The sequence below is a fragment of the Vicugna pacos genome, unplaced genomic scaffold (genome assembly GCF_048564905.1).
Source record: "Vicugna pacos unplaced genomic scaffold, VicPac4 scaffold_20, whole genome shotgun sequence".
Lineage (NCBI taxonomy): Eukaryota > Metazoa > Chordata > Mammalia > Artiodactyla > Camelidae > Vicugna > Vicugna pacos.
Window position 1 is genome coordinate 9,533,939 of NW_027328741.1, and position 72,089 is coordinate 9,606,027.

The window sequence follows — 72,089 nt, forward strand, 5'->3', positions numbered from 1 at the left end:
CAGTATGGATGGCTGGATAGCCTATGCTGGGTAAGATCGTCAGAGGAGGACATCCCAAGACAGGCAAAGCCGGCTGGATAAGAGATGGCCTAATTAATGAAGTTCCGTGATGAACTTTAAAACAATTCTTGATCATTTAACATCCTGCGCTTACTGCAGGAGCATGGGAACATAAATAGCTTAAGATTATTAACATTGTTATAACCTAGATTATATGTGAGGAATTGTGCATGTCCTATATAAACCCTTCTTCTAAGAATCAAAAAACAGAGAACTGCTTCGCTTCTATCCACACAGTGTTTGTGTGTAAATTATATCGTGCCACTGACAGGGCAAATTTAATTTGTTGGGAGTATTTTAAAAGGATGTTGTATTATATACAATGCTCTTTCCGCACTTATTGAGATGATTGTGTGAGTTTTATTTCTCATTCCATTAGTGTGGCATGTCACCTTTATTGATTTGAATATTTTGAAGTATACTTAAACCCAGGGATATATACCTTTACTCATGTATGTTTATGATACATTAAATGTTTTGTTGAATTCATTTTGCTTGTGTTTTGTTGAGAATTTTGGCACATATGTTCATCAGGGATAATATTCTATTTTTTGCGTATAATGTCCTTTCTAGCTTTGTTAAGCAAATAAAGTTCACATCATAAAATATGTTTGGAATCTTTCACCCCCTTCAAACTCTTGGAAGATTTGGGGAAGAATTGGTGAAAAATTGTCTTCAATTGTATGACAGAATTCACCAGTAAAGGCGTTTTGTAAATTTTTTCTGGTTTTGGAAGTTTGGATTATTGACTTACTCAAACACACTTTTGCTCTATTATCTTTCTAATTACTTCTTGATTCAGTATTGGAAAACATATGTTTCTGGGAATTTGTCTTTAGTTCTAGGTCATTCAAATCGTTGGCTAGTGGTAATTTCTTATGATGTTTTGCATCTCTACAACATCAGTGGTAATATCTTATCTTTTATTTCTAATTTTATTTGAGTCTATATTTTCTTAGCCAACCTAAACATATGCCTAGTTTATGTTTAAAAGAAACAGACTTAGGTATATTTTTTTCTACCTTTCCAATTGCATCTCTTGTTATTTGCCATACTCTCATTCATTCAATTTTCTTCTTTATTCTTTCTGTTTTCTCCTAGATCCATGAGGTGTAAATTTAAGTAGTGTGAATCTTTTTATTTCATTTATTATTAAATATTTTTATTTAGTTATTATTTATATATTTATTTGCGTGTTTATTCATTTATTTATCATTGAAGTACTGCCATTTACAATGTGTCAATCTGTGGTGTATAGCACAGTGTCCCAATACATGCATATATTTATGTGCCTATTAAACATTACTTCACAATATTTGACTTACTGCCCTGTGTTATACAAGAGAAATTTTGAAAAAATTTACTTTTATATATAGTGGAAAAAATTTATGAATCTACAGCTCCCAAATATATCCTCTCACATCCCCTTTCCGCTGTAATCTTAAAATTGTTTAGTAAATCTGTGAGTGTGTTTCAGTTTTGTAGATGAAATCATAGTCTCCTCATCCAAATTTATTTTTAAGGTTCCGCATATATCATGTCATGGATTATTTTTCTTTCTTTTTCTGGCTTACTTCAATTAGAATGACACTTTTTGTGGACATCCATTTTGCTGCAAATGTCATTGTTTTATCATTTTTTAATGCAGAATATTATTCCATTGTGTAAATACGGGATAACTTCTGAATACTGTTATGTGTTGTTGGACAATTAGGTTGCTTCCATGTCGTGGCTCTTGTATATAGCACTGCAAAGAACATTGGGGTATAGATGTCTTTTTGAATTAGGGTTCCCTTTGATTTATACCCAGAAGTGGGATTGCTGGATCGTAAGTTAAGTCTATTTTTATTCTTTTGAGGAAACCCCACCCTGGTTTCCACAATGACTGCACCAAACTACATTTTTTCCAACAGTGTAAGAGGGTCATCTTTCTCCACAGATACCCCAGGATTTAATGTTTGTGGAATTTTGAATGATGACCATTGTGACTGTTGTGAGGTGATACTTACTATAGTTTTAATTTACCCTTCTCTGATAATGGTAGTGAGCAATTTTTTTTTATATATCTATGTGGCATTTGTATGTCTCTATTGGAGAATTGCTTGTTTAGGGCTTCTGCCCATTTTCAAATTGGGTTTCTTGTTTTTTTTAAGTATTATTAATAGTTTGTATGAAATCTTTGTAATTTGGAAATTAAGCCTTTGTCAGTTGCACATTTCTACATATTTTCTTTAATCCTGCAGGTTGTCATTTTGCTTTGTTTATGGTTCCCTTTGCTGTGCAAAAGCTTATAAGTTTAATTAGGACCCATTTATTAATTTTGCTCTTACATCCCTTCCCTGGGTAGGCTATTCTAGGAGATCATTGCTGAGATTTATCTCAGAGTGTTTTGCCAATATTTTCTTCTAGGTGATTTACTGTGTTTTTCCTTACATTTAAGTCTTCAAGCAATTTTGAGTTTATTCTTGTGTATGGAGTGAAGGAGTGTTCTAACTCCATTGCTCTGCATGTTGCTATCCAGATTCCCAACATCATTTGGTGAAGAGATGGTCTTTTCTCTGTCATATTCCTGGATACTTTGTCAAAAATTAATAGAACGTAGGCCTGTAGATTTATTCCTAGGCCCTCTATTCTGTTCTTTTGGTCCATAAGCCTCTTTCTGTATGAATATCTTGTCATTTTGTTCATTGTAGCTCTGCAATAGTGTATGGAGAACTGGTGGTTTATTCCTCCAACCTCTTTGTTTTTCATTAATATTGCTTTGGAAATTATGGATCTTTTATGACTCTATGTAAATCTTAGAATCATTTGTTTCAGTCCCAAAAAGAGAAGTTTGGCATAATTTGATAGGAAATCACAATAAGTCTGTGGATTGCCTTGGACAATATGACCATTTTAACCATTTTGTTTCTTCCATTACGAGACCATTGGGTATGATTTCAATTCTTCAAATCTTTTTTGATTTCCTCAATCAATATTTTCTAGTTCTCCATGTATATTTCATTCACCACCTTTTTGTACATTACTCTGGGTACCTTGCCCAGTTCCTTTTTTAGCCTTAGTAATTTTTTGTGAAGCTTTTACAGTTTTCAATATATAGTGTCATGTCTGCATATCATGACAATTTTACATCTTCTTTTCCAGTCTGAATCCTTTTATTTCTTTTCCTTGCCTGATCATTGTGGCTAGGAATTCCAAGACTGTATTGAATTGAAATTGTGAGAATGGGCAACCTTGTCTTGTCTCAGGTTTTTGTTGGAAGTGTTTCAGTTTTTCACCATTGAGTATTTTGCTGGCTATATGTTTGTCATAAATAGCTTTCATTATGTTGAGATATGGTCCCTCTAGCACACTGTTACAAGAACTTTTACTGCAAATAGGTGTTAATTTTTCTCAAATGTTATTTCTGCATCTACTGAGATGATCATGTGGTTTTTTGTCCTCTCGGTTATTGATATGGTGTATTAAAATTGATTGATTTATTTGCATAAATTAAACCATCCTAGTTTTCCTGGGATGAAGTAACATTACCATGGTGTATAATCTTTTTTACATGCTGTTGGATTCTGTTTGTTAATACTTTCTTAAGGACATTTACATCAATGTTTATCAATGTTATTGGCCTATAGTTTTCTCTTGGGGTGGTGTCTTTGTCCTGTTTTTTATCAGGTTGATGTTGGCCTGACGGTGTGAGTTTGGGTGTACTCTCTCCATATCAATTTTTGGAATAGTTTGAGGAGGACTGGTATGTATTTTTCTCTGTATGTTTGGTCAAATTCCCCAGTGAATCTAGTTTGGTTTGAATTTTGCTTGCAGAGATTTTTTATTTTATGGATAATTCTATTCAATTTCTGGTGATCTGACAGTTCAAATGGTTAATTTCTTCTTGATGCAATATTGGTGGGCTGAATGTTTTCAAAAACTTCTCCATTTATTCCTGGTTATCCATTTTGTTTCCATACTGTTGCTCATGTTGTTCACTTATGATATTATGCAAATTTGTTGTACTCTTTGTAGTTTCTGCATTTTCATTTCTTATGTTATTTGTGTTCTCTCTCTTTTCTTGTTGGTGAGCCTGTCCAGAATTTCGTGAATTATGCTTACTATTTCAAAAAAGACTTTAATTGATTTTTTCTATTTTTTAATGTGTATTTCAATTCTTTCTTCATTGTTCTTTCTTATTTCTCTCTGCTGAGTTTTGGTTTTGTTTGCTCTTCTTTTCATGATTAGTATACATAGAACATTTGATTATTTATTTGAAATTGCTCTTTTAATTTGAGGACGGTTGTCACTATAAACTTACCTCTTAAGCCTGCTTTAAATGTATTCCATTCACTTTGTGTAGTATTTTGACATATTTCTCAAGATATTTTTTAATTTCTTCTTTTACTTCTTCACCTCCCCTACTTGTTATAGTAACATGGTGTTTAATTTACATGCTGTCATTTTTTCACACTGTTTTTCTGTGAAGGATTTCTAGTTTCATGGTATTATACTCAGAAAAGATGCTTCAAATTTGTTTTATTTTCTTAAATTCGTTGAGGATTCTTCTGTGCATGAGTACATAATCTTTTCTAGAAAATATTCCATGTGAACTTGAAAAGAATGTATATTCTGTTTTGGGGAGGAGTACTGTGTTGAAAATATGAACCAACTCCAATTATTTTATCGTATCTGTTTGTATCTTTTTTCCCTTATTTAATTTCTGTCTGAAAGACCAGTCTAGTGATGGTAATGGGGAGATATAGTCTCCGAATGGGATTGTGTTCCCATCCATTTCTCCCTTTTCATCTATTAGTATTTGCTAAATGTATTTAGGTGCTCCTATATTGAGTGCATATATCTTAATGAGTTTAATACCCTCATATTTTATTTCTCCTTTAATCATTATTTCATGTCCTTGTTTATCTTTCTCTATGACATTTTTTGTAAAGTCTATTTTGTGTGAAGTCTGTACTGCTAGTCCTGCTTTCTTGTCATGTCCATTTGCATTCAATATACTTTTCCATCTTCTGACTTTCAATTAATTTTTGTTCCTCTTACAAAAGTGGGACTCTTGTATGCTTCATAATGTAAAGTCTCGTTATATTATCCCATCTGACAATATATATCTTTTGATTCAAGCACTGAGTCCATTAACATTTGTGATAATTATTGATAGACTGGTGTTCATTTCCATTTTGTACTTCATTTTCCAGTTGATTTGGTATTTCCTTTTTGTTCATTTCATTTTCTTTTTGTGGCTTGATAAGTTTTCTTCTATTATCTTGGTTTCTTTTTGGCTTTGTGACTTCATTGTAAGTTTTGACTTATGGCCATCCTGTTTTGTATGTATATTGACCCTTTATTTATCTTTTTATTTTAACTGATAGGAATACAAATTCTAACCCCTTCTATAGAGAACAGAAACAATAAGGAAATACTCTTTATTGTCCTGTTTCACTCTCTGATCCTTAAAATTTTTGATGTCCTGTTCTGCAACATCATATTTATTCTATTGTAAGACATTGTAGCTATTGCCTTTCTAATTATGCCTTTCTCCTTTCTATAGAAGCCTGCTTCATTTTTTTTTTAGAGTCCATCTTTCAATATTTCTTTTTCTGTTGCTAAATTCTTTTAGTACTTGCTTTAGTGGAAGTTATTTATCTCTCCTTCTATTCTAAAGGATAGCCTTGCTTGATAAATTATCTTAGATTACAGCTTTCTTTCATTCAGGACTTTAAATATGTCTTACCACTGTCTTCTGCCTGTTGTATTTGTGTAGTAAACATGTTTACAAATATAATATATATAATTACATATATATGAATAGAATACATAGAAATGAAGTTAACAAATAAGGAGAAAACCTATACGTTAAAAAATAGAAAACATTGGTGAAGGAAATTAAAACTGACCCAAAGAAATGAAAATTCCTCTTATGTTAATGATGTGATACAATGTGGTTGAAACAAACATACTACCCAATGCAATCTACATTTTGCGTCATTCATGTCAAAGTACCCATGAGATTTTTCCAGTTAATAGAACCGTTAATTTCAAAATTTATATGTAACCACATAGACCATTAGTTGCCAATATAACCTTGAAAAAGAGTATTAAATCTAATAGTGTATAGTTCTCTGAATTAAACAGTCCAACAAAGCTTTAGTAATTTAAACAACATGAAACTGGCTCAAAAACAGACACCAATCAATAGAAGAGGATAGAGCAACCAGATATAATCCCTCACACCTATGATCAATTAACCCATGAAAAAGGAAGCAAGCGTATAAAATGAAGAATAGACATTCTCCTGAATAAGTAGTGCAGGGGAGATTGATCATGTAAAAGATAGATTAGAATAGATCCTCACATTGTATACAATCCATAAGCAGAGAATATCTTTCTATTTATTAGTTTATTTTATTTCTTGCACCTGTAATTTATAGATCTATATTTAGATCTTTTATTTCACTTATCAAATGTATTCCTAGTTTATTCTTTTTGGTATAAATATACACACAATTGTTTTCCTAATTTCTCTTGCTGATAGTTTGTTGTTACTATATAAAAATGCAATGGATATTTGTATATTGATTTTGTATTCTGCAAGTTTACTAAGTTTGTTCATTATTTCTAACAGTCACTGGAGGAGTCTATGGAGTTTTCTATCTATGCTTAATTATGTCATCTCTAAAAATTTTACTGCTTTTTTACAAGTTGGATGCCTTTTATATTTTTTCTTGACTAGTTGTTCTGGCTAGGTCTTCAAATAGTGTAATTTAGTACTTGTGAGAATGAACTACCTTTTCTTATTACTGGACCAGAGGAAACCTTCCTGTATGTTAAAATTGAACTTGATGATTGTCATGGGTTTTTCATATATGGTTTTTATTATGTTTAATTAAATTGTATTAAAAGTGAATTTGTTAAGAATATTTTTATAAAAAAGTAAAGATCAGATTTGTGAAAAATTTTCCTACATTTTTTGAGATTGATGTTTTTGAATTCTCTGCTTTTTCAGGGATTGTATCACATATATTGATTTGAATTTGATAAGTAATATTTATGAATCAGGACTAAATCCCTCTTAACTATAGTTTATAATACTTATAATATGTAATGAATTCAGGTTGCTAATATTTATTTAGAATGGAATGTTCACATACTGAAAGAAAAATTTACATTACAGATTGAGTTTACATTTATTTATTGAAAAATTTTATCCCTCATTTTTAATTTGGCTTATGTTTAAAGGAATTTATTTCTAAATAAAGAATATAACTTTTGATAGAACTGGATTTTCTACAGTTTACTGATACAGAACATAGCTATTATATACATTTAGTGAACAAAACACTTGCCTTGAAATGCCATATTTTACTAACAATGTCAAATGTTTCAGGACTGAGATACATATTCCTTCCAAAAATGCATTACCTGGTCTTTTCCACCCCAAATCACATATAGTGTTATTTATTTGTTTTTTGATTGTTTGTTTACCCCTTAATGGAGGCACTGCTGATTGAACCCAGGATCTTGTGCATAAGTGTACTTATAAACATCATTTTAGAACACTTAACAGAAGCCACAATTGAATGGATTATAAAGATGGAAAGAAAATTTATTGTTTCTAGGGACTGAAAAACCTCTGATTGAATGAATGGCAAAAATAAACATTCGTAAATGTACAATAAGTTTCTCTCTTTTGTAATTTTAGAGTAGAATATTAAATTACATTTGTTTTACTTATAGAAATGAATTACAATTTAAATCAAAAATTCCGCCTTTTGGGATTTCTTAAATTTGATGCATTATTTTTATCTAATTTTATTTCATAATTATTTACCATTTATTTATATACAAAACAAATAAACTGACATTTAATCTGCTAATGTTTTGAATATTGAACTACTTATTATATAGTACACAGATAAATACCTACTTCCATTTCCTAATCAAATTATGTTTCAATTTAATTACAAATGATATTGAAATAGATATATATTTTCTGTACAAGTTTTACACGAATTTCACTTTAAATTCCAAAACTTTAAAGTTATTTTATATAATTTGTGCTATATTTATACTCTGTTCACAAATATGGCATAAATTTCAATACAAAAGTATGGAGATTGATTTTATTTCATACACCCCAAAACTAAATTATTTATAAAAATATGTTGGGATAATATTTGCAGATCACACTGTAAAAAAATCATCCTATATGTTTCATTTTAACTGGATGAATGACAAGTAAACACTGGCTGAATGTTACACTTGAGTTGCTGGGATACCAGTCGTTTTGTGATGTCACAGCTTCTCAAGTTGAGAACCATTGTGAAGGCCTAGCAGTTTATCTGTTCAGGCCTGCCAAAGCAGCATTTGAAGCTGCAGTGCTCAAAATCATGCAGATTATAAATGTAGCTGTAGAAAAAGTTATTTGAGATGGCACATATTTCTTCAGAAATTCAAGATATGTCTCATAAAGATGGACCAACTGGCTCAGGAAACTCCGGTAGATCTCTATTGTGTGATCAAACATTCTCTGGGGACTTGGACTTGAGTTCTATGATTGAAGAAAATGCTTTTCAGAATTTGTCTGAAGAATCCTTGATAAAAAGACCATGTTACACACATTGTGTCTCTGAACCAGATGAAGATAATGATTTTGGTTCTCTGACATTTCCAAGAAAGCTCTGGAAAATGTCTGGGAGTGACCAATTTAAATCCATCTGGTGGGGTGATAATGGATCTTCCATAGTGATTGATGAAGTTGTCTTGAAGAAGGAAGTTTTGGAAAAAAAGGCCCCTTTCAGAATATTTGAAACTGGAAGTATGAAAAGTTTACTTAGACCCATTAACTTTTATGGGTTTAGGAAAGTGCGGCAGAAATTTCAAAGATCTGCTTGTCTAGTTGACTTTCTAGCGGAAGAAAAAGAAGCCTCTGTTTCAAGCAAGGTATACACAAATTTTAGTTACGAATTGGTAACTTATGTATAAAATTTTATTTTGTACATCAATCTATGATAATATAAATGTAAAGCTAGATTTTGAAAATTGTATAAAACTATTAAGGCTAAAATACTTTACTCTAAAAAATGAGGACAGTGCCTTAATTATTCAAGATTATGAGAAACTTTGCTTACAACTATGAATCTTTCCAGAAATTCATATAAAGGTATTAAAGCTGCTTTTCAAAAGTGGCATTCACCATTACTGTAAATGCTAACATTTAAATTTGATGACTATAATAATTAAATGTGTATTTTCCAAATAAGGAACTTCAAAATATTGTTAGCAATGTTCATATTTTGATGATATTATCCTTGTATAGTAAACGTGGAATCAGGTTTTATACGTTAGGCTTATTGTAGTCTTGTATTTTGGTATAAATATTACTAAAATGTTTCTCCTTTGTTTATAGCTGCACTTTTATCATAATCCAAATTTTAAACGAGGCTGTCCCCAGGTTTTAGTGAGAATAAAAAGAAGAGTTGGGATTAAAAATTCCTCTCTGGTATCTTCATTGCCTGAAGACTTCAAAGAGCAGCACTTTAAAGCAGGGTATAATGTGGATAATAATAATTCTGAATTTGTGGCTGACACTATTGAAGAAAGTGCATTTTTACCTTCTGCAAATTTAAACATGCCTCTAATGAGAAAGCCCTCTACTGGCCACATAATTGGTGATACAACTACCCCGATCAGAGGTGATTTTTCTCCTCCATCATCAATGTCAGACCAACAGAACAAATTGCAGTGGATCAACGAGCTATTTTCAATCAGTTGACCACTGTCCATGGGCACTCTCAAAGCAGTTACAATGAAATAAATGGCCGTGTTGTGAACTCCATTTGAAGTAGAATTTCTACTTCTCAGTAGAGTATCTTATCTCCCAAACAGAGCAATTATTTTGGACTGATGTTGGAGCCTTCTACTTTTCCAAATACATATCAGAACATATCTGCAAATGAAGGTCATTTTCCTAAACTTCAACCAGGGTGCAACCCACGCTTTCCAGTGCCAGTGATAGCTGATACATCAGCTACTTCCCTTTCAAGGCCAACTCATCAGCCATCTTCAGTTTATGAACGTCATCCTAATAACAACTGATCTACCAGAGAACTACCAGATTATGCAGGGAACAAAGATTATAACTGATGTTGGCAAATGTCGACAACTATCTGCTATTTTCTTATTTGAACATTAAACATAGATGTGTACCTGTATTTTCCTTAGTATTTTTTAAAAGAATTAAGAATTAAATGGGAGACTAACTTGCCATTCAAAGAAAAAAAGAGATATTTATTTGATATGATCTTAGATGGAACAGTATGGGAGTAAATTTAAATATTTTCATGTAAGGAAAAAGAAAAAATGGAAGAATTTGGAAAAATAATAAAACATGGAGAGAGGGAAAAGTACCAAGTGGTTTCTGGTTCATCCTGGAAAGTATTAAATGTGTTAAGTTAGGATAGTTTGGAACAGGAGATACATTCAGGAACCGGCCCAGGGATCATGGTCTCTATTATGTCATCCCTGGAATCAAAAAGGTCACATGATGTATTCTCAGATGGCACATTCAGCATGTGGTAGAATTTAAGAAGCAATTTATCTATGGTCTTCTTTGTGCTGTTCTCAAAGCATTCCAATTGGTGCTTTCATTTCCTGCCCTCAAGAGTCTACACTATATTTTCTAGTTATTAATTTATGTTGCTTTTATGTTCCAGCCAAAGAAGGTTACATCCTCAGGGTGAAACTTAATGCCTTTCCAAATCTAATCACACAAAATTAACTCAACTTAGCTTAGTCATTACTTTATAAATCTGGCATCTGACTATCTTGACATATCTTTATGTTTCAGTGTATCTGGATATATATCCAGGCAAATGCTTCTCAACCATGTTAGCTCAAACCTCAACAGTTTTACTCCAGCTCATACTTGGACGTTGGGTGTCCTCATTTTACCTACTTAGACTATCCTCCTCTCAGCACAGAAACCACCTCCTCCAGATGTTTTCTGTCTATCCCACTTTCCTTGTCTATCTTGGATACCACCACAGTAAGCACAGCACATGCCACAGTATGCATTTTAGTATTTAGTGATTGAAAAATACATGTTGACTTTAAGCAATATCTACTTTCCTGAAACAACAAAACTCTTGGTTTTCAAACTATTTCGTTATGGTCTTTACACCACAAACTAGCTCTTTTCACAGTGCAAGGACTAGTCACTCAAGACAGTAATTGGAGGTAGGTACAGAAGACTATGTATTATTTTCTTCTCAAGTCATACCTCCATAGGCCTAAATCATTCCTTTCTCATTTGTGGGATATATTCCTGTCTCTTCATCACCCACCCATCCCAAAAAATTTGATTCTCTTCCCCATACCAATAACTATATTGCCTTCTAATTAATTTACTTCGTAGAATCAGAGCTTTTCCAGAAGAGACACTGCCATTGCAAACATTTAATGTAGGTTTATATACCCCACATAACTTGTGCCCCTTCTAACCTTCACACAGGAAATTTCTAAGATGTACTATTCCCTTGGATGGGGTGGTGGTATTCAGTAATCAAATTGCAATCTAAAATGTGTGGACTAGAAGGAGGTGAGGGTGATAGAATTAAAAATTTGTCCAAGTGCAAGAATACCAAATTTCTGCAGATATTAAGAAATATAAAATATTCATGGAAGTCTTTGACTATTTCCCATTAATTTAAAATAAAAAGCGAAGCATTTTCAGAATGTGAAATGCCCTGAATTGCTGGAAAATTGTAGGCTAGGTCAGGGACCCTAAGGCTTCTGCTTACAATGATGCAGCCAGTGTCAGCTGATAAGACTGGAATGGTAAAATTGAGTCCTGAAAATTAGTCACCTGTTGTGAAGAAAGTCTTTGATATTGTGGAGAATGGGCAAATGGGCCAGGGTTAACTCTAGCAACATCTCACCAAAATGACCTATACCAAGAGAAGAAAAGAGACCACTTGCAGCTGGAGAACTGTGTCTGGACAGCTGTGGTTCTTCCTACAACAGAAACATCAAGCTTTTAAGTTTGTCAGCTGAACTCTGATGGTGGCTATGTTGTTGCTTACATTAGCAGTCTGGGGTTCAGATGGGCTTGTTCAGCAGCTAGTTTCCAGCTTGCTTATGAGACAGTGGGTCTTACTGTGATCATCTTAACAAGATTCTATACTGGTAAGTCAAAAGCTACAGTTTACTTTCAAAATTAGGAATCGTAAAGAAGAATATTCTTTGTTTGTCCATCTGTAGTTTTCTACCTGGGAAAAACTAGACTTTTGACCAAAGTACAAAAGTTGGCTGGTGCATTGAAATCTATTCTCTGAGCTCTGCCCACTGAATTCTTCCCACAAAACACTACAAGTCTCTCTACAACTGTGTGTGTGTGTGAAGATGGATTGTTAAGCAGTAACTAAGTTTGTCTTAGTTGAGTCATCAGTGAATTATTCCTCTGCATCTGTTAGAATCTCTCTGAATTAAGAGTTTCATTGAGCCACCAGATTTTCTTCTGATCAGGGAGAGGTAGATTATATTTCTCCCAGTATAATAATTGTTACCTGCTCATTGAATCCCGAGCTGATGTTAGGGCCATGCCTCTAAACCCTTGAATGGGACTGAGGCATACACATTCTCCAGTCCCCAGAGCCCAGCACAGGACTGTATCACCTTTTTAATTTAAGCTTATGTCTAAGTTTTTCTCTTTTAATTCTCACTGTTGACACAACATATTTTGGCTTGGAACACACGTTGACTAATTTGTAGGGTCTGAACCACTGAATTATTCCCATTCACCTAGAAATTGCAATAAATTTTCTTCCCTTGGACTACCTGAAATAGAGTGAGCATAGTCATCATTTTGAAATCAGTCCCCAGTCCTAATAATGCAGAAGCTTTACACTACTTTGCCCAGCACTTGAGCAAGAATGTTGTGGATCTCAGGGATTACCCTCACATTCCATAATGCAGCCATGAGAAAACACAACATTGTTATCCAAAATCAAGTGTTTGTCAGTATTGCATTCCCATTGCAAAACAGTTAAGAATTGTAGGAGTTCTGAGATTTAACCATGCTTAGATTTTTAGCAACCTAGCATGTTCATTTCTTACAGATGCTGTCGGGGAGATGAGACCATCGGTCAGAGACAGTGAACTTTATCACTCACAGCAAGAGCAGCCAGTTTTAAATTTGAATCCATTCCCTAATCTCAGATGAATACACAGATTGAAATTTTGATGCCTACAGAAGCAGTGGGCTGTTAAGATGAAGAATGTTTAAGGCATGGCAAAACTCTTATTTTATTACTATCTTTATGTATAACTTATTAGAATCACTTATTTATTAGTATCTTTACCTAGGATAAGTATATCATAACTCAAGTTTACTTGCTGCAAATACAATCATGAGAAATGACATGGGAAAAACGACCTTTGAGTTTCCATTTCTCCTGCTTTTATTGAGATATAATTGGCATAAAACATTGTGTAAGTTTAGGTGCACAGGATAGCGATTTGATATACAACTATCATGTAATATATATCATAGCAAATTTAGGGAGAATTCATTACCTCATTTAGATAAAATTTTAAAGAAATACAATTTGTATCTGGTTGTGATGAGAAATCTTATTGTCTAATCTCTTAACAACATTCATATAGAACATAAAGCAGTATTACTTGTAATTTTGAAGTTAATATGGGGCATCCCTAGAACACGATTATTTTAAGGCTGGAGGTTTGTAGCATTTGAGTGAATTAAACAAATCCTCCTTTTCCAACCCCTGCCTTTGTAAATTACAAATGTATTTTCATTTACTATAAGCATGTTTGTTTGTTTTTGAAGTGTACTTTAATCTATTACTCTGCGTTAGTTTCTCCTACACAACATACTGTTCACTATTTTTAATACATTTCAAACTGTTCTCCAGAATATATCTAGTTATGATATGTTGCTATTTAAAGATATTTCATAGTTATTGACTATTCCCCATACAGTATATTTCTTGTCCGTGATTCATTTAATTTGCAACTGGAAAAATTTCTCTCTTAATTTTCCTCAAATTTTTCTTTTCCTTACCCCATTTCCCTCCTTCTTGTGAACAACCTGTTTCTTTCTATATGTATATCTCATTTTCTATGTTGTTAAGCTCATTTGTTTAAAATTTCAAATGTGAATAAAATCATTCAGCAATTGTCATTCCCTTTCTGACTTATTTCAGTTAGCATATTACACTCTTGGTCTACCCATTTGTTGCAAAAGACAAAAACTTGATCTATTTAGACTTGAATAATAACCCATTGTATTTTTATGTGAGTGTGTATACATATACATATATATATATATATACTGCATATATATATAGTTTCTGTGTGTATGTATATATATATAAATATAGGTAAATCTGTAGTTAAATGGGTAGATATATATTTTATAAACACATATCTTCTTTATCCATCATCTTTTGAGCAATTAATTTGCTTGTATATCCTGTCTATTGTGAATAATGCTGCAGTGAATATGTGGTTGAATTTATCTCTTCTAATTAGTGTCTTTATTTTCTTGGAATTAGTATCCAGATATGGAAATGTAGAATTATATTTCATTTTTATTTTTAAATAAATTTCCATGTTGTTTTCCACAGTGGCAGCACATATTTCCATTCACTCCAGCAGTACATCAGGGTTGTTTTTCTTACATCCTCACCAAGACTTATGTTTCTTAACTTTTTGATAATAGTCATTCTGTCAGGCGTGACATAAAATCTCATTGTGTTTTGGACTTGCATTTTTCTGATGGTCAGTGATGTTGATCGGTTTCATGTGCCTGTTGGTTACCTTTCCCCCACTGTATATTCATTTTTGTAATGGGCTAAATGACCATAAGTGTCTGATTTCATTTTCAGGCATTCTTTGTGTTCTAATATTCTGCTTGTTCTGTGTCAATACTATATTCTTTTTATTACTGTAGCTTTGTATTATAGTTTAAAATGAGGGACAGTGATATATCCTCTTTGTTCTTTGTCAAAGTTGTTTGTGTTTTCAGTCTGTTTGTATTCTTTTCTTTCTTTTTTTTTAGTGATTTCAATTCTTTTATCTTTACATGCAAATTTTTGAATGATTTATTGTAAGTGTCTGAAAATGCCCTTGGTATTTTGATAGGCACTGAATTTAATTTGTGCATTTTCTTGGCTTATGCTGTCATTTAATAAATATATTTTTCCTCATCTATGAACACAATTTATCCTTTCATCTGTTTGCATTATCTTCAATTTCTGTTATAAATATTTTATACTTTTCTGAATACAGGTCTTTTACCTCCTTGGTTGGATATATTTTTTGATTTTTTTTGTAATGCAACTGTAAATGAGACAGTTCCCTCACTTTCTGTATAATTTAGCTTCTTGTTAGTGTGCAGAAATGCAAGATTTCTCTATGTTAATTTTACATTTGGAAATTTTACCAAATGCATTGATAAGCCCTAGTAGTATTGTGGCACCATTTATCAGATTTCTGTTTAAATTATGTCATCTGCAAGCAGATAATTTTACTCCTTTTCTTAATTAGCTATATTTTACTTACTTTTATTTTGGATAACTATGGCTAGAATTTCCAATACTATAACTAATAAAAGTGGTAAGAGTGAGCATTCTTCTCTTCTTCCTGCTCTTATTGGAGATGCTTTAAGCTTTTAATCAGTGAGTGTCATGTTAGCTGAGTTCTTGTGATATAAGACCTTAACTGTGTTGAGTTATGTTTCCTCATGCTCACTTTGAGGAGGAATATATTCATAAATAGATACTCAAATTGTCAATATATTTTTTGACTCTATTGAGGTGCCCATATAAATTTTATTCTTCAGGTTGTTAGTGTGGTGTATCATACTGAAAAATTTGTGGGCATTGAATCAGTTTTGCATCCCTGGAATAAAATGGACTTAATCATAATGTATAATCCTCTTAATGTATTGTTTGATTTGCTGATAATTTAGTGATGATTTTTGCATCTATGCTTATCAGTAGTATGTAACCTGTAATTTTTTGAGGTATTTGTTCCAGTTTTAGTAGTAGTGTGATACAGAAATTTGGGGTTGGAAGCCTCCATTCCTCTCGAAAATTTTGGAATATGCTGAGAAGTATAGGTGATAGCTCTTCTTTAAATGTTTGGCAGAAATCACCTGTGAAGCTGTCTAGGCCTGGAATTTTGTTTCTTGGGAGATTTTGTTTAATTACTGATTCAATTTCATTAGTGATAATCTGTTCATATTTTCTTTCTCATTCCATTCAGGAGATTAGTTCTTTCATAGAAATTGTCCATTTCTTCTAGGGTTTCCATTTTGTTAGCATATTATTTGTTGTAACTTCATATGATGCTTTGTATTTCTTTGATATAAGCTGTAACTTCTCATTTATTTCTGAGCTTATTAATCTGTACTCCCTTTTTTGTTCATGTGTCTGGTTAAAGTTTATCAACATTATTTACCTTTGAAAAGCCATTATTTATTTTGATTAAATGTTTCTGTCTTTAATCTTTATTTTATTAAATTATGTTCTGACCTTTCAGCTGTCTTTCCTTCTACTAACAAAACTGTTTATTATTTTCCTACAAATTTTGTTTTAAAGAATATGTTGTAAGTGAGACATTTTTCTTATTTGAATAACTGGGATTATATTGCTATAAGCATCCCTATTAATACTGCTTTTTTTATACCCCATGGATTTTGTTTTCATTGTCATTTTTCTTTATATATTTTTTCTTTGATTTATACAGCAATCCAGTTGTTGTTAATATTGTATGATTTATCCTCTACACTTTACAATTTTTCTCAGGTTTTTTCTTTTAGTAAATTTCTTTTCTTACATAATTCATGTTTCTTCACAAAACAAGGAGAAAAAATAATAAAATTTATACAAAAATTTGAAAGATCCAAATTTTCAAAAATTATATTTAAAATGAGCAAAGCTGTGGGTATTATCCTCCTTGAATTTATAATGTACTACAAAGCTACAGTAATAAATGCATCAATATATGGCACTTTAAAAACACATAGATCAATGGAACAAAATAAAGAGTCCTAAAATAAACCCACACACATATGGTCAATTAGTCTACAATGAAGAATGCAAGAGTATACAATGGAAAAAAGTTATTCTCTTCAATAAGTAGATCTGGGAAAGCTGTACAATACATGTAAAAGGAAGATGTAAGAGCACTTCCTTCCATAGTATACAACATAAGATAAAAATGGATTGATTTCCTAAATGTAAAGCCTGAAACTATACAATTTCTGACAAAGAACAGGAGCAGAAATGACTTTGAGATAAATCATGGCAATGCTTATTTTTGATCTGTCTCCAAATAAAAAAAAAGAAAGGTAACAATTACAGTTTTTAGGTTACTAAGGAAAAAATATTGTATTATGTGTTACAGGGATTCTAATTCTTGTATAAGTGTGAAGTGCAAAACCTTTTGCAGAGCAAAGAAATCTTCAACAAGAGATATGATAACAGACAGAATAGAAGGAAAAATTTCAGAGAATGAAACCAACAAGATGTTAATATCCATAATATATATATGTCAAAATAGACTCAATATTTAAAAAAACAAAACACCAACTTAAAAACAATTGAAATATCTTCATGGAAAATTTTCAAAATGAGACTTGTGGATGATTTTCATGCTCAAATATAGAAACATAACATTGCTATTCATTAAGAAACATAAATCAAAACCAGAATGGAATATAATCTCACAGCAACCAAAATGGCTATTAATAAAATGTCTACAAATGACAAACTTCAATAAGAATTTTGAGAAGAGGTAAACTATGTACACTCTTGGTGGAAATATAAATTGATGCATCCACTATTATAAACGTGTGGACAATGCTCAGAAAATGAGAAATAGAAGCATTATATGTTGCAGCAATTCCAGTTTTTGGTATAAATCTGAAAAAAATGAAAACATTAACTTAAAGTATATATTACCCCAAAGTTCTTTACATCATCATTTATAGTAGCCAAGGATAGAAGCACAACTCAACTGCCCATTAACAGATTATTGGCTGAAGTAGATGTGAGATATAGATAACATAATAAATTCTTAGTCATTGTCATATTAAAAAATAAAATTCTGCCATTTGGAACAATGTGACTGGACCCCGAGAGTGTTGCACATAGGAAAATAAGTCATACGGAGAAAAACACTCTACGTTGTCACTTAAATGAGGAAAAAAGATATAAGAAAAATAATCAAAATAAAGGAACAGGATGACTTATATATGTGTAGTGTACCAAGTAGTGGTTTCCTGTGGGGACAGAGCAGAAGGATGGAGAAGACAGATATGTGCAAGCTACTAGTAATAAATTAGATAACCAACAGGGCTATATTTACAGCACAGAGAAATATTTTAATAATTTAACTGATTTTAAAGGGATTATAGGGTTATATTACAGTAAAATGTGCATGTAGGTGGGAAACACGTTAAAAAAAAACCAGGGAAATCAAAATATTTTGTAGTACTATGATATTAAGGTAACTGATTTATTCAGTTTCTATACTGTTTTCATAATGTCCTTGGTAGAATTTAAGGTTTTAATTGAAAAAGTATACACTTTTAAATGTGACATAAGTTTAAACAATTTTTGTCTCTCCCCTTATATCTACAGTCAATAAAAAGTACACATCACAACAAAAATAAATACAACACAAAAGAATACTCTGGAATGCATGTGAATAGGTAGTTTGGTGGACTAAAACACACAAAAGAGGCTAAACTGTGGGAAGAGCAGATCTGGTGTATGCAACCAAGGCCACCTGACTAGGATATATGAGTCCTCAATTTCAGAGAACCTAGTAGAAACAGGGTCTCAGCGGTTCACACAGCTTCGGCCTCCAACTACACCAGTACTCATGGTCACATGTAACTAGGAGGGAGCCACAATGGAGACAGAAATTCCATCCTTCAGACACTCAGACATTAATGAAACTGTCCCTACACCCCATTCACAGTGGTGGAGACAAGATACATTGCAACACTGGACATAGGAAAGGCACTTGCCTGATTCTAAATACCCACCTGTTTTACACCTTTCCTCAATGTGTACACTGAGTCTCATGGGATATCAGATAAAAGGAAGGGTTCACCGGCCCAGTGACAAGAGTGGCATTAACTACCCGAGAAGTCTAAGAAGTGACAATGAAACCACATCTTTTATCCAGACAGTAGCGACTGGAAAGTGCCATTTTGAAATACTATCAGAGGTAGCTCAGGTAAGTAAAACCAAAATTTGTGCAATTTTGCAAACTACCAGAAAATAAAAGCAAGGACTCCAACTACCAATCTGTTATATAGTGTCATCAGAGCAATAATTTATCAAGATCATTACCAATCACACTAACTTTATAGGGCACGCGCACACACAGATACACAGACACAGACACCGACACAGACACACACGCACACGCACCTGCGCACACACACACACAAACACACGCACAATGTCAACCATGCAGCAAACAAACTTAAAGTCATGGTATATTGCCATATAACTAATAGAGAATCCATATAGGTGTCATTCAGAAACTCAATACAAAAAACAAAACTATGAAAGCAGTTTAGTGAGCTCAGGAATAAATGAAATGATGATAAGGAATACAGTGCCAAAGAGACTGAAACTATAAAATTACTAAAAATTATTGGAGGCAAGGAGAACTTAATAAATGAGATGAAGAATGCAACAGGAAGCATTGGATGAAGACTGTCTTTGTGGAAGAGGGATAAGCAAACTCACCAAAACAAAACTAGAAATGATAGGAGAGGGCAGAGATACAAGATAATAAAAAGTGAGGAAATTCAACAGTAGCCATCAGTCTTCCTCTGGAAGTGCACATTAGAGAGGAATCCTGGAGGGAGTAAAAATTTAGAAGGCAGCTGATGGTTTATTTAAAGAAATAATAGTTGATAACTTCCAGAACATGTGTAAGGAACTGATATAAAATTCCGTGAGCCACGAAACCCAATAACTTTAAGACAAAGGGACCTCCTTCAAGATATGTCATATGCAAATTGGCAAGTCAATGACAGAGTAATATTTTAAAGGCAGCCAAAAATATTTATGATAATCTACAAAGGAACCCCCATTAGGTTATCAGCAGATTTCTGAGCAGAAAACATAGTCCACGGGTAAATAAAATTACATTTCAAACTACTGAAATAAGAAATCACTCACCCAATAATACTTACACAGTTATCACTTAGATATAAAGTGAAAATAAAGGCTTTACCAGACAAACAAACATGAATGTGATGAGAAAAACAAAACCGAGACACCTTAAAAGAGGTGCAGAATAGAAGTCTTCCAAGAAATATAAAATGGCAAAAATGGGCAAAACATTGACCAAAATGCTAAGGAGAGACCATGAGAAATTTGCATCTGTTTCTTTCGGTATGTTTTTAAATGCTACTGTACCATATGTTTTAAAGAGAGAAAAATAGGAAATCAGGGACAATAAATATAGATAATTCAAACTGGTAACATGTTCACAACAGCAAAAGAAATAATATGAAACAGTAATTGTAGAAGGTAAAGAGTAAAAACAAAACAATATTAAAGGAAGATTCTATCAGCAGAAAACAGGACTAAATTATACATCAGATATTTTATTTTAATTGAAGTACTGTAGATGTACTATATTGTGTAGTTTCAGATGTACAGCATAGCTTTTCTAATCATTTTGTAGATTATATTGCATTATGAATTACGACAATAATTTTAACCTACAATTATTTTAAACTATTGTGTATAACTCCATAATCTATACAGATTTTCCTTGTTGCTTTTCTCCTTTATGAATACTACTTTCTATCTGTCAATATTCAACCATAAAAAACTCTTTCCCTTCCACTATGGTAAACATATATTATTTCACGTATCTTTGAGTCTGCTTAAGTCTTGTCTAACTAACCTCTTTACCTCTCCAACATGTCTCTATCTACCTATCTATCTATCTATCTGTCTATCTCTCTACCAATCTATCATGTATTATCCTTCTATCTATCTATCTATCTATCTATCTATCTATCTATCTATCTATCTATCTATCTATCTATCTCTCTCTCTATCTCTCTATCTACCTATCTATCATTTATTATCCTTCTTTCTATCTATCTGTCATCTATCAATAGACAGCTATAGATAGATGTACACAGATATTTGTTATTCTTTAGATTCCACATATAAATTATATTATATACTTTTGTCTTTGTCTAAGTTACATCACTAAGCACATTATTTACCAAGTCCATTCAGGATGCTGAAATAGCAATGTGTTATACATTTTCATGGCTGAGTATTATTCCATTGCATATTTATAGAAACATCATATCTTCTTAAATCCATAGTCTACTGTGGACTCTTGGATTTCTTCCTTGTCTTGCATATTATAAACAGTGCTGTCATGAACATTGGTTCTTCTCAATTTAGTTATTTTTCCCCAGATTTTTCCTAGGAGAGGTATTACTGGGTCATATGGTAGTTAAATTTTTAGATTTTAAACAAACCTGAATAATATTTTCCAAAGAAGTTGTACCAATTTACATTTCTACTAAAGGTATACAAGAGATTTCTTACCTACACATCGTCTCCAACACTATTTGTAGACTTTTTGATAATAGCCGTTTGTCCAGTGTGAAGTGATATCACATTGTGGTTTTGATTTGCAATTACCTAATAATTAGTAATGTTGAGCAATTTTATCACTTGCCTGTTACGCATCTGCATGTTTTCTTTGGGAAAAAATTAACTCAGGTATTATGCTCTTGTTTTTGATTGGGTTTTTGTTTTTCACCTTGAGTTGTGTAACTTAAATCCATGTTACATCTATTAACATACATCTATTAACCCCTGGTCACTTGCATTGTTTGCAAATATGTTCTCCAATTACACAATCTTTTCATTTCATTGATTGTGTACTGAGCTGTACCGAAAGTTTCAAGTTTATTTATGTCCCACTTGTTTATTTTTGCTTTTATTTCTTTTGCCTTAGGAGAATGATATAAGAAAATAATCCTATGATATATATACAAAAGTTTATCACCTATATTCCCTTCTAGCAGTTTTATACTATCAGGTCTTACATTTAGGTCCTTAATAAACTTGGAGTTTATTTTTGTATATGATGTCAGGAAATTCTCTCATTTCACTCTTTTACATGTAGATGTCCAGCTTTCCAACACCATCCATTGCCGTGACTGTCTTTTTTCCATTGTGTACTCTTGCTTTTTTTTAATCATAGGTTCATTGCTCATGGCTGTGTGGAATTATTTCTAGGTTCTCTGTTTTTATTGATTATATCCCTGTGCCAATGCCATACTGTTTTTTTTTACTGTAGGTGTGTAATAGAGTAAGGTATCTGGGAGGTTTATACCTCCAGATTTATTGTTTTTTCTCAAGATCATTTTGGCAATTTTTAATGGTTTCATGTAAAATTTAGAGTTATTTATTTTCTCATTCTGTGGAAAATACTACAGCTTTGTAACAGGAATTGCACTAAATCTGTAGGTTTCTTTGTGTAGTACGGCCATGTTAACAATATGAACTCTTTCAATTCAAGAGCACAAGACATCTTTCCATTTCTTTGAATCATTTTTAATTTCTTTGTCAATGTTTTATAATTTTCAGTGTTTAGAACTTTCACATATGTGGTTACATTTATTCGAGGATTTTCGGGGGTATGGGGTTTTAAATATTATTGCTTTCAACGTCCATTTTATGGTATCTCATGATTAATGTGTAGAAATGCAAGAGACTTCTTTACATTAATTTTGTACCCTGCTCCCTTGATGAAATTATTTATTGTGTATAATAGTCAGTGTGGAGCCCCTAGGACTCTCTATGAAGATTGTTATGCCATCAGTACTGGTGACAATTTTGCCTCTTTCTTTCCATTTTGCATTTCTTTTTCTTCTTTTTCTTTTCCTTTTCCTTTCTTCTATTACTATTGAACAGAATTGGTGAGAGTAGGAATCCTTGTCTTGTTCCCATATTCACCCAGAATTCTTTCACCCTTTCCCCTGAGTAATATAAATTGTCATAAATGACCTTTAGTATGTTGAGAGGTGATCCCATTTTACTTACTTTCATGAGAATTCTGATGATGAATGTATGTTCAATTTTGTCAAATGCTTATACTTTGTGTATTGACATGGTCTTGTGAGTTTTGTCCTTCCTTTATTAGATAAGTGTCATGCTGATTAACTTGTGTATGTTAAACCATCCTTGAGACTCTGGAAGGAATCCAACTGATCATCGTGTATAAACCTTTCTAAGTATTGCTGGATTCATTTGTTGATGTTTTTCTAGGATTTTTGAATTGATATCATCATTCATCAAGGATATTGCGTTTTCATTTTCATTTTTTTTTTGGTAGTGTCTTTGACTGACTTTGTTATCAGGGTAATGGTGGCCTCATGGAATAACTTTGGGAATTTTCCTTCCTCCTTCATTTCTTAAAATATTTGGGGGGAAAAATTATTAGTGAAGGCATCCAGGCATTTTGTTCAAGGGGTGTTTATAAAATTATACAATTTATTTAACTTATACTGATTGCTCTTTTAATGTTTTCAGTTTTCTCTTTATTCAGTGTTGGCGGGATGTACGTTTCTAGAAATTTGTCCATTTCTTTTAGATCGTCCAGTTTGTTGTCAAGTAACCGCTCGTTGTGCTTTCATAATCTTTTTTTGTATTTCTGAAATATCAGATATTATTTCTACTATTTCATTTCTTATTTTCTTTGGGTCCACTCTCTGTTTCTTGATAAGCCTGGCTAAATACTTACCTGTTTTTTAATATTTTTTAAAAAAATATATGGGTTGATTTTATGATTTGTAATTTATTTTTCAACTATTATTTTATTTTTTTTCAACATAAGCATTACAGATTTCTCATTCTACTGCCTTTGGGTTTTGTTTGTTCTTATTTCTTGTTATTTTGGGCAGTATGCTTCATCCTTTCTATGATGTTTTTCTAGTTCCTTGTAGAAGTCTTGATTTGTTCTCAACTTCCCTCTTAGATTTGTCTTTGCTGCATCCCGTATGTTTTATGAAGCTGTGTTTTCATTTTAATTTGTCTCCAGGTATGATTTTATTACCGCTTTGATTTCATCATTGACCTTGTTTTATTGTATTTCTTTAAAGGATGTGGTTTGACTTCTTGATAGTGCTTTTTCTATTTTTCTTTCTAGAGTTGATACACAGTTTCTTACTTTTGTGTATGGAAAAATACTTGCTGAAATCTAAATTTGCTTAAAGTTCCTGAGGCAATTTTTATGACCTAATATGTGGTTAATTCCTTAGATAACATCCTGTGAACACTTGAAATGTTTATGTGTTCTAATTTTCTGATGCAGTGTCCAATAGCTCAGTTAGGTTCAAATGATCTTATATGCTATGAAGATCTCTGTTTCCTTACAGATATTCATTCTGGATGATCTGGCTATCAGAATACTTAGGTGTTAAACTCATCTATTATTATTGTTTTATAATGAATTAAATCTTTCATGTCTAGTAAAATTTCATTTTATACTTTGGATCTGTGGTTTTGGGTCCATATATAATTTAATGAGTGTAACACCCTATTTTTTATTGATCAGTTTTTATTTATATAGTCTCATATTTGTTTCATTTTGGCCCCTATTTAAAAACGTGTTTTGTATGAGTTGAGCATTGCAATCTGCACTCTCTTGTCATTTTCATGGAATATATTTTCCATTTATTTCCAGACTATATTTATCTTCCACTATAAAGTGAGACTTTTTGGTGGGGAGGCAAAGATGGTGGAGAAGAAAGATGCTCGTAGCTCACCCTTTTAATCAAATGCACCAAGACTCATATACACAGACCCACCCAGCTAACCAGAGAACCTCCAGAACTCTGACAGATCATTCTCCTCTTCAATAGTTAAGATGCAAAAAATCTGGTAGGAGAAAAGGAGGAAAGAAAGAAGAAAAGACAAAACAGAGTGGGGCAGTTCCCAAAGTGAGGGAGCAGCAAAGAAGGGCTGGTGCTCATTCACTGTGTCTCCCCTCTCAAACTGAGTGATTGGCAGGACAGAGGGGGAGCCTCCAAGTCTTGTACATGTACATAGTATAAGTTGACTGACAGAACTAAGTAAAACAGGCACAGAGGATCCCTGTGACACTCAGCCAAAGATGCAGCCCAGAAGCTGAGGGCAGGGCCTTGTTGCCCGAGCTGGGTGGTAGATGGGAATGGCTGCACTGTGGTGGCCTGGGGGAATGTAGTTGGCTTTGTGTCATGGCTGTGGGTGCACAGGGCAGAACAATGTGGGCCCTCCATAAAACAACAGGGCAAATGTGCCCTGTGGATGAAAGGGTGCATTCCCCATCTCTGAAAATCCACAAAAGTTTCTTGGTGAAGATAGCTGGGGCTCAGACACAGCCACCATACCTTCTGGTGCTTTACAACCATGTGGCAGAGGGTGTAAAACCTGCATCTACACCTAAGGAATTAGCAGCCTCAAGGGCCAGACCGAGACTTGTCTACAGCCTGAGGCACATATTATACTACTGTCTGGTTCCTCAGAGAACTTGTCTGCCAAGACAAACAAGGAGCTGGATTTTGGCCCAGACCAGGTACAGGGCTGTTCCTCAGTCTTCCCTCAGCCCACTTCTGGTGTGCAAACCTTAGGCAGAGCATAAAGTGGCACAGAGCAGCAGAGTGATCAGCAACCTGAGGGGGAGGATGGCCCCTCAAATTTTGGGCTGGAATACAGTCCCTGACCATTGGGCTGGGAGAGGTCGTGATGCCCAATCCTGCCTTGTCAGTCTGCAACATCTGACTGCAGTATCGGGCAGGGCAGTGACAAGCCAGCCCAGAGTAAAGAGAGCTTCATCAGACCCAGTGTTGGGTGTAGGATCGATCTGCTTGATGACCTGCCCTGGGAGCAGAACAGATGAGGGCTCCAATGGAGGGCCTCTGGAAACAACAACCTGAGATTCCAAATCAGGATGAATAAAGAAAGAATTCACATTAAATGTACATAGTATCCAGGAGGACACTGACCACCCCCTTGTATTAATCTGTTTTTACCAGTTCCATTTTCTATTACACTCTTAATTTTTATTTCTTATTGAATTATATATACCCCAATTTTAATCCCTTTGAAATTTTTTAAATTTATTTATTATTATTAATTTTCAAACCTCTGCTTCAAATTCCTTTTCTATTATTCATTTTACAATGCCTTCAAAACTTTATTTAGCCCTTCTTTAAAATTCTTTATCTTTCTCTCTCTTTTATCTCTTTTCTAAGTTGTATAACTACATAGGCTTTAGGTAGTTAAACTCCTTTAGGACCACAGTAGATAACTGATACACCAAAAACCACAGTGCCAGAGAGGTAGTAGAAATTTGAAGAAGCATAGAAACAATTCCCTATTAAAAGAACAAGAGAAATCACCTGAAAGAATGATCAGTGAAATAGACATCGATATCCAACTTGATCAAGATTTCAAAAACGGAGTGACCAAATACTGAAGGTAATAAAAGAGATAGTGTTTACAGATATAAAATATGTCAAAAATGAAATGGAAGATTTAATGAAGTGCCAAGTAGAATAGGTAAACATGTTGACTGAGATGAGGAATGATTTAAAGGTGTAGCAAAGCTGACTAGATAATGCAGAGGAATGAATTAGTGACTTAGAAGACACGACAATAGAAAGCACCCAATCAGAAGAGCTACAAGAGAAACAATGAGAAACAATTGAAAAAAGCTCAAGAGACCTATGAGATAATAGAAAGCATGCCAATCTTGGCAAGATAGAAGTCCAAGAAGGGGAAGAAAGATCAAAGGGGATTGCAAAGTTTTTCTAGAAATCATGACTGAGAACTTCCAAAACTTAAAGAAGGAATCAGATATCCAAATACAGGAAGCCCAGTGTGTCCCAAACATGAAGAACACAAATACACCTGCACTAAGACATATAATTAAGGTGGCCAGAGTCAAAGATAAAGAAATGATCCAAAAGGCAACAAGAGAATGGTAAAGTGTGAGGTATAAGGGAATCCCCATAAAGCTATTAGCTGATTTTTCTACACAAATACTACAGGCCAGAATGGAGTGGCAAGACATATTCAAAGTCCTGAATGAAAAAATTAAATACTGTAGGATACTTTGACCAGCAATGCAATTCTTTTTGGTAGAAGTAGAAATAAAGGACTTCACAGATAAGAAAAATCTTCAAGAGTTTAGCAACACTAGACCCATGCTAAAATAATTATTGAAAAGTCTTCTCTAAAAAGAAAAGCAGCAGGATGCAACAGAAATGTGATACTCACAGCTGGAAAGGTGATAATTCATGAATGACAAATAAAATAAACACAAAATTTTAAAAGAAGTCATACAAATCATTGAGAGTGGAAGAGGTAGGCAGGGAAATACAGAATTTTTTTTTTTTGGTCTTTCATTTTAAATTTTTTGTTCTCAGAAAGGATAGGTTTGAGATAATCTAACTATCCGTTTAATAAAAGCAGTTATGGTAATGGTCTAATGGACTTCTAAAAAAGGGTAACAAGAAAACAAAAACTTATTCGGGAGTCACTAAAACTAAATAAATTTCATGATAATACAAAGGAAAATGACCAAACCATAAAAGGAAGATGAAAGGAATAAAGAGGAAATAACAAATCAACTGTAAAGATAAGGTCAAAGTGGCAGTAAACACAAGCCTATCATCAATTATTTTAAAAGTTAATGGACTAAATGCTCCAGTCGAAAGTCATAGAGTGGCAGGCTGTATAATAAAGCAAGAACCTTCAATATGTTGTATACAAGAGACCTACTTCAGAGAGTAGGACAGATATAGATTGAGAATGAAAGGATGGAAAGGGTATTCCATACAATTGGAAAAGCCATAAAACAGTTGTTGCATTACTGATTTCAGACAAAATAGTCTTTAAAACAAAGGTCATAAAGAAAGATAAAGAAGGACATTTTATAATGATTGAAGGAGTGATACAGTATGAGAATAGTCCACTCGTTAATACATACGCACCAAATAGAGGAGCACCTAAGTACATAAAATAATTACTAACAGATATAAAGTGGGATTCATATTTGGAGATTTGAACAATGCATTAACATCACTGAACAAATCATCGAGATAGAAAATAAATTAGGCAACAGAAAAATTAAACAATACAATAGAAATATTACACTTGGTGGATATTTTCAAAGCATTGCAACCCCCCCAAATCAGGATATATATATGCTTTTCAAGTGCACGTGGAATATTTTCCAGGATTCATGGTGTACTTGGGCACAAAAGAAATCTCAGCAATTTTAAGAAGATAAAAATTACCTCAAGCATCTTTACTGAACACAATACCATGAAGCTAGAAATCAACAACAGAGAAAAAAGGAGAACAAAGTAAAACATGGAGATAAAACATTATGTTATTAAAAAACCAATGGGTCAATGAAGAAATCAATGCTGAAATGACAAATTACCTTGAGACAAAAGAAAATGAAAGCAAAACCACACAAAATTTATGGGACACAGCAAAAGCAGTGCTGAGAGGGGAGTTAATACTGATACAGGCCTTCCTCAAGAAAGAAGAACAACCACAAATAAACAATTTAACCCTCCAGCAGAATGAAGTAGAAAAACAAGACCAAAAAGGCAGTGGAAGGAAAGAAATCATCAATAATGGGGAGGAAATAAATAAAATAGATATTAAAAAGACCATAGGAAAAAAGTCAACCAATCCAAAAGCTGGTTTTTCCAAAAAGTAAGTTAAATCAACAGACCTCTGGCCAAACTCAAAAAGAAGAAAAGAGAGAGAGCACAAATTAGCAAAATGAGAAAGGAAAATGGAGAAATTACAACAAAAAAATAGAAAAACAGAATATCATACGAGAATATTATGAAGAGTATATGGAATAAAACAGTATAACCTAGAAAAGATGGACAAGTTTCTGGAAACATACTGTCCACCAAGAATGAATCAAGACGAAACTGACCCCTTTAACAAATAGAGCACTAGAAATGAAATCAAAATAGCAACATAAAACCTCCCTACAAATAACAGTCCAGGACTGGACAGATTCACATCGGAATTCTACCAAACAAACAAAGAAAAACACATACCAGTCCTTCTGAAACTCTTCCAGAAGTTTGAAAATGAAGGAATACTCCCAAAGACATTCTATGAATCCACAATCACCCTGATACCACAACCAGGCAAAGACACTACCAAATAAGAGGATTATAGGCCAATAACATTGATGAACACAGATGCAAATATCCTCACCAAAAGAGTAGCAAATAGAATCCAACAACACAGAAGAAAGATTATATATCATGACAAAGAGGGGATCAAACTAGGGACACAGGGGTGGTTCAACTTATGCAAATCAATCAATGTAATACAGCACATCAACAAGAGGAAGGGCTAAAACCACATGATCATCTCAATACATGCAGGAAAAACATTTGAAAAATTCAACACCCACGTATGATAAAAATTCTGACCAAATTGGGCATAGAAGGAATATATCTCAGCAAACAAACCTGCAGCCAGCATAGTACTCAAAGGTGAGAGAGTCAAATTCTTCCTACTAAAATCTGGGACAGTAAAAGGATGCACACCATCATGACTCCTACTCAAGATAGTCTTGGAAGTCCAAGCCACAGCAATCAAACAAGAGAGAGAAGTAAAAGGGATGAAAATTTGAAAGGAAGAGATAAAAGTCTAACTATATGCAGATAATATGTTACTATTTATAGAAAACCATACAAGATCCAGAATAAAATTACTACAGCTGATCAAAGAATTCAGCAAGGTAGCAGGTTACAAGATTAAGGTTCAAATATCTGTGGCATTTCTTTATGCTAATGATTCAGATAATACTATAGAGCTATAGTCAACATGACAACACTGTATTGGTAGATAAACATACATATAGGCCAATGGCACAGTATAAAGAGCCTAGAAATGATCCCAAAAACGTTTGGTCAATTAATCTTAGACAAAGGAGGCAAGAAATTACAATGGAAAAGAGATAGTCTCTTCAACAACTGGTGTTTGGAGAACTGGACAGCAGCATATAATTCAATGAAGCTAGAACACTCCCAATGAAGCCAGAACACCATGCACAAAAATAAACTCAGAATGGATCAAATACTTAAACATAAGACAAGACACAATAAACCACAAAGAGGAAAATATAGGGAAAATATTATCTGATATAAGTCTCGAAAATTTTCTCGTAGAATAAATAAAACCAAGAATAAACAAATGAGACCTAATGAAACATACAAGCTTCTGCACAGTAAAGAAACCGGAAGTAAAACAAAAAGTCAACCTACGGAATGGGAAAAAAATTGCATATGAAACCGTCAAAGACTTGATCTCCAGAGTATATAAGCAGCTCATCTAACTGAATAAGAAAAAATAAACAACCCAATTCAAAATTGGGCAGAAGACCTGAACAAGCGATTCTCCAAGGAAGACATACAAATGATCAAAAGACACATCAGAAAATGCTCAATATCACTTATTATCAGAGAAATGCAAATCAAAACTACAATGAGGTATCACCTCACACCAGTCAGAATGGCCATCATTGAAAAATCCACAAATGATAAATGCTGGAGAGGATGTGAAGTAAAGTTAACCGTCCTTCATTGCTGGTGGCAATGAAGTTTGGTGCAGCCACTGTGGAAAACAGGATGGAGATTCCTCAAAAGCCTAGGAATAGTCATACCATATAACACAAGAATCGCGCTCCTGGGCATAAATCCAGAAGGAACCCGACTTCAGGAAGATACCTGCACCCCAATGTTCATAGCCAGCATTATTTACAATAGCCAAGACATGGAAACACCCTAAATGTCCATCGACAGTTGACTGGATAAAGAAGAGGTGGTATATTTATACAATGGAATAGTAGTCAGTCTTATAAACTGATAACATAATGCCATTTTCAGCAACATGGATGCTCCTGGAGAAAATCAGTCTATGTGAAGTAAGCCAGAAAGAGAAAGAAAAATATCATATGAGAAGGCTCATGTGTGGTATCTAAAAACAAAACCAAACCAAACAAAAAACTCATAAATACAAAACAGAAATAGACTCGCAGGCAGAGAATACAAAATTTTAGTTGCCAAGTGGGTGGGGTGTGGGAATAGATTGTCTGGGACTTCAAAATTCTAAAATAGATAAACAGGACAGTACTGTATAGAACAGGGAAATATATAAAAGATCTTAAGGCAGCTCACAGGGGAAAAAATGGTACAAGAAATGTATATAAGTTCATTGTAACTAAAAATTTATGCTCTACAATGGAATTTGAGACACCTTTGTAAAATGATTAAAAATCCATAAAAAAAAGTTAAAAAAGAAAAAAACATGAACCTAAATATTACATGTATAAATATAAATTAGAGAGATAAACAACTATGCAAAAGAGTAGTAAAACCTAAATTTTGTTTTTGTTGTCTTTTTAAGATAAGCAAAATCAAAAATCCTCTATCCATATGCATCATGAAGAAAAGAGAATTGATCCAAAGAAATAAAGTCAGAAATAAATATGGAGAAATAACCATTGTTCCCTCAGATATACAAAAAGGGGATCATTTTGTCAACACTTATATGACAATGAACTGGACAACTTAGAAGAAATAGACAAATGTCTAGAAAGAGACAGGGATAAGGAGAAACAAATAATTTGAACCAACTGTTTATTAGAAGAAAGAAACAATCTGCATTTAAAAAATCGTTAAACGTTAGTGCAGATTTAAACAGCTCCCATGGAACACTGTACAAAAATTCAAAGCAGAACTTATAATCTTCACACTATTCAAAAATAGTGAAGATGTGGGAAACTCACAAATTATTTCTATGAAACTTTCATCACCCTGATAGCAAAGCCAACAAACAAACTACAGGCATATAAAATTTCAAGCCAATATCTTTGATTGACATAGATGCAAAAATTCTAAAAAATATTATTAGCAAACTAAATCCAGCAATAATTAAAATGAATTATACAACATGATCAACTTTAATTTATTGCAGGGTAATAAGAGAGGTGGAACATACATGAAATCAATCAGTTCGATACACCACATTAACAAAAGAAAAAGGGAAAATGAAATGATCATCCCAATAAATCCATCAAAAGCATTTCACAAACTTCAACTTTTATTCATTAAAAAGCAGCAACAACAGCAATAACAAAAAACAACAGAAAGAACAACAACAGAAACCTCTAACAAAAGCAGGATTCAGGAAAAATATCTCAACGTAAATGAGTCATTAATAACAGACACACAGACAACATAATATGCAAAAGTGAATAACTGAAAGCCAAATTAAGGAATAAGAAAAGGATGCCCACTCTCACCATTTCTATTAAACACAGTATGGGAAGTCCTAGCAACAGCAATCAGACAAGAAAAATATGTTATTCAAGTTGGATTGAATGAAGTAAAACTGTTATTATTTTAGATGACATGATAATATATATAGAGAACCCTAAAGATTCACCACATGAAAACAAATAAAACTAATAAAGACATTTAGCAAAGTAGCATGATTCATGATTAATATACAAAAACTGTCACATTTCTTTACCCTAACAAAGAAATATTCCATAATTTTAAAAAATCCATATGAAATCATATCAAAAATGAAAAACCTATGGAAAAACCAAGATAGTAAAATCTATGGGAGACTGATAAATATACTTGAAGATGATGCCTAGAAATGGAAAGAAATCTCAAGGTCTTAGTTTAGAGGAATTAATATTGTTAAAATATACATACAAAAAATGATGTCCACAGATATAAATTGATGCAGTTCGAACTACATGATATTTTCCACAGAAATTAAAACAGTCCTAAGATTTGTATGTAACTGCAAATGTACCAGAACTGCCAAAGGAACAATGAGGAAAAAGAACAAATTTGGAGCCATAACCCAATAACCTCCCAGATATCAGACTATATTACGAAAACAGTAATCAAAATAGCACAATACTGGAAAATGAACAAACATCTATATCACTGGAACAGAATACAAGTTAGAAATAAAACATCACAACCATGGTCAACTAAACTATGACAATGGAAACAAAAATATACAATGCTGAAAAGACAGTCTTCAGCAAGTGATGTCGAGAAAGCAAGGCATCTACATGTAAATCAATGAAATTAGAACACTCCATCACACTGTACAAAAATAAACTCAAAATGCTTGAAATATCTGAATATAATACATGACAAAATAAAACTCCTGGAAACTAACATAGGCAAAACAAGACATAAATTGTAGCGAATTTTTCATATGTCAATCTCCCATGCTGAAAACAATAAAAGCAAAACAAACAAATAGGTCCTAATTAAACTTAAAACCTTCTTCATAGCAAAATAAACAATATGAAAAGATGAAATTCCTAATGGGAGAAAACATTAGAAAACAATGCAATTAACAAGAGGCTAATTTCTAAAATACACAAATCGTTCATAAAACTCCATTTCAAAAATCTATAATCTACTCAGCCAGAAAATCAGCAGAAGAGAATTCTCTAAAAAACACACACAGATGACAATCAGAAACATAAAAACATGCTCACATAGCTAATCATTATACAAATGCAACACAAAAATAAAATAATGTTTTACCTCACACTAGTCAGAAGGGCTGTCATCAAAATGTCTACAAATAATAAAGACTGTGGAAGTTGTGGAGAAAAAGGGACTCTCCAACGGTGTTGGTGGGAATGAAAATTGGTGCAAGCACTTTGGAAACAGTATGGATGTTCCTTTAAATAATTAAAATAGACCTATCATATGACTCAGCAATCCCACTCCAGGGCATATAAAGCATAAAACCTGAAAACAAAGTATCCTAGGGTAAAACATAAGAAGCACACTCTGACATTGGACTGAAATTGATTCTACATATATCTCCTCTGGCAAGGGAAGCAGAGGGAAATCTAACAAAATATGATTGTATCACTCTAAACAGATTTACACTGCATAAGAAATGATCAATAAAATGAAAAGTCAACCAACATATTGGGAGAATATGTTTGCATGTGATATTTTCCAATCAATTGTTAATATCCAAATATATGGCAAACTCTTACCCCACAACACCAATAAAAGAACAAACAATCCAATTAAAAAAGTACGTAAGAACTGAATAGATAGATCTCAATCAATTATCTGTAGAAAACTTACAGATGCCTAAATGACACATGAAAATATGTTCAGAGTTATCAATTATTAGGAAAGTCATAAACCAAAAATGAGACAAGACTTCAAAATTGTCAGAAATTTCTCATCAAAAAGAAAAGAAACATATGTTGGTGAGATTGTAGAGAAAAAGGAACACCATGGACACTTTTTATAGGAATGCAAAGTATTGATTCCATTGCATATGTACATCAAATTTTCTTCATCCATTTTTCGGTCAAGGGATGTTGGGTTTGCAGGTTCCTGTCTGAAGGCTCTAAAGAATAAGCCCATGGGCTGAACTGATAAACAAGCTGTGAGGAATGTCACATATCCAGGCTGGATAAGAAGTGGCCTGCACATTGTATCCAGTATGGATGGCTAGATAGCCCATGCTGGGTAAGATCCTCAGAGGAGGACAACCTAAGACAGGCACAGCCGGCTGGATAAGAGATGGCCTACTTAATGAAGTTCCGTGATGAACTTTAAAACAATCCTTGATCATTTAACATCCTGTGCTTACTGCAGGATCATGGGGACATAAATAGCTTAAGATTATTAACATTGTTATAACTTAGATGATATATGAGGCATTGTGCATGTCCTACATAAACCCTTTTCCTAGGAATCAATAAAAAGAGAACTGCTCCTCTTCTGGCCACACAGTGTTTTTCTGTATATGATATCGTGCCACTGACAGTGTTAATGTAATTTGTTGGGAGTATTTTAAAAGGATGTTGCATTATATACAATGCTCTTTTTGCACCTATTGAAATTATTATGTGAGTTTTATTTCTCATTCTGTAAGTGTGGCATGTCACCTATATTGATCTGAATATTTTGAAGTATCTTTAAACCCAGGGATAAGTCCCTTTACTCATTGTATGTGCATGATACATTAATGTGTTGTTGAATTGACTTTCCTCTTTTGATGAGAATTTTGGCACATATGTTCATCAGGGATAATATTCCATATTTTGCATCTAATGTACTTTCTTGCATTGTTATGCAAATAAATCTGGCATCATAAAATAACTTTGGAATCTTTCACCCCCTTGAAATCTTGAAAGATTTTTGGAAGAACTGGTGAAAAATTGTCTTCAAATGTATCACAGATTTCACCAGCAAAGTCATCTTGTAAATGTTTTCTGGTTTGGGAGGTTTGGATTACTGATTTACTCATACACACTTTTGCTATATTTAACTTTCTAATTTCTTATTGAATCAGTATTGGAAGACATATGTTTCTGAGAATTTGTCTTTTATTCTAGGTCATTCAAATCTTTGGCTAGTGTTAATTTCTTATGACGCTATGCATCTCTACATCAGTGGTAATATCTTCTCTATTATTTCTAATTTTATTTGAGATTTTATTTTCTTAGTCAACCTAAACGTTTGTCCACTTTATGTTTAAAAGAAACAGACTTTGGTATTTTTTTTATATTTTTAATTGTTTCTCTTATTATTTGCCTTACTCTCATTGATTCAATTTTCTTCTTTATTCTTTCTGTTTTCTCCTAGATTCTTGTGTGTAAAGTTAAGTAGTGTGAATCTTTGTATTTCTTTTATTATTAAATATAATATATATATTTATTTATTTATATATTTACATATTTATTAATTTATTTATCAATGAAATATGTCACTTAAAATGTGTCAATCTGTGGTGTATAGCATAGTGTGCCCATACACACATATAATTCTATGCCTATAAAACGTTACTTCACGATATTTAACATAATGGCCTGTGTCATACAAAAGAAACTTTGAAAACATCATTTTTTATATACAGTGGATAACATTTATAAATCTACAGCTCCCAAATATATCCTCTCGAAGCCCATTTCCACAGTAATCTAAAATTGTTTAGAAGATCTGCGAGTATGTTTCAGTTTTGTAGATGAAATCATAGTGTTCCCATACATATATTTTTTAAAGCTTCTTCATGCGTAATATCATGCATTATATTTCTTTCTATTTCTGGCTAACTTCAATTAGAATGACACATGTTTGGGACATCTTTTTTGCTGCAAATGTCATTGTTTTATCATTTTTATTGCAGAATATTATTCCATTGTGCAAATATGGCATAAATTCTGTATACTGTCATCTGTTGTTGGGCAATTATGTTGCTTCCATATTTTGGCTTTTGTATACTGCACTGCTAAGGAAATTGGGGTGCACGTGTCTTTTTGAAATAGGGTTCCCTTTGATATATACCCAGAAGTGGGATTGCTGGATCGTATGTTAAGTTTATTTTTATTCTTTTGCTGAATCCCCATCCTGGTTTCCAAAATGACTGCACCAAACTACATTCCTACCAACTGTGTAGGAAGTTTCCCTTTCTCCACAGCTTCCCCAGCATTTATTGTTTGTGGACTTTTAAATGATAACCACTGTGACTACTGGGAAGTAATTCTTCATTATAGTTTTGAATTGCCCTCCTCTGATAATGATAATGACCATTTTTTTTTCTTTATTCATATATCTGTGTGGCATTTGAACATCTCTTTTAGAGAATTGCTAGTTTAGGGATTCTTCCCATTTTCAGATTGGGTTTCTTGGTGTTTTTTTTATTATTATTAGGTTGTATGAACTCTTTATATTTTGGAAATTAAGACTTTGTCAGTTGCATCACTTCTAAATATTTTCTTTAATCCTGCAGGTTGTCATTTTGCTTTGTTTATGGTTCCTTTTGCTGTGCAAAAGCCTATAAGTTTTATTTGATCCAATTTATTAATTTTGCTCTTACATCCCTTCCCTGGGTAGGCTGTTCTAGGAGATCATTGCTGAGATTTATCTCAGAGTGTTTTGCCTGTGTTTTCTTCTAGGAGATTTACTGTGTCTTACTTATATTTAAGTCTTCTAGATATTTTGAGTTTATTCTTGTGTACGGAGTGAATGATTGTTCTAACTCCATTGCTTTGATGCTGCTATCCAGTTTTCCTAAAACCATTTGGTGAAGAGATGGTCTTTTCTCTGTCATATTCCTAGCTAGTCTGTCAAAGATTAATGGAACATAGGCCTGTAGATTTATTCCTAGGGTCTCTATTCTGTTCCATTGGTCCATATGCCTGTTTTATTACCAATGTCATGTCATTTTCATTATTGTAGCTCTGCCATAGTGTATGGAGAACTAATGGGGTATTCCTCCAGCATCTTTCTTTTACTTCAATATTGCTTTTGTAACTATGGTTTTTTTATGACTCTATGTATATCTTAGGATCATTTGTTTCAGTCCTAAAAAGAAATGTTTTGCATAATTTGATCGGAAATCAAATTTTCTTGACTGATCGTTCTGGTTAGGACTTCCAAGACTATATTGAATTGAAATTGTGAGAATGGGCAACCTTGTATTGTCTCAGGTTTTTGTGAGAAGGGTTTCTGTTTTTCACCATTGAATATTTTGCTGGCTATATATTTGTCATAAATAGCTATTATTATGTTGAGATATGGTCCCTCTTTACCCACTGTGATAAGAACTTCTTTTGCAGATAGGTGTTAAATGTTATCAAATGATTTTTCTGCATCTACTGTGATTATCATGTGGTTTTTTGTCTCTCTTTTGTTGATATGGTGTATCACAAATGATTGATTGATTTGCATATGTTACACCATCCTTGTGTTCCTGGGATGAACCTAACTTGATCATGGTGTATGATCTTTTTTTTACATGCTGTTGGATTCTGTTTGTTAATAATTTCCTAAGGACTTTAACATCTATGTTTATCAATGATATTGGCCTATAGTTTTCTTTTTAGGTAGTGTGTTTGTCTGGTTTTATTTTCAGGTTGATGTTGGCCTTATGGTGTGAATTTGGGAGTACTCTCTCCATATGAATCTTTTGGAAGTGTTTGAGGAGGATTGGTATGGATTTTTCGTTGTATGTTTGGTCAAATTCCCCAGTGAAGGTATTTGGGTCTGAATATTTGTTTGCAGAGATTTTTTTTTTATTTTACTGATAATTCTATTCCATTTCTGGTGATTTGTCTGTTCAAATGGTCAATTTCTTTTGATACAATTATGGTGGGCCGAATGTTTCCAGAAACTTCTCCATTTCTTCTAGATTATCCAGTTTGTTTCCATGCAGTTGCTCATGGTATACCCTTATGGTTTTTTGCAAATTTTATGTACTCTTTGTAGTTTCCCCATTTTCACTATGTGTGTTATTTGTGTTCTCTCTCTTTTCTTGTTGGTGAGCCTGTCCTGAGTTTTGTCAATTTTGTTGACTGTTTCAAAAAACAGTTTGATTGATTTTTTCTATTTTTAATCTTATTTCAAATCTTTCTCCCTTGCTCTTTATTTTCCCACTTTCTGCTGACTTTTCATTGTGTTTGTTCTTCTCTTCATGATTAGTTTACATAGAATATTAGATTAGTTATTTGAAATTGCTCTTCTAATTTGAGGCGGACCTTGTCACTGTGAACTTCCCTCTTAAGCCTGCTTCAACTATATTCCATATACTTTGTGTAGTGTTGTGTCATATTTCTCAAGATATTTTTTAATTTCTTCTTTTAATTCATCACCTACCCCCCTTGTTTTAGTACCATGTTTATTAATTTACATGCTGTCATTTTATCTCCCTGTTTTTCTGTGATTCATTTCTAGTTTCATGTTATTATACTCAGAAAAGATGCTTGAAATCTTTTTTAACTTCTTAAATTTGATTAGGCTTCTTCTGTGCCTTAGTACATAAACATTCCTAGAAAATGTTCCTTGTGCACTGGAAAAGAATGTATATTCTGTTTTGGGGATAAGTAGTGTATTGAAACTATCAATCAAATCCAATTATTTTATCGTATCTTTTTGTATCTTTGTTCCCTTATTAATTTTCTGTCTGAAAGACCAGTCTAGTGATGGTAATGGGGAGTTATAGTGTCCTACTGTGATTGTGTTCCCATCAATTTCTCCCTTTTTATCTATTAGTATTTACTTTATGTACTTATGTGCTCTTATAGTGAGTGCATATATAGTAATGAGTATAAAACCATCATTTTGTATTGCTCTTTAATCATTATATCATATCCTTGTTTATCTTTCTCTATGGCCTTTCTTGTAAAGTCTATTTTGTTTGAAGTCAGTACTGCTAGTCCTCCTTTCTTGTCATGTACATTTGCATGGAATGTATTTTTCCATTTTCTGACTTTCAATTGATGTGTGTTCCTCTTTCTAAAGTGGGTCTCTTGTATGCTTCGTAATGTAGGGTCTTGTTATATTATCCCATCTGACAATATACATCTTTCGATTGAAGCACTAAGTCCATTAACATTTGTAACAATTATTGATAAACTAGTGTTTATTTCCATTTTGAACTTAATTTTCCAGTTGATTTTGTATTACCTTTTTATTCATTTCTTTTTCTTTTTGTGGCTTTATAAGTTTTCTTTTATTATCTTGGTTTTTTTCTAGCTTTGTGACTTCATTGTAAGATGTTGACTTATTGTTACCCTGTTTTGTATGTATATTGACCCGTTACTATATATTTTTATAATAACTGAAAGGAATATAAATTTAAATGCATCATACAGAGAACAGAAATAAGAAGAAAATAATCTGTATTGTCCTGTTTCACTATCTAAATTTTAAATTTAAACTTAAAAATTTTGACGTCCTGTTTTACAATATCATTATTATTCTGTTGTAAGTCATTGTAGCTTTTGCCTTTCTAATTATGCCTTTCTCTTTCTATAGCATCCTGCTTCTTTATTTTTTGAGGAGATGTTTCATTATGTCTTTTTCTGTTGCTAAATTCTTTTAGTATTTGCTTGTGTGGAGATTATTTTTCTCTCCTTCTATTCTAAAGTTTAGCCTTGCTTGATATCTTATCTTAGATAACAGATTTCTTTCATTCTGGACTTTGAATATGTCTTGCCACTGCCTTCTGCCTGTTGTATTTGTGTGAGGAACATGTTTAAAAATAAAATATATATAATTATATATATGTAAAGAATACCTACAAATGAAGTTATCAAATACAGAGAAAACCTATACTTTAAAAAATAGAAAACATAGATGAAGGAAATTAAAATTGATCCAAAGAAATGAAAAGATCTCTTATGTTAATGATGTGAAACAGTGTGGTTGAAACAACCTTACTACCCAAAGGAATCTACATTTAATGTGATTCATGTCAAAATAACCATGAGATTTTTAAATTAAATAGAAGAAATAATTTCAAAATTTATATGCAACCACAAAGATCTTAGTTGCCAAAATAATCTTGAAAAAGAGTATTGAATATAATATTGTAAATTTCTCTGTTGTTAAACAGTCCTACAAAACTTTAGTAATTTAAACAACATGATACTGGCTCAAAAACTGACACCAATCAATAGAAGAGAATAGAGCAACCAGATATAATCCCTCTCACCTATGATAAATTAACCTATGAAAAAAGAAGCAAGAGTATTAAATGAAGAAAAGAGATTCTCCTCAATAAGCATTGCTGGGGAGGCTGAACAATTGAAAGATAGATTAGAGTATTTCCTCACATTGTATACAATCATTAAGCACAGAATATCTTTTATTTATTATGTTTACTTATATTTTTCCACCTGTAATTTATAGATCTATGTTTAGATCTTTTATTTAACTTATCAAATGTATTCCTATTTTATTCTTTTTTGTATAAATTTACACACAATTGATTTCCTAATTTCTCTTCCTGATAATGTGTTGTTACTATATAAAAATGCAATGGATATTTGTATATTGATTTTGTATACAGCAAGTTTACTAAGTTTGTTCATTATTTCTCACAGTCACTGGCAGTGTGTGTGCAGATTTCTAACTATGTATAATTATGTCATCTATAAAAATTTTACTGCTTGCTCACAAGTTGAATGACTTTTATATTTTTTCTTGACTAGTTGTTCTGGCTAGAACTTCTAGTAGTGTAATATAGGACTTGTTTGTATGAGCTATTTTTTCTTATTACTGTACCAGAGAAAAACCTTCCTGTATGCTAACATTGAACTTGATGTTAGTCATTGGTTTTTCATATACGGATTTTACTATGTTTAGTCATATTCTGTCTACAGCAAATTTGTTAAAAAAATTTTTATAAAAAAGTTAAGATCAGATCCGTGAATAATTTTCCTACATATTTTGAGATTTTTATTTTTGAATTCTTTATTTAACGGATGGTATCACATTTATTGATTTGCGTATGTTAAATAAAATTAAGAATCAGGACTAAATTCAACTTAACTATACTTTATAATACTTATAATATGCCATGACTTCAGCTTCCTAATATTTACTTAGAATGGAATATACACATACTGAAGGAAAAATTTACATAGTAGCTTGAGTGAACATTTATTTATTTAAAAATTTTATCTCTCATTTTGAATTTGGCTTATGTTTAGTGGAATTTATGTCTAAATAAAGAATACAATTTTGGTAGAACTGGCTTTACTACAGTTCACTGATACAGAACCTAGCTATTATTAACAATAAGTGTACAAAACACTTGCCTTAAATTGCTGCATTATACTAACAATGCCAACTCTTTCAGGATGAGAAACATATTGCTTCCTAAAATGCATTATTTGGTCTTTTAAACCCCATCCCACATATAATGTTATTTCTTTGTTTTTGATTGTTTGTTTGCCCCTTAATGGAGGCACTGATTTTTGAACCCATGATCTTCTGTATAAGTTTATATATCAACATCATTTTGGAACACTTAAGAGAAGCCGCAAGAGCATGGACTATAATGATGAGAAGAAAATTTATTACTTCGAGGGACTGAAAAACCTCTGAGTGAAAGAATGGCAAAAGTAAACTTTTATAAGAATACCTTAATAATTTCTCTTTTGTAATTTTAAAGTAGAATACTAAATTACATTTGTTTTACTTACAGCACTAAATTATATTTTCATACAAAAATTACCCCTTTGGGATTTCTTAAATTTGATTCATTATTTTAATCTAGTTTTATTTCATAAATATTTATCATTTATTCTAAAACATACCAAATACACTGATATGTATTCTGCTCATGTTTTGAATAAAGAGCTACTTCTTGTAAAGTAAACAGATAAATAACTACTTCCATTTCCAAATCAAATTAAGTTTCACCTTACTAATTATAATGAAATAGGTATACATTTCCTGCAGAGGTTTTACACAAATTTCACTTAAAATTCCATAACTTTAAAATTATTTTATATATTTTGTGCATTATTTATACTCTGTTCATCAATGTTGTATAAATTTGTGTACAAAAGTATGGAGATTTGTTTTATTTCATAGACCCCAGCATTAATTATTTAAAAAGATTTTCTTGGGGTAATAATTGCAGATCACACTATAAAAAAAGGCATCCTATATGTTTCATTTTAACTGGATGAATGAGAAGTAAACACTGGCTGGATGTTACACTTGACTTGCTAGGAGACCAGTCGTTATGTGATGTCACATCTACTCAAGTTGAGAACCATTGTGATGGCCTAGTAGTTTATCTGTGCAGGCCTGCCAGAGCAGCATATGAAGCTGCAGTGCTCAAAATCATTCAGATTAGAAAAGTAGCTGTAGAAAAAGTTATTTGAGATGGCAAATATTTCTTCAGAATTTCAAGATAGGTCTCATAATGATGGACCAACTGGTTCAGGAAACTCCGGAAGATCTGTATTGTTTGATCCAACAATCTCTGGGGACTTGTCTTGAGGTCTATGATTGAAGTAAGTGATTTTCAGAATTTGTCTGAAGAATCCTTGTTTAAAAGTCCATGTTACACATATTGTGTCTCTGAGCCAGATGAAGATAATGATTTTCGTTCTCTGACATTTCCAAGAAAAATCTGGAAAATGGTTGGGAGTTATCAATTTAAATCCAACTGGTGGGATGATAATGAAACTTCCATAGTGATTGATGAAGTTGTCTTAAAGAAGGAAGTTTTGGAAAGAAAGTCCCCTTTCAGAGTATTTGAAACTGGAAGTATGAAAAGTTTAGTTAGACAGCTTAACATTTATAAGTTTAGGAAAGTGCAGCAGAATTTTTAAAGATCTGCTTGTCTAGCTGACTTTCTAGCAGAAGAAAAAGAAGTCTCTCTTTTAAGCAAGGTATTCAGTAATTGTAGTTACGACTTGGTAACTTATATATAAAATTTTATTTTGTACATCGATCTATGGTAATGTAAATGTAAATCTAGAGTTTGAAAACTGTATAAAACTACAAATGCTAAAATTCTTTATTTTTTCAAAAAATGAGGACAGAGCCTTAAGTATTCAAGATTGTGTGAAACTTTCCTAGCAACTAGGAATCTTACGAGAAATCTAAATAAAGGTATTAAAGCCGCTTTTAAAAAGTGGCTTTCACCGTTACTGCAAATGCTAGCTTCTTAAATTTGAATACTTAAATACTATTTAAATGTGCATATTCCAAATAAGGAATTTCAAAACATAGTCAGCAATGTGCATATTTTGATGATATTATCTTAGCATAGTAAACGTGAAATCTGAGGTTTTGTAGGTTAGGCTTAATTTAGTCTTGTATTTTGGTTTAAAATATTACTAAAATCTTTCTCTTTTGGTTGTAGCTGCAGTTCTGCCATAATCCAAATCTTAAACGAGGCTGTCCCCAGCTTTTAGTGAGAATAAAAAGAAGAATTGGGATTAAAAATGTCTCTCTGGTATCTTCATTGGCTGAAGATTTCAAAAAGAAGCACGTTAAAGCAGGGGGTAACGTGCATAATGACAATTTTGATTTTGTGGTTGACACTAGAGGAGAAAGTGCATTTTTACTTTCTGCAAATTTAAACATGCCTCTAATAAGGAAGCCCTCTTCTAGCCACATAATAGGTGATACAACTACCTTGATCAGAGGTGATTTTTCTCCTCCACTTTCAATGTCAGTTAGATCACCAGAACAATATTGCAATGGATCAACGTGCTTTTATAAATCAGTTGAACACTGCCCACAGGCACTCTCAAAGCAGCTACACTGAAGCAAATGGCCGTGTTGTGAACTTCATTACATTTACAATATCTACTTCTCAGTACAGTACCTTGTCTCCCATACTGAGCAATCATGTTTGACTAATGGTGGAGCCTTCTAATTTTCCATATAGATATCACAACATATCTGCCAATGACGGTCGTTTTTCTCAACTTCAACCAGGGAGCAAACCATGGTTACCAGTGACATTGATAGCTGATACATCAGCTACCTCTCTTTCAAGGCCAGCTCATCAGCCATCTTCATTTTATGAACGTCATCCTAAACACAACTTATATACCAGAGGACTACCATATTATGCAGGATAACAAAGATTAATATTGATGGTGGCAAATGCTGACAACTATATGCAATTTTCTTATTTGAACGATAAACATACATGTTTACCTGTATTTTCGATATTTTTTTTAAAATAAAGAGTTAAACGGGAGTCTATGATATCATTTAAAGAAAAAGAGATATTTGATTGATATGATCACTTGATGGAACAATATGGGAGTAAATTTAAATAATTTCTTGTAAGCAGGAAGAGAAAATGGAAGAATTTGGAAAAAGACTAAAACATGGAGAGAGGGAAAGTTATTAGTGGTTTCTGGTTCATCCTGGAAAGTATGAAAAGTGTTAAGTTCGGATAGGTTGGAACAGAAGATAATGCAGGAACCGGCCCAGGGAACATGGTCTCTATTATGTCATCCCTGGAATCATGAAGGTCACATGATATAGTCTCAGATGGTACATTTAGCATGTGGAAGAAATTAAGAAGTAATTTTATCTATGGTCTTCTTTGTGCTGTTCTCAAAGCATTCCAGTTGGTGCTTTCATTTCCTGCCCTAAATATTCTATGCTATAATTTCTAGTCAATACCTTATGTTGCTTTTATTTCCAACCAAGGACAAACTTACATCCTCAGGGTGGCTCTTAATGCCTTTCCAACTCTATGCACACAAACTGAACTTAGTTAAGTCATTCGTTTATAAATCTGGCATCTGACTACCTTGGCATATGTTTATGTTTCACTGTATCTGGAGATACATCCAGGAAAATGCTTGTCATATATGTAAGCTCCAACCTCGCAAATTTTGCTCCAGCTAATCCTTGAACTTATGTTCTCCTATTACCTAATTAGACTTTCCCAGTCTCAGCACAGAAACCACCTCCTCCAGATGTTTTCTGTCTATCCCCCTTTCCTTGTCTAACTTGGATACCAACACAGTAAGCACAGCACATGCCACAGGATGCATTTTAGTATTTAGTGAATGAAAAATACATGTTGACTTTAAGCATAATCTACTTTCCTGAGACAGCAAATCTCTCATGGTTTTCAAACTATTTCATTATTGTCTTTACTCTTCACCACAAACTAGCTCTTTTCATAGCCCAAGGACTAGTCACTCAAGACAGTAATTCGAGGTAGGTAAAGGAGACAAAGTATTATTTTCTTCTTAATTCATGCCTCCAGTGGCCTAAAGCATTCAATTCTCATTTGCTGGATTATTTCCTGTCTCTTCATCACCTGCCCACCCATAAGTAGCTGATTCTCTTCCCCATACCAAAAAATATACTGCCTTCTAATTAATTTACTTCTTAGAATCAGAGCTTTATCCAGAAGAGACAGTGTCATTGCAAACATTTAATGGAGGATTATACATCCCACATAAATTGTGCCCCTTCTAATCTTCACACAGGCAGTATCTAAGAGGTAATAGTCCCTTGGTTGGAGTGGTTGTGTTCAGTAACCAAATTGTAACCTAAAATGTGTGGACTAAAAAGAGGTGAGGGTGGTAGTATTAAAAATTTGTCCAACTGCAAGAATACCAAATTTATACAAATATTAGGAAATATAAAATTTTCATGGAAGACTTTGACTATTTCCCATTAATTTAAAATAAATGTTGAACATTTTCAGAATGTGAATTGCCCTGAAATGCTGGAAAATTGTAGGCAAGGTCAGGGAGCCTAAGGCTTCTGCTCACAACCATGCAGCCAGTGTCAGCTGATAAGACTGGAATGGCAACACTGAATACTGAAAAAGTGTCACCAATTGTGAAGAAAGCCTTTGATAATCTGGAGAATGGGCAAATGGGTCAGGTTAAGCTCTAGCAACATCCCACCAATATGATTTTACCAAGAGAAGAAAGGAGCCCACTTGCAGCAGGAGATCTGTGTCTGGACAGCAGTGGTTGTTCCTAAAGCAGAAACATCAAGCTTTTATGTTTGTCAGCTCAACTATGATGGTGACTATTTTTTGCTTACATTAGCAGTCTGGGTTTCAGTTGGGCTGGTTCACAGCTAGTTTCGAGCTCTCTTATCACACAGTGGGTCTTACTGTGATCATCATAACAAGGTTCTATACTGATAAGTCAAAAGCTACACTTTACTTAAAAATTAGAATTCCTAAAGAAGAATATTGTTTGTTTGTCCATCTGTAGTTCTCTACCTGGGAAAACCTAGAGTATTGGCAAATGTACAAAAGTTTTCTGGTGTGTGAAAACTATTCTCTGAGCTCTGACCACTGAATTCTTCCCACAAAATACTACAAATCTGTCTAACACTGTGTGTGTGTGTGTGTGTGAAGTTGGACTGTTAAGCAGTAACTAAGTTTATCTTAGTTGAGTCATCAGTGAATTATTCCTCTGCTTCTGGCAGAATCTCTGTGAATTAAGAGTTTCATTTTGCCACCAGATTTTCTTCCGATCAGGGAGAGGTAGATTATATTTCTCCCAGTATACTAATTGTTACCTGTTCATTGAATCCCAAGCTAATGCTAGGGCCAAGCCACTGAAACCTTGAATTGGACAGAGGCATATATATTCACCAGTCCCCAGAGCCCAGCACAGGACTGTGTGTCCTTCTTAATTTAAGTTTGTGTCTACTTTGTTTTCTTTTAATTCTCATTGTTGACACAACTTATTTTTTCTTTGAACACCCCTTGACTGATTTATATGGACTGAACCACTGATTTATTTCTTTTAAGCTACAAATTACAATAACATTTCTTTCCTTGGACTACCTGGATTAAAGTGAGCATAGTCATCATTTTGAAAGCAGTCCTCAGTCCTAAAAATGCAGAACCTTTACAGCTCTTTGTCCAGCACTTGAGCCAGAATGTTTGTTGTTGATCTCAGGGATTATCCTCACATTCCCTTATGCAACCATGAGGAAACAGCACATTGTTATCCAAAATCAAGTCTTTGTCAGTATTGCTTTCCCTTTGCAAAACAGTTAAGAATTGTAGGAGTTCTGAGATTTAAACATGCTTAGATTTTTAGCAACCTAGCATTTTCATATTTTACAGATGCTCTCGTGGAGATGAGACTTTTGGTCTGAGACAGTGAACTTTATCATTCACAGCAAAAGCAGCCAGGGTTAATATTTGTATCCATTCCCTAATCTCAGATGAATACACAAAGTGAAATTTTGTTGCCTACAGAAGCAGTGGGCTGTTAACATGAAGAAAGATTTAGGCATTTTAAAACACTATTTTTATTAGTATCTTTATGTATAATTTATTAGAATCACTTATTTATTAGTATCTTTAACTAGGATAATATATCATTACTAAAGATTACTTGTTGCAAAAAGAATCATGAGAAATGACAAGAGAAAAAGTGACCATTGACTTTCCCTATTTTCTTCCACTTTTATTGAGATATAATAGGCATAAAACATTGTGTAAGTTTAGGTGAACAGGATAGTGATTTGATTTACAAGTGTCATGAGATAAATATCATAGCAATTTTAGGGAGAATTCTTTATCTCATTTAGATGCAATTTTAAGGAAATACAATTTGTCTTTTGGTTGTGATGAGAAAAATTATGGTCTACTCTCTTAACAACAATGATATTGAACATAAAGCAGTATTAACTGTAATTTTCATGTTACTATGGGGTATCCCTAGAACACGATTCTTTTACAGCTGGATATTTATAGCTTTTGAGTTCATTAATCAAATCCTACTTTCCCAACCCCTGCCTCTGTTCACTACAAATCTAATTTTTTTCTATGTGTATGTTTGTTTGTTATTGAAGTGTACATTAATCTATAACACTGTGTTAGTTTCTCTTTCACAACATACTGTTTGCTGTATTTAATATATTTCATACAGATCACCAAATATATCTAGTTGTGATATGTTGCTATTTAAAGATATTTAATAGTTTTTGGCTATTCCCCATACAGTTCATTTCTTGTCCCTGACTCATTTAATTTGCAACTGGAAAATTTTCTCTCTTAATTTTTTCAACTTTTCTTTTTCTCACCCCATTTCCCTCCTTCTTGTGAACAACCTGTTTCTTTCTATATGTATAACTCCATATCTGTGTTTTTATGTTCATTTGTTTAAAATTCAAATATGAATAAAATCATTCAGCATTGTCATTCACTTCCTGACTTATTTGACTTAGCATATTACCCTCTTGATCAACCCATTTGTTGCAAAAGGCAAGAACTTATTCTTTTTAGAGCTGAGTAAAAACCCATTTTATTTTTATGTGTGTGTATATATATATATAGCTCATATATATATATAAAGTGCGTGTGTATAAATATACATATAGATAAATCTGTACTTAAGATGGGTAGATATAAAAATTATATAAACACAATTTCTTTATCCATCATGTATTGATGAGCAATTAATTTGCTCCTATATCCTGTCTATTGTGGATAATGCTGCAGTGAATATAGGGTTGAATTTATCTTTTCTAATTAGTGTTTTTATTTTCATGGAATAAGTATCCTGATATGTATATGTTGGATTATATTTCATTTTTAATTTTTAGATAAAGCTCCATGTTGTTTTCCACAGTGGAAGCACATATTTACATTCACTCCAGCAGTGCATCAGGGTTGTTTTTCTAACATCCTAACCAACAATTATGTTTGTTATCTTTTTCATAGTAGTCATTATGACAGGAGTGACATAAAATCTCATTGCGTTTTGGACTTGCATTTTTCTGAAGCTTAGTGATGTTGATCGGTTTCACGTGCCTGGTGGTTACCTTTCCCAACTGTATATTCATTTTTTGTAATGGGCTTAATGACAATAACTGTCTCATTTCATTTTAAGGCATTCTGTTGTGTGCCATTATTCTGTTTTTTCTGTGCCACTACCATATTATTTTTAATACTGTAGCTTTGTATTAAAGTTTAAAATCAGGGACATAGATGCATCCTCTTTGTTCTTTGTTAAAGTTGTTTGTGTTTTTAGTTTGTTTGTTTTCTTTCCTTTCCTTTTTCTTAGTGATTTCATCTCTTTTCGGTTTACATGTAAATTTTAGAATTATTTATTTTAAGTGTCTGAAAATGCCCATGGTATTTTGATAGGCACTGAATTTAATTTGCGTATTTTGTTGGCTAGTACTATCATTTAAACAATATTTTTTCCTCATCAATGAACACATTATATCCTTTCATCTGTTTGCATTAACTTCAATTTCTTTTATAAATATTTTATAGTTTTCTGAGTACAGGTTTTTTACCTCCTTGGTTGGATACATTTCTTGATTTATTTTTTTTGTAATGCAACTGTAAATGTGACAGTTCCCTCACTTTCTCCATCTGTTAGCTTGCTGTTAGTGTGTAGAAATGCAAGATTTCAGTATGTTAGTTTTACATTCAGAAATTTTACCAAATACATTGATAAGCCCTAGTAGTTTTGTGGCACCATTTTTAGGATTTCTGTTTACAGTATGCCATTTTCAAACAGATACTTTTACTCCTTTTCTTAATTAGCTAAATTTTATTTACCTTTATTTTGGATAGCTATGGCTAGAATTTCCATACTATACTGAATAAAAGTGGTAAGAGTGATCATTCTTCTCTTCTTCCTGCTCTTACTGGAGATGCTTCCAGCTTTTAATCAGTGAGTGTCATGTTAGATGAGTTCTTGTCATATAAGTCCTTAACTGTGTTGAGGTAATGTTTCCTCATGCCCACTTTGAAGAGAAATATAATCTTAAATAGATACTGAATTTGTCAAAACATTTTATGACTCTATTGAGGTGACCATATAATTTTTATTCTTCAGGTTGTTTGTGTGGTGTATTATACTGATTAATTTGTGGGTATTGAATCACTTTTTCATCCCTGGAATAAAATGGACTTAATCATAATGTATAATCCTCTTAATATATTGTTATATTTGCTAACAATTTAGTGGTGATTTTTGCATCTATGCTTATCAGTAGTATGTAACCTGTAATTTTTTGAGGTATTTGTTCCACCTGTAGTAGCAATGTGATACAGAAATGTGGGGTAGAAAGCCTCCTTTCCTCTCGAAATTTTTGGAATTCTCTGAGAAGTATAGTTGATAGCTCTTCTTTAAATGTTTGGCAGAAATCACCTGTGAAGATGTTAGGCCTGGAATTTTGTTTCTTGGGAGATTATTTTAAATATTTATTCGATTTCATTAGTGATAATCTGTTCATATTTTATTTATCATTCTATTCTGGAGATTAAGTCTTTCTAAGAAATTGTCCATTTCTTCAAGGGTTTCCATTTTATTCACATATAATTTGTTGTATCAAATTACGATGCTTTGTATTTCTTTGATATAAGCTGTAATTTCTCATTTATTTCTGAGCTTACTAATCTGTAACTCTTTTTTTGCTCATGTGTCTGGTTAAAGTTTACAAACATTATTTATCTTTCAAAAGCCATTATTTAGATTGATTAAATGTTTATATTTTTAATCCTTATTTTATTTAATTATATTCTGTACTTTCAGCTGTCTTTCCTTCTACTGACAAGTTTTTTTATTATTATGTGACATCTTTTGGTTGTAAGAATATGTTATAAGAGAGAAATGGTTCTTATTTGTATAAGTGGGATTATTTGCTATAAGCATCCCTATTAATACTGCTTTTGTTACACCCCATGGATTTTGTTTTTGTTGTCATTTTTCTTTATATATTTTTTCTTTGATTTATACAGCAATCCAGTTGTTGTTAATATTGTATAAATTATCCTCCACACTTTAGTATTTTTCTCAGGTTTTATCTTTAAGTAAATTTCTATTCTCACAGAATACATAAGTTTTTTCACCAAACAAGGAGAAAAATAATAAAATTTATACATACAACTGAAAGACACAAATTTTCTAAAATTATTTTCAAAAATGAACAAAGCTGTGTGTAATACCCTACCTGAGTTTAGAACATACTATAAAGCTACAGTAATCAATACATCAAAATATGGCAATTAAAGAAACACATAGATCAATTGAACAAAATAAAGTGTCAGAAAATAAACCTACAAACATATGGTGAATTAGTGTACAAAGAACGAGGCAAGAGTATACAATAAAAAAAAGGCAGTCTCTTCAACAAGTAGTTCAGAGATAACAGGACAGTACATGTAATTGGAAGATGTAAGAGCACTTCCTTTCATAGTAGAAAAAATGAGATAGAAATGGATTAATTTCCTAAATGTAAAGCCTGAAACTGTACAATTTTTGACCAAGAACATGAGCAGAACTGACTTTGAGATAAATCATAGCAATCTTTATTTTTGATCTGTCTCCAAATTAAAAAAAAAACTAATAGTTACAATTTTTATTTACTGAGGAAAAAATAGATGTACTATGTGATACAAGGATTCTATTTCTTGTATTAGTGTGAAGTGCAAAATCTTTTGCAGAGCAAAGGGAACCTTCAACAAGACATATGATAACTGACAGAAAAGAGGGAAGAATTTCACACAATGGGACCAACAAGATGTTAATATCAATAATATATATATAGCATATTAGATTCAATATTTAAAAATAAAGACCCCAAATTAAAAACAGTTAAACAATTTTATGGAAACTTTTCAAAAACACACATGTGGATGATTTTCATGCTCATAAAAAGAAAGACAACTTTGCTATTCATTAGGAAAACATAAATCCAAACCAGAATGAAACATAATTTTACAGCAATCAAAATGGCAATTAACAAAATGTCTACAAATGACAAACATTAATAAGAATGTCGATAAGATGGAACTCAGGTACACTGATGGTGAAAACGTAAATAGATGCATCCACTATTATAAAACTGTGGACAGTGCTCAGAAAACTGGAAATAGAAGCATTATCTGTTGCAGCAACTCCTGTTTTCAGTATAAATCTGAGAAAAAATGAAAAGATTATCTTAAAAGATATATTACCCCAAATGTTCTTAACATCATCATTTATAGTAGCCAAGGGTAGAAGCACAACTCAACTGCCCATCAACAGATGATTGACTGAAGTAGATGTGAGATATTGATAACATAATAAATACTTCATCATTGTACATTAAAAAGTAAAATTCTGCCATTTGGAACAATGTGACTGGACCCAGAGGGTGTTGCATATAGGAAAATAAGTCATACAGGGAAAAACACTCTATGTTGTCACCTAAATGAGGAAAACAAAAGTATAAGAGAAATAATCATTAAAAAACAGAAAAAGAATGACATATATTTGTGTAGTGTACCAAGTAGTGGTTTCCTGTGGGGAAAGGGAAGAAGGATGGAGAACACAGAAATGTGCAAGGTACAAAAAGAAATTAGAGAACTGAAAGGGCTATATTTACAGCATGGAGAATTATTTTAATAATTTAATTGATTTTAAAGAGATTATAGGGATATATTTTAGTAAAATGTGCATGTAGGTGGGAAAAACATTGAAAAAAATAACCCAGGAAAATCAAAATATTTTGTAGTACTATGACATTAAGGGAGGTGTTTTGTTCATTTTCTTTATTGTTCTTATATGTCCTAATTAGAATTTAAGCTTTTAATTGAAAAGGTATATACTTTTAAAAGTGACATAAGTTTAAAATATTTTTGTCTCTCCCCTTATATCTACAGTCATTAAAACGTTCATATCTGAACAAAAATAACTACAACACAAAACAATACTCCAGAACGCATGTGAACAGGTGAAGTTTGGTGGACTAAAACACACAAAGGAGGCTGAACTGAGGAAAGAGCAGATTTGGTGTCTGCAACCAAGGCCACCTGAATAGGATATCTGAGTCCACAAGTTCAGAGAACGCAGTAGAAACAGAGTTTCAGTGGTTCACAGCTTCAGCCTCCAACTGTACCAGTACTCATGATCACAGGTAACTAGGAGGGAGCCACAATGGAGACAGAATTTCCATCCTTCAGACACTCAGACATTTATGAAACTGTCCCTACTCCCCATTCATAGTGGTGGAGACAATTTACCTTGCAACACTGGACATGGCAAAGGCACTTGTATGATTCCAAATACCCATCTGTCTTTACAAATTTCCTCAATGTGTACACTGATTCTCAAGGGATATCAGATAAAAGGAAGGGTTCTCCATCCCAGTGACAACAGCGGCATTAATTACCGGAAATTTCTAAGAAGTGACAATGAAAGCACATCTTTTATCCAGACAGTAGCAACTGGAAAGTGCTATTTTGAAATATTATCAGAGGTAGCTCAGGTAAGTAAAATGAAAAATTGTGCAATATTGCAAGCTACCAGAAAACGTAAGCAAGGACTCCAACTCCCAATCTGTTATTAAGTGTCATCAGAGCAATAATTTATCAAGATCATGACCAATCACAGTAACATTATAGGGCACGCTAACTCACAGATAGACACAAACAGACACCGAGACAGACACAGACACACATGCACACACACACGCACCTGCACACACACACACACACAATGTCAACCCTGCAGCAAACAAACTTCAAGCCATGATATATTGCTATATAACTAATAGAGAATCCAAATAGGTGTCATACAGAAACTCAATACAAAATACATAACTAAGAAAGCAGTTTAGTGAGCTCAGGAATAAATGAAATGATAATAAGGAATACATTACCTAAGAGACTGAAACTATAAAATAACCAAACACTACTGGAGGACCAGGAGAATTTAATAAATGAGATGAAGAATGCAACAGAAAGCATTGGAAGTAGACTGTCTTTGTGGAAGAGAGATTAGCAAACTCACCAATACAAAACTAGAAATGATAGGAGAGGGCAGAGATTCAAGATATTAAAAAGTGAGGAAATTCTACAGTAGACATCAGACTTCCTCAGGAAGTGCACATTAGAGTGTAACCCTGGAGAGAGAAGACAGAAGGCAGCTGATGGTTTATTTAAAGAAGTAATAGTCGATAACTTCCTGAACCTGTGTAAGGAACTGACATACAAGTCTGTGAGCCAAAAAAAACCAATAAATTTAAGACAAAGGGACCTCCTTCAGGATACGTTATATGCAAATTGGCAAGTCAATGAAAGAGTAAAATTTTAAAGGCAGCCAAAAAAGTTATGATAATCTACAAAGGAACCACCATTAGTCTATTGGCAGAATTCTGAGCAGAAAACATATGCCAAGGGTAAATAAAATTGTATTTTCAAACTACTGAAATAAGAAATCACTCACCGAATAATACTTATACAGTTATCACTCAGATATAAAGTGAAAGTAAAGACTTTAACAGACAAACAAAACCTGAATTAGATGAAAAATCAAAACCGAGACATCTTATAAGAGGTGTAGAAAAGAAGTCTTCTAAGAAATATAAAATGGCAGAAATATGCAAAATATTGAACAAAATTCTAAGAAGAGTCCATGAGAAAGTTGCAACTTTTTTTTTGGTTATGTTATTAAATGCTACTATACTATATGGATTAAAGAGAGAAAAATAAGAAATCAAGGGCAATAGATATAGATGCTTCAAACTAGTATCATGTTCAGAAGTTTAAAAGAAATAATTTGAAACAGAAATTATAAAAAGTAAAGAGTAAAACAAAACAATATTTAAGGAAGATTCTATCAACAGAGAAAGGACTAAATTATACATAATATGTTTTATTTTTAATTGAAGTACAGTAGATGTATAATATTGCATAGTTTCAGATGTACAGCATAGTGATTCCAACCACTTTGTAGATTATATTGCATTACGAATTATTACAATAATTGTAACATAAAATTATTTTAAGCTATTGTGTTTAATTCCCTAATCTATACAGATTATCCTTGTTGCTTCTCTACTTAATATATACTACTTTGTATCTGTCAATGTTGTACCATTAAATTCTCTTTCCCTTCCACTTTGGTAAATATAAATTTTTCCCATATCTTTGAGTCTGCTTAAGTCTTGTCTATCTAATCTCTTTTCCTCTCCATCATGTCTCTATCTATCTCTCTATCTCTCTCTATCTATCTATTATCTATCTATCTATCTATCTATCTATCTATCTATCTATCTATCTATCTATCTATCTATCATTTATCTATATATCTATTTATCATGTATCTATGTATCTATACTTCTATCTATTTATCTGTCATATATCAATAAATAGCTATAGATAGATGTACACAGATATTTGATATTCTTTAGATTTCACAGATAAATTAAATTATATACTTTTGTCTTTGTCTAAGTTAATTCACTAAGCATAATATTTACTAGGTCCTTTCATGATGCTGAAATAGCAATGTGTTATACTTTTTCATGGCTGGGAATTTTTCCATCGCATATGTATAGAAACATCATATCTTCTTAAGTCCATAGTCTACTGTGGACTCTTGGATTGCTTCCATGTCTTTCATATTATAAACAGTGCAGTTGTGAACATCGGTTCTTCTCAGTTTAGGGGGTTTTCCCCAGATTTTTCCTAGGAGAGTTATTACTGGGTCATATGGTAGTTAACTTTTTAGTTTTTAAACAAATTTGAATAATTTTTTCCTTAGAAGTTGTACAAATTTACATTCCTACCAAGAGTATACAAGAGATTTCTTACCTCCACATCGTCTCCAACACTTACTATTTGTAGACTTTGATAATAGCTGTTTGACCAGTGTGAAGTGATACCTCATTGTTGTTTTGATATGCAATTATGTAATAATTAGTAATATTGAGAAATTTTATCACTTTCCTTTTACTCATCTGAATGTTTTCTTTGGAAAAATATTAACTCAGGTACTCTTCTTTTGTTTTTGATTGGGTTTTTGTTTTTCATCTTGAGCTGTGTAACCTAAATCCATGTTATATCTATTAACCTACATTTATTAACCCCTGGTCACTTGCATTGTTTGCAAATATGTTCTCCAATTACATAGGCAATGTTTTCATTTCCTTGATAGTGTCCTGAGCTGTGCAGAAATTTTCAAGTTTGTTTAGGTAACACTTGCTTACTTTTGCTATTATTTCTTTTACCTTAGGAGACTGATATAAGAAAATATTCCTATGATGTATATCTAATAGTGTATCACCTATACTCCCTTCTAGCACTTTTATAGTATCAGGTCTTACATGTAGGTCCTTAATAAACTTGGAATTTATTTTTGTATAGGATCTCAGGGAAAGCTTTTATTTCACTGTTTTACATGTAGATGTCCAGATTTCCCAACACCATCCATTGAAGTGACTGTCTTTTCTCCATTGTGAACTCTTGCCTCTTTAATCATTGATTCATTGCTCATAGGAGTGTGGAATTTTTTCTAGGCTCTCTATCTCTTTTTATTGATTATATCTCTGTGACAATGCCATACTGTTTTTATTACTGTAGGTTTTTAGTATAGTAAGGTATCCAGGAGGGTTATACCTAAAGATTTGTTGTTTTTCCTCAAGATCATTTTGGCAATTTTTAATGGTTTCATGTAATCTTAGAGTCATTTATTTTCTCGTTCTGTGGAAAATACTACAGCTTCGTAACAGTAATTGCACTGTATCCTTAGGTTCCTTTGTGTAGTACTGTCATGTTAACAATATGAACTCTTTCAATCCAAGAGCACAAGACATCTTTCCATTTCTTAGAATCATTTTTAATTTCTTTGTCAATTTTTTTATAATTTTCAGTGTGTAGATTTTTCACAAATGCGGTTACATTTATTCCAAGATATTCGGAGGAATGGGGTTTTAAATATTATTGCTTTCAACGTCCATTTTATGGTATCTCATGATTACTGTGGACAAATGCAAGAGACGTCTTTACATTAATCCTGTACTCTGTTCCCTTGATGAAATTATTTTTTGTTCATAATAGTAAGTGTGGAGCCCTTAGGACTCTCTGTGTAGATTTTTATGACTTCAGTACTGGTGATGATTTTGCCTCTTTCATTCCATTTTGTGTTTCTATAATCCTTTTTCTTTTCCTTTTCCTTTCTTCTATTACAATTGAACAGAAGTGGTGAGAGTAGGAATCCTTGTCTTGTTCCCGAATTTACCCAGAAGGCTTTCTGCCTTTCCCCTGAGTAATATAAATTGTTATAAATGTCCTTTAGTATGTTGAGAAATGTTCCCATTGTACCTACTTTCATGAGAGTTCTGATGATGAATGTATGTTGAATTTTGTCAAATGCTTTTTCTTTGTGTATTGACATGGTTTTGTGAATTTTGTCCTTCTTTTATTAGATATGTGTCATGCTGCTTGACTTGTGTATGTTGAACCGTCCTTGTGACTCTGGAAGGAATCCAACTAATCATCATGTATAATCCTTTCTATGTATTGCTGGATAAATTTGTTGAAGTTTTTCGAGGATTTTTGAATCTCTATTCATCAAGGGTATTGGATTTTCATTTTCATTTTTTTGGGGGGGGATTGTCTTTGACTGGTTTTGTTATAAGGGTAATGGTGGCCTCATGGAATAACTTTGGGACTTGTCCTTCCTCCTTCATTTGTTAAACTAGTTAGGGGGAAACGGGTTTTAGTGAAGCAATCCAGGCATTTTGTTTAAAGGGTGTTTTTAAAATTATAAAATTTAGTTAACTTATACTGATTGCTCTATTCAAGTTCTCAGTTTTCACTTTATTCAGTCTTGGCAGGCTGTACGTTTTTAGAAATTTGTCCATTTCTTTTAGGTCATCCTGTTGGTTGTCACGTAACAGCTTATAGTGCTTTCATAATCTTTTTTGTATTTCTATAATATCAGATATTCTCTCTACTGTTTAATTTTTCATTTTGTTTGTGTGCAGTCACTGTATTTCTTGATAAGCCTGGCTAAATGCTTTCCTGTATGTTAATATTTTAAGAAAAATTAAAGCTGTTGATTTTATGATTTGTAATTTATTTTTCAATTTTTTATTTATTTTCAACCTAATCATTAAAGATTTCTTGTTCTACTGCATTTGGGTTTTGTTTGTTCTTCTTTCTTGTGATTTTGGGTGGTATGCTTGGACTTTTGTATGGGGTCTTTCTTGTTCCTTGTAAAAGGCTTCATTTGTTCTCAGTTTACCTCGTAGATTTGTCTTTGTTGCATCCCATACGTTTTATGAAGCTGTGTTTTCATTGTAATATGTCTCCAGGTATGAATTTATTACTCCTTTGATTTCATCATTGAACTTGTTTTATTGTATTTTTTTAAAAGATGTGGTTTTACCTCATGTTTGTGTTTTCCTATTCTTCTTTCTAGAGTTGAGGCAAAGCTTCATACTTTTGTGTATGGAAAAATACTTGTTATAATCTATATTTGCTTAAAATTCCTGAGGCTTATATCATGTGATAATATTTGATTAATTCCTTAGAGAACATCCTGTGCATACTTGAAAAGTTTATATGTTCTGCTTTTCTAATGCAGTGTCCAATATCTCAGTTAGGTTCAAATGATTTAATATGCAATTAAGACCTCTGTTTTCTAACAGATATTCTTTCTGAATGATCTGATCATCAGAACAGTGAGGTGTTAAACTCATCTACTATTATTGTTTTATAATGAATTAATTCTCTCATGTTTACTAACATTTCTTTTTATATTTAGGATCTATGCTTTTGGGCCATATATAATTTAATGAGCATAATTCCCAAATTTTTTTCTTGATGTATTTTTCTTTATATAATCTCATATCTCTTTCATTTTGGCTTTTATTTTAAAACGTATTTTGTATGAGTTGAGCATTGCAATCTGCACTTTCCTGTCAATTCCATGGAATATCTTTTCCATTTGTTTCCAGACTATGTTTATCTTCCACAATAAAGTGAGACTTTTTGGGGTGGAGGCAAAGATGGTGGAGCAGAAGAGTGCTCGTAGCACACCCTTTCCCACAAATGCACCAAGACTCACATCCACAGACCCACTCAGCTAACCAGAGAACCTGCAGAACTGTGACAGAACATTGTCCTCTTCAATAGATAAAGATGCAAAAAATCTGGTAGGAGAAATGGAAGAAAGAAAAAAGAAAAGGCAAAACAGAGTGGGACAGGTACCACGGGTAGGGAGCAGCAAATAAGTACAGGTACTCATTCACTGTGTCTCCCCTCTCCAACTGAGAGATCGGCATGACAGAGGGGGCGCCTCCAAGGCTTGGACCTGTACAATGTATAAGTTGACTGACAGAACTAAGATAAACAGGTACAGAGGATCCCTGTGAGACCCAGCAAATGATGCAGTTTGAAGCTGGAGACAGGGCCATGCTGCCTGAGCTGGGTGGTTGATGTGGATGGTTGCACTGTGGCAGCACAGGTGAATGGAGAGCATTTTGTGCCATGGCAGTGGGTGCACAGGGCAGAACAACCTGGTCTCTTCATAAAACAACAGTGCAGATGTGCACAGTGGGGGGAAGGGTGCATTCCCCATCTCTGAAATTCCTCGAAAGTTTGTAGGTGAAGAGAGCTGGGGCTCAGACCCAGCCACCATAGCTTCTGGTGCTTTGCACCCAGGTGGCAGTGGGGGCAAAACTGCATCTACACCTAAGGACTTAGCAGCCTCAAGGGCCAGATAGAGACCTGACTACAGCCTGAGGCACATAGGATAATACTGTAATGGTTCCTCAGGGAACTTGTCCGCCAAGACAACAAGGAGCTGGATTTTGGCCCAGACCATGGACAGGGGAGTTCCACAGTCTTCCCCGAGCCCACTTCCAATGTGCAAGCCCGCGGCAGAGCATACAGGGGCACAGAGCAGCAGAGTGACCGGCACACATAGAGGGCGGGTGGCACCCCATGTTTTGGGCTGGAATGCAGCCCCTGACCATGGTGCTGGGAGAGGGCATGATGCCCAATCCTGCCTGGTCATTCTGCAACATCTGACTTTAGCATCGGGTGGGGCAGTGACAAGCCAGCCCATGGTAAAGAGAGCTGCACCTGAAGCAGTGTTGGGTGTTGGAGCGATCTGCTTGCTGACATGCCCTGGGAGCAGCACACATGAGGGCTCCAATGGAGGGCATCTGGAAACAGCAAGCTGAGCTTCCAAAACATGATGAATACAGAAAGATTTCACATTTAAAGTACACAGTCTCCAGGAGGACACTGACCACCTCCTCGTTTTAATCTGTTTTAACCGGTTCCATTCTCTATTACCCTCCTAACTTCTACTTCTTATGCAATTATATTTACCCCCATTTTCATCCCTTTGAAATTTTTAAAAATAATTTTATTATTATTATTTTTCAAAACTCTGCTTCAACCTGCTTTTCTATTATTTATTTTACAATGTCTTCAAAGCTTTATTTCTCCCTTCTTTAAAATTCTTTATATCTCTCTCTCTCTATTCTGTTTTGTAAGTTGTATTACTACATAAGCATAAGGTAGATAAACCCCTTTAGGGCAACAGTAGATAAATGATACACCAGAAACCACAGTGCCAGAGAGGTAGGAGCAAGAAGAAAGATCAGAGAAACCATTCCCAATTAAAATAACAGGAGAAATACTCTGAAAGGACGATCAGTGAAATAGACAAAGATATCTTAGTAGATCAAGATTTCAAAAAAGGAGTGATCAAAATACTGAAGCAAATAAAAGAGAGAGGGTTTAGAGATATAAAATATGTCAAAAATGAAATGGAAGCTATAAAGAAGAGCCAAGTAGAATAGGTAAACCCATTAACTGAAATGAGGAAAGATCTAAAGGCATCGCAAAGCTGACTAGATAACAGAGAGGAACGAATTACTGACTTTGAAGGCAAGACAATAGAAAGCTTCCAATCAGAAGAGCTATAAGAGAAACAATGAGAAACAAATGAAAAAAGCATAAGGGACCTATGGCAGAATAGAAAGCATGCCAATCTTGGCATGATAGAAGTCCCAGAATGGGAGGAAAGATCAAAGGGGATTGCAAAGTTGTTTGAAGAAATCATGACTGAGAACTTCCCACACTTAAAGAAGGAATCAGATATCCAAGTACAGAAAGCTCAGAGTGTCCCAAACAAGAAGAACCCAAATACACCCACACAAAGACATATAATTAAGATGGCCAGAGTCAGGGATAAAGAAATAATCCTTAAGGCAATAAGAGCAGGGCAAACAGTGAGTTACAAGGGAATCCCCATAAGGCTCCCAACTGATTTCAATACACAAATACTACAGGTCACAATGGAGTGGCAAGATATATTCAAAGTCCTGAATGAAAAAAATTATATACTTTGACCAGCAAGGCTATCCTTATGGTAGAAGGAGACATAAATTATTTCACAGAGAAGAAAAAGCTACAAGAGTTTACAACACTAGACCCATGCTAAAAGAAATATTGAAAATTCTTCTCTAAAAAGAAAAGAAGCAGGAAGATACAGAAATGTGAAACTCACAGCTAGAAAGGTGATAAGTCATAAATTACAAATAAAATAAACACAAAATTTTAAAACAAGACAAACAAAACATTGAGAATGGGAGAGGGAGGCAGGAAAACAGAGAATTTTTTTTTTTTTGGTCTTTCATTTTAAATTTTTTTTTTCTCGGTAGGATGGTTTGAGATCAAGTTACTATCAGTTTAATAAAAGCTGTTATAATAATGGTCTAAAAGACATATAAATAGAGGTAACAAGAAGACAATCCTTTTCAGGGAGTCAGTAAAGCTAAATAAAATTCATGTTAATACAAAGGAAAATTACCAGACCATAAAATGAAGATGAAAGGAAAAAAGAGGAAATACTAAATCAACTGAAAAATAAGGTGAAAATGGCAATAAAATCAAACCTATCATAAATTAATGTAAATGTTAATGGACTAATTGTTCCAGTCGAAAATAATAGAGTGGCATGCTGGATAAAAAAGCAAGAAACTTCAATATTGTGCATACAAGAGACCCACTTCAGAGAGAAGAACACATATAGATTGAGAGTGAAACGATGGAAAAGGGTATTCCATACAAATGGAAAAGCAAAAAAAGCAGGTGTTGCAGTACCCACTACTGACAAAATAGTCTTTAAAACAAAGGCCATAAAGAAAGATAAGGAAGGACACTTTATAATGATTCAATGAGTGATACAAGATGAGGATAACACACTCGTTAATACATATGCACCAAATAGAGGAGCACCTAAGTACATAAAATAATTACTAACAGATATAAAGTGGGATAGTTATGGGAATCTAATCACATTTGGAGATTTCAACACTGCATTAATATCACTGGACAGATCACTGAGATAGAAAATAAATTAGGCAACAGAGAAGTTAAATAATACAATAGAAATATTACTAGTGGTGGATATTTTCAGAGCATTGTACTCCACAAAAAATAGGTTATACATTCTTCTGAAGTGCACATGGAATACTTTCCAGGTTTCATGATGTACTTGGGCACAAAAGAAACCTCAGCAATTTTAAGAAGATAGAAATTACATCAAGCATCTTTACTGAACACAATACCATGAAGCTAGAAATCAGCAACAGAGAAACGAAGGAGAAAAAAAGGAAAACATGGAGATTAAGCAGTATTTTATTAAAAAAACAATGGTTCAATGAAGAAATCAAAGCTGAAATGAAAAAGTACTTTGAGACAAAAGAAAATGAAAGCAAAATCACACAAAATTTATGGGACACAGCAAAACAGTGCTGAGAGGGGAGTTTAAAGTGATACAGGCCTTCCTCAAAAAAGAAGAACAATCTCAATTAAACAATTTAACCCACCAGCAGAATGAACTAGAAAAAGAAGAACAAAAAACCCCAAAAGGCAGCAGAAGGATGGAAATCATAAATGATGGGGAGGAAATAAATTAAATAGAGATTAATAACACCATAGGGAAAAGTTCAATGAATCCAAAAGCTGGTTTTTCAAAAAAGTAAGTAAAATGAACAAACCTCTGTCCAAACTCAAATAAAAGAGAAGAGAGAGAGCACAAAATATCAAAATAAGAAAGGAGAATGGAGAAATTATAACAAATAAAAAAGAAATACAGAATACCACAGGAAAATATTATAAAATGTATATGGACATTAACTGGATAACCTAGAGGAGATGGACAAGTTTCTGAAAACATACTGTCCACCAAGACTGAATCAAGAAGAAACTGACACCTTGAGTAAGCAGAGCACTAGAAATGAAATCAAAATAGCAATAAAATCTCCCTAAAAATAGCAGCCCAAGACCGGATGGATTCAGTGTGGAATTATACAAAACATACAAAGAAGTACTCATACATGTCCTTCTCAAAGTCTTCCAGAAGATTGAAAAGGAAGGAATACTCCCAAAGTCATTCTATGAAGCCAAAATCACCCTGATACCACAACCAGGCAAAGACACTACCAACAAAGAGGATTATAGGCCAATAACACTTATGAGCACAGACGCCAAAATCCTCACCAAAATAGTAGCAAAGAGAATCCAACAACACAGAAAAAAAGATTATACATCATGACTAAGTTGGGATCATGCCAGAGACACAGGGGTGGTTCAGCATATGCAGATCAATCAGTTTAATACAGCACATCAACAAGAAAAAAAACCAAAACCACATGATCATCTCAATAAATGCAGGAAAAGCATTTGGTAAAATTCAACACCAACGTATGATAAAAACTCTCACAAAAGTGGGCATAGAGGGAACATATATTAGCATCATGAAAGCTATTGAAAACAAACCTACAGACAACATAGTACTCAATGGTGAGAAAGCCAAAATTTTCCAACTAAAATCTGGGACATGACAAGGATGCACACTATCACCACTCCAACTCAATATAATCTTGGAAGTCCTAGCCATAGCAATCAAACAAGAGAGTGAATTTAAAGAGATGCAAATTGGAAAGGAAGGGGTAAAAGTCTCATTATATGCAGATAATATGTTACTATATATAGAAAACCCTGCAAGATCCAGACAAAAATCACTACAGCTGATCGAAGAATTCAGCAAGTTAGCAGGTTACAAAATTAAGGTTTAAAATCAGTGGCATATCTTTACAGAAACGATTCAGATAATACTATAGAGCTACAGTCAACATGACAGTATTGCATTGGTAGGAAAACAAACATATAGCCCAATGGAACAGAACAGACAGCCCAGAAATGAATCGACAAACTTTTGGTCAATTAATTTTCGACAAAGGAGACAAGAAAATACAATGGAATTGAGACAGACAAATGATGTTGGGAAAACTGGACAGCAGCATGTAAATCAATGAAGTTAGAACACTCCCAATGAATCTAGAACACCATAAACAAAAATAAACTCAGAATGGATCAAAGACTTAAACATAAGACAAGATATAATAAACCTCCCTGAGGAAAACATAGGCAAAATGTTATCAGACATAAGTCTCGAAAATCTTCTTGTAGAAGAAATAAAAGTAAGAATAAACAAATGAGACATAATGAAACTTACAAGCTTCTGCACAGTAGAGAAACTGGAAGTGAAGCAAAAAGACAACCTATGGAATGGGAAAATAATTTGCATATGAAACCGACAAAGGCTTGATATTCAGAGTATATAACCAGCTCATCCAACTGAATAAGAATAAAATAAACAGCACAATCCAAAAATGGGCAGAAAACCTAAACAAGTGATTCTCCAAGGAAGACATACAAATGATCAAAAGACACATCAGAAAATGTTCAATATCACTGATGATCAGAGAAATGCAATTCAAAACTAGAGTGAGGTATCACCTCACACTAGTCAGAATGGCCATCATTCAAAAATCCACAAATGAAAAGTGCTGTAGAGGCTGTGGAGAAAAGGGAACCATCCTTCACTACTGGTGGCAATGCAGTTTGGTGCAGCCACTGTGGAAAACAGGATGGAAATCCTTTAAAAGCCTAGGAATAGACTTACCTTATGACCCAGGAATCCCGCTCCTGGGCATAAATCCAGAAGGAACCCAAATCCAGGATGGCACTTGAACCCCAGTGTTCGTAGCCAACACTATTTACAATAGCCAAGGCATGGAAACAGCCTAAATGGCCATCGACCGTTGACTGGATAAAGAAGATGTTGAATATTTATACAATGAAATACTTGTCATCCATATAAAACGGCAACATAACACCATTTTCAGCAACATAGATGCTCCTGGAGAAAATCAGTCTAAGTGAAGTAAGCCAGAAAGAGAAAGAAAAATACCATATAAGATGGCTCATCAGTGGAATCTAAAAACAAAACAAAACAAAACAAAAAAAGCCCAAATTCAATACAGAAATAGACTCACAGACATAGAATTCAATGTTTTGGTTGCCAAGGTGGCGGAGTGTGGGGAGAGATAGAATGGGAGGTCAAAATTGTAGAATAGATTAACAGGACTGTACTGTATAGGACAGGGAAATATATAAAAGATCTGCAGCAGCTCACAGAAGAAAAAATGGGACAACAAATGTATATATATTCATTGTAACTGAAAAATTGTGCTCTATGCTGGAATTGGAGACAACTTTGTCTAATGACTGTAAAGCAATAATAAAAAGGAAAAACAGAATAAAAAACATGATCCTAAATATTACAGGTGCAAATATAAATTATAGAGGAAAAAAACTATTCAAAATTTTAGTAAAACCAAAGATTTTGTTTTATGTTTTCTTTTTAAGATAAGCAAAATCAAAAAACCTCTACCCAGGTGCATCATGAAGAAAAGAAAGATGCTCCAAAGAAATAAAGTCAGAAATAAAAGAAGAGAAATAACAATTGTTATCACAGTTATCCAAAAATTTGTTCATTATGTCTACAATTATATGCCAATAAACTTGACAAATTAGAAGAAATAGACAAATGTCTAGAAAGAGACAGAGATAAGGAGAAACAAATCATTTGAACAAACTGATTTCTAGAAGAAAGTTAGAATCTGCATTTAAAAAAATCTTTAAACATTGGTGCAGATTTAAACAGCTCCCGTGGAGAACTGAACAGAAATACAAAGCAGGACTTATACTCTTCAAACTATTCAAAAATAGTGAAGATGTGGGAAACTCCCAAATTAATTCTATGAAGCTTTCATCACCCTGATAGCAAAGCCAAGAAAGAAAGTACAGGCAAAGACAACTTCAAGCCAATATATTTGATTGATTTAGATGCAAATATTCTAAAAAAATATAATTAACAAACTAAATCCAGCAATATCAAAAATGAATCATGCACCATGATCAACTTGGATTCATTGAAGTGTCACAAGAGAGGTTCAACATACACAAATCAATCAGTTTGATACACCACAATATCAAAATAAAAGAGAAAATGATGTGGTTATCCCAATAAATCCTTCAAAAGCATTTCACAAAATTCAACATTTATTCATTGGAACAGCAACAACAGCAGCAACAACAACAACAACTACAACAATAGAAACCTCTTATCAAACTAGGATTCAGGAAATATATCTCAACATAACTAAAGTCATTTATTACAGAACAACAGACAACAAAATATGCAAAAGTGAACAACTGAAAGCCAAATTATGGAATACGACAAGGATGCCCAGTCTCACTATTTCTATTAAACACAGTATGGGAAGTCCTAGCAACAGCAAACGGCATAGAAAAAATTTATTCAAGTTGGATTGAATGCAGTAAATTTGTTATTATTTTAGATGAGATGATAATCTATATAGAGAACTCTTAAGATTCTCCACACCAGAACAACTAAAACTAATACAGACATTTAACAAAGTTGCATGATTCATTATTAATATACAAAAATTGTCATATTTCTTTACACTAACAATGAAATATTCCATAATTTTAAAAAATCCATATGAAATCAGATCAAAAAAATGAAAAACCAAGATAATAAAATCGAAAATTCACTGATAAATTGGATGATGATGCAAAGAAATGAAAAAAAATTTTAAGGTCTTAGTTTAGAGTAATTAATATTGTTAAAATATACATACTACAAAAGATGTCTGCAGATATAAAGTGATTCAGATCGAACTTCATGATATTTTCCACAGAAATAGAAACAGTCCTAAGATTTGTAAGTAAGTGCAAAAGAACCAGAACTGCAAAAGAAACAATCAGGAAAAAGAACAAAGTTGGATGCATAACCCATAACCGTCCCAGATCTCAGACTATATTACAAAATACAGTAATCAAAACAGCACAATACTGGAAAACAAATAAACATCTATATCACTGGAACAGAACACTGAGGCAGAAATAGAACATCACAACTATGGTCAACTAAACTATGACAAAGGAAACAAAAATATACAATGCCTAAAAGACAGTCTTCAGCAAGTGATGTTGAGAAAGCTAGACATCTACATGTAAATCAATGACATTAGAACACTCTCACACACTGTACAAATACAAACTCAAAATGTTTTAAACATCTGAATCTAATACATGACACAATAAAACTCCTGGAAACTAACATATGGAAAACAATAGATAAATTGTATTAAAATATTCCTATGTCACACTCCCAAGCTGAAAACAATAAAAGCAAAATAATCAATTAGGTTCAAATTAATCTTAAAAGCTTCTACACCGCAAAATAAACAGAAAGAAAAGATGAACTTCCAAATGGGAGAAAATATTAGGAAACAGTGCCATCAACAAGAGGCTAATTTCTTAAATACACATATAGTTCATACAACTCCATTTCAAAAATCTACAAACAACTAAGCCAGAAAATGAGCAGAAGACAATTCTCTAAAAAAGACACAGAGATGACAAACAGGAACATAAAAACATGCTCACATATCTAATCATTATACAAAGGCAAGACAAAAATAAAATAATATTTTACCTCACACTAGTGAGAAGGGTTGTCATCAAATGTCTACAAATTATAAAGACTTTGGAGGTTGTAGAGAAAAAGGGACACTCCAACTCTGTTGGTGGGAATGAAAATTGGTGCAATCACTTTGGGACAGTATGGAATTTCCTTTAAATAATAAAAATGGACCTATCATATGAGCCAGCATTCCCACTCCTGGGCATATAAACCATAAACCTGAAAACAAAGAATCCTAGATTAAAACACAAGAAGTACACTAGACTTAATTTGATTCTTCATGTGTCTCCTCTGTCAAGGGAAGCAGAAGCAAATCTAACAAAATATGATTGTATCAGGCTAAACAGATTTACACTGCAGAAGAAATGATCAATAAAATGAAAACTCAACCAACACAATAGGAGAATATATTTGCAAGTGATATTTTCCAATCAAGTGTTAATATCCAAATTATATGGCAAACTAGACACAACAACAACAAAAAAGACCAAACAATCCAATTAAAAAAAGTCCATAGGAACTGAATACATATATCTGAATCAATTTTCTGTAGAAAATTTACAGTAGGATAAATGACACATGAAAATCTGTTCAGAGTTATAAATTATTAGGAAAGTCATAAACCAAAAAAGAGACAAGACCTCACACTTGTCAGAAGGCTCTCATCAAAAAGAGAAAAATAAATGTTGGTGAGATTGTGGAGAAAAGGGAACACCGTGGACACTGTTGATAGGAATGCAAAGTATTAATTCCATTGCATATAAACATCAAATTTTCTTCATCCAGTTTTCTGTCAAGGGATGTTAGGTTTGTAGGCCCCTGTCTGAAGGCTCTAGAGAATAAGCCCATGGGCTGAACTGATAAACAGGCTGGGAGGAATGTCACATATCCAGGCTGGATAAGAAATGGCCTACTTAATGAAGTTCCATGATGAACTTTAAAGCCTTCCTTGATCATTTAACATCCTGTGCTTACTGCAGAAGCATGGGGGCATAAAGAGCTTAAGATTATTAACATTGTTATAACTTAGATGATATTTGAGGCATTGTACATGTCCTATATAAAACCTTTCTCTTAGAATCAATAAACAGAACTGCTTCACTTCTCTCCACACAGTGTTTGTGTGTATATGATATCGTGCCACTGACAGGGTTAATTTAATTTGTTGGCAGTGTCTTAAAATTATGTTGCATTATATACAATGCTTTTTCTGCACCTATTGGGATGATTATGTGAGTTTTATCTCTCATTCTATTAGTGTGGCATGTCACCTTTATTGAACTGAATAATTTGAAGTATCCTTAAACCCAGGGATAATTCCCTTTACTCATTTATGTGTATGATATGTTAAATGTGTTGTTGAATTCATTTTGCTTGTGTTTTGTTGAGAATTTTGGCACAAATGTCCATCAGGGTTAATACCCATTATTTTGCATATAATGTCCTTTCAAGCATTTTTATGCAAGTAAAGCTGGCATCATAAAACAAGTTTGGATACTTTCAACCCCTTCAAATTCTTAGAAGGTTTGGGGAAGAATTGGTAAGCAATTTTCTTCAAATGTATCACAGAATTCACCAGTAATGTTATCTTGTAAATATTTTTTGGTATGGGAGGTTTGGATTACTGATTTACCCATACACACTTTTGCTGAATTTAACTTTTTAATTTCTTCTTGATTCAGTATTGAAAGACATATGTTTCTGGGAATTTGTCTTTTGTTCAAGGTCATTCAAATTGTTGGCTAGTGGTAATTTCTTATGATGCTATGCATCTCTTCAACATCAGTGGTAATATCTTCTCTTTTATTTCTAGTTTTATTTCTGTCTTTATTTTCTTAGAAAACCTAAAACTTTGTCCAATTTATGTTTAAAACAAACAGACTTAAGTTTGTTTTTTTCTTTTCAATTGTTTCTCTTGTTATTTGCCTTACTCTCATTCATTCAATTTTCTTCTTTATTGTTTCTGTTTTCTCCTTGGTTCTTGATGTGTAAACTTAAGTAGTGTGCATCTTTGTATTTTTTAAATATTAAATATTTTATTTATTTATTTATTTATTTACTTACTTACTTGTTTACTTATTTATTCATTTATTTATCTTTGAATTACTGCCATTAACAATGTGTCAATCTGTGGTGTATAGCACAGTGTAACACTTCATGCATACATTTGTGTGCCTATTAAAGTATACTTCACAATATTTAACATAATGCCCTGTGTCATACAAAAGACATTTTGAAAAAATCTATTTTTATATATAGTGGATAACATTTATAAATCTACAGCTCCCAAATATATCCTCTCCAAGCCCTTTCAGCAGTAACCATAAGATTATTAAGTAGATCTGCATGTGTGTTTCAGTTTTGTAGATGAAATCATAGTGTTCTTATCCAAATTTTTTTTTTAAGTTTCTGCATACATCATGTCATGTGTCATTCTTCTCTCTCTTTCTGGCTTACTTCAATTAAAATGACACATTATGGGGGCATCAATTTTGCTGCAAATGTCATTATTTTATCGTTTTTAAGGCAGAATATTATTTCACTGTGTAAATAGGGCATAAATTCTGTATACTTTTATATGTTGATGAACAATTAGGTAGCTTCCATTTCGTGGTTGTTGTATATAACACTGCTAAGGACATTGGGGTGCAGGTGACATTTTGAATTAGGGTTCTCTTTGATATATACCCAGAAGTGGGTTTGCTTTATCATATGTTAAGTCTATTTTTATTCATTAGAGGAATCCCCATCTTGTTTTCCACAGTGACTGCACCTATCTACATTCCTACCAACAGTGTAGGAGGGTTCCCTTTCTCCACAGCTTCCCCAGCATTTATTGAATTATTTGAATGATGGCCATTGTGACTATTGTGAGTTGATACTTCATTATAGTATTGAATTGCCGTTCACTGATAATGATAGTGAGCAATTTTTTTTCAAATATCTGTGTGGCATTTGTATGTCTCTAATGGAGAATTGCTTGTTTAGGGCTTCTGCCCATTTTCAGATTGGGTTTCTTGTTTTTCTAGGTATTACTATTAGTTTGTATGAACTCCTTATAAATTGGAAATTTAGCCTTTGTCAGTTACATCACTTCTAAATATTTTCTTTAAACCTGTAAGATATCATTTTGCTTTGTTTATGGTTTCCTTTGCTGTGCAAAAGATTATAAGTTTAATTAGGTCCTATTTATTAATTTTGCTCTTACATCCATTATCTGGGTAGGCTGTTCTAGGAGATCATTGCTGAGAATTATCTCAGAGTGTTTTGCGTATGTTTTCTTCTAGATGATTTACTGTGTATTGCCTTACATTTAAGTCTTCAAGTAATTTTGAGTTTATTCTTGTGTATGGAGTGAAAGAGTGTTCTAACTTCATTGCTCTGATGCTGCTATTCAGTTTTCCCAACACCAGTTGGTAAAGAGAGAGCATTTTCTGTGTCATATTCTTGGCTACTCTGTAAAATATTAATTGAGCATAGGCCTGTAGATTTATTCCTAGGCTCCCTTTTCTGTTCCATTGGTCCATATGCCTGTTTCTGTACCAATATCATGATGTTTTGATTATTGTAGCTCTGCCATAGTGTATGGAGACCAGGCAGGTTATTCCTCCAGCCTCTTTCTTTGTCTTCAATTTTGTTTTGGAAATTATGGATCTTTATTGTATCTATATAAATCATATGATCATTTGTTTCAGTCCTAAAAAGAAATGTTTTGAATAATATGATAGGAACTCAGATAATGTATGTAGATTGCCTTGGGTAGTATGGCCATTTTAACAATATTATTTCATCCATTACGAGACCATTGGGTATCTTTTCAATTCTTCAAATCTTTCTTGATTTCCTCAATCAATGTTTTCTTGTTCTCCACGTAAAAGTCATTCACCAACTTGGTCAGAGTTATTCTTAAGCATTTTGTAATTTTTGGTGCAGTTATAAAAGGGGTTGTTTCTATA

The 72,089-nt window shown here is 33.1% G+C and overlaps 2 long non-coding RNA genes across 2 annotated transcripts; both read left to right on the plus strand.

Annotated features, from left to right (window-relative positions):
- The first annotated feature begins 8,759 nt into the window (after positions 1-8,759).
- On the plus strand, positions 8,760-10,274 carry LOC140694109 (uncharacterized). The gene is made up of 2 exons (XR_012069861.1): positions 8,760-9,003; positions 9,949-10,274. It is a non-coding gene; the product is annotated as an uncharacterized lncRNA (long non-coding RNA).
- Positions 10,275-42,786: 32,512 nt separating this feature from the next.
- On the plus strand, positions 42,787-43,955 carry LOC140694105 (uncharacterized). The gene is made up of 2 exons (XR_012069857.1): positions 42,787-43,011; positions 43,869-43,955. It is a non-coding gene; the product is annotated as an uncharacterized lncRNA (long non-coding RNA).
- Positions 43,956-72,089: the final 28,134 nt, after the last annotated feature.